Genomic DNA, 72,089 nt, shown 5'->3' with positions numbered 1-72,089 from the left:
CTCATTGATAGATCTCAGGTGTGTCTAGTTTTGATCCATATTGAAAATGATTTTGAAAAGTTTTAATAAAAGTTGATTTTGCTCAAATTAATCTTTTTACAACTTAGACCATTTTTGGACCAAATGGAAAATTTTCAGTACTCACAACCTTCAATTTCGTTGATTTCAATACAGAGTTCTCCTACTCTTGAATACAAATTGAAGTTGCTTTTTATTACATTCATAAAGAAATTTTGAAAGTACTGATTAAAGCAAATAAATTCGGGGCACAGTCAGGTGTTCCTGCGTCCCCTCCCTGAGCTCGTAGAAGCCTCTGGTGCCAAAGTGGGCCCTACCTGTGCCTCTTCATTGAGCCAATCTATGCACTCATCAGAGAGGGTGCAACTAAAAATGGGAACGGGGGCCAGAAGCTCTCTCGTTCTCCATGCTGCAGCATACCAAGCTAGCTGTGTGCCTCGAACCGAAAATATAGCAGGGTACTCTATCCTCTCCTCCGGACAAGTCTGATCATGTTCGAACTGGCGTCGGATCTGGAACAGAAAGTAAAAGACTCAGTGTGTCAGGCCAATCAATTGAATCCCGGGCTGGCGAGTCATGCAGTAGCTCATTGCTGGTAAATTGAGCCAAGGGCAGCGCCAGGCAATGTCGAGAGCAGACAGATTACACATCCAGTTGTACCACAATCACTCGTCAGGGGCATCGACTAGACGTCGCCGGAAGTAATAGCTGCGAGCTGAATATGTTGGGCATGAGTCCACCACTCTCAATTTATCCATCAACCACACCTGGAGAGGGATGAAAAAATGAGAGATTAAAGAATAGAGAGGTGTATGTTGAGAGAAAAAGTAAGAAAAAAGGTTTTGAGAGAAAAACCGAGCCTGAGGGCTGAGTGATGTGAGAAATATATGTGAAATGGGATGGGAAACATTACCTGCAATAGTAGTGGACTCCCTGCGAATCTAGTCATCTCCTGGCGATGAAAAGCGTCCAAACCCATCAACGTCTCAGCTAGCGTCATGGCGATGCAGCTCTTGCCCTCTCTCAAGCCCTCGGCGACTTCAATCAAACGAGTGCTAAACCCTCTAAAGCCTGGGGCAAGCAGGAAATGAGACAGCATGCATAAACAAAGTGCATGTCGCCGATAACCCTGCCAATGATGGTCGCCACGGTCACTGGCATCAGAAAACTGACGAACCAAGCTCGAAATGTCCAGCACTCCATCGTGAATTAATGACCGAGCGTCATGCAAAGTAAGGCCGCACATCCGTCCTAAGGCATGGACGTGGCCGAACCGGAGCTGAGGCAAGACTTCTTCATCGCGCTCGGATTCCATCAAAGCTTGGAAATCCTCAAAAGTGGGACACATCTCTTCTCCACTAATGCTAAAGACGTATGTCATCGGATTCCAAAACCTTGCCACGACATGAAGGAACGGAAAATGCAGCGGGGTGCGACTCAAAGTGAATAGTGCATTTATGCCGAAGCCCTGAAAATTTAGCTTTTTCGAGTCATCCAAGTTGGCAATCCAATTTGTGAGATTTTGGACAAGAAACTCTTCCATTTGGTGTAAATTAGAGCTGAAATGAGGAAAATTACGAAGCTGAGGCTTTTGTAGAAGATAAGGTGTTGAGTGGAAGACAAGTGTCAGTATTCTGGAGGTGCTTGCCATTTTTGTCCGATCGGCCAAAAAGAGTGCTGACCGACCATCTTGTTTGGCCGATCGGCTAGTAATGTTGGCCGATGGCCTTTTCTTGTGGCCGATGGCCTTCCCCTTTGGCCGATGGCCTCTCCCCTTGTTCTCTGAGCTGTCTATGAGCTGAATATGTTGAGAATTTGTGACTGGTTCCACTTCCAATGCCTTTCGGTAATGTTTTTGCAAAGTCGCGCCTGTGTTACGGCGATTTGTTTATCGAGTTGTTGTACATTTTCTTATCGAGTTGTATTTTGCATTCTTTAAGTCTTTGTTTTGCTTATCGAGTTGTATTTACATTTGGTTAACTTGTTGAGTTCTTTGTTTTGCTTATCAAGTTGTTTTTGTTGTTAGTTGGTTCACTACCTGATTAATGCAATTCGAGTGTTTAGTTTTCAAAATAAAGTTCAATCTCATTTACATTGTTATGTAATGCGATGTGATGCTCAGAATGTACAAATGCAACACTTTTTGAGCAAAACAGCTGTTTTATTTCATCATATACTCTTGCAAAAAGTACATAGTTTTGAAGAAAATAAAACCTACCTGAGGCAGTACAATGTGCTTAAACTACCAGTAAAAAGAAAAATAAAGCAAAAAGAAGAAAAGTAGCAAAATGTCTGGATCTGCACTGCTAGCCTCAAGCACGAGAGTCCGTCTTGGTCCTCTTCCTGGACGAAGGTCCAGGATCGCTGTTGTCATCTCCGTTGTCTGAGTTGTCTCCAGCCTCACCCTAGAATGACTCTGCCTCCACATCGGACTCATCATTATCATGGGAAGGCTCCCGTGAGCTACTCTCAGCATGAGCTCGCCTGTGTCTGCCTCAGCTGTGGATCGTAATCGCCCGCCTAGCTCCCCTAACTGCTCTGGTAGGCACTGAAGGGCCTGCTGGAGCACTCCTTGCGGCTGATATCTGAAATTGGGCCTGAAAAGAACAAATGGCAAATGCATCAGTTATGATATGCTGTGAGCAGAGTATGAGTATCGAATACAGTGTATGAGTACCGAATACAGTGTATGAATGTCGTGGACAATGCTGTGAGCAGTGTATGAATATCAAATAGAGTGTATGAGTACAGTATATGAATGCCGAGTGCAATGTATGAATGCTATGAGTACTGTATCAGTGCCGTAAGTGACATGTCAATGCAGTATATCAAGTGCCGTGTTGATAATGCGATGTATCAGATCTGTATGGAACAGGTTATGCAGAGTCTTGAGACCGAGGTTGAAAGAACTCACCGAGATGCCATAGATGGTCAACAGATCGATGCTCCTCTAAAACATCCCCATCACTGAGGCCGTCAGCTCCAGAGATTGTCCAGTATACTCAATCGAAGCCTGTAAAAGTGTTGAAATCATTAGTATTCTGCGGGATATTAAATGAAATGAAATGACTGTACAAAATGCAAAGTATGGTATATACCGGAGTCGAGCCGCGAACTTCGACAAGCTCATGATCAGCCAGAGGATGAGAAATGGGTATCTGGTAAGTCTCCCCACCCTGTCCTCGGCATGTCATCGTAGTGGGCAGGGCTGGCCACTCTACTCCCTGTCCCCTCCGGGACCCACTCCTGCTACGGGCCTGAGCCGCCCTCGATGGTCCCGCTCCTGCCGCTGGCACTGTAGGCCTCTCTCTCTCGACTCAGCGAGCACCGGTCAGAGGCCGCATCAGATAAGCTTGGATGAACTCGGTGTAGTTGCCCTCGCCTCTAAAGGGGTCAGAATCCCAGCCTATCGTGAAATCCATCATCTTCTCCAAGGTGTACCTCTCGGTATGCCTCATATGGGTAGGAGGTGGACTCGAAACTATCCACTCCGGTAAGTTGAGGGTCTGGCACAGGAAGCGCTCACCCAGGTACCAAACTCGGCAGACCGGACCCTCCAATAAAATCCAGAACCGGACAGTCTCCTGAGCACCCGCATACTGCTCCCTCACTACGTCAGTCAACGGAGCCCAAGACTGCCAAGTGATCTACAAATGACAGGATATACAGTTTGTTATCTATTGTTGAAAGTACAATGCAAAGTGAAGCTTAAATGAACTGTAAAGTTTGAAATACCTCTGCGGTGGTGATGGTGTCGAAGTATCTGCGGAAGAATAGAAAAGACTCCCGTGGCCTCCGCTCGCACCTCACGTCATAGCGATGAGAATATGGAACGCCGAGGGGGATCTCTACATCTGGCACTAGGGCAAGCCTCGGAAATTAGGCATACACCCACAACTACAGAGTGTAACAGGGCAAATATGAGTATGCTTATCAGATAAAGAAGAATGCAAATAAAGCAGAAATCAGAGAATGGTGTGCAGTATATTGTGCAGCATGTGAAGTGTATTGTGCAATGTGTGTGGTGTACAGCTAGTGTAAAGCAGATTGCATGTGCGCAGTGTGTGTGGTGTACAGATAATGTAAAACTGTAAAAAAAAAAAGAACAGAAAGGGAAAATGTACCTTCCAGGCTCGTTAATAGCCTCCGAGCAAGTGTCTGCTGCGGCGGGAACATGAGCTCATATATCCGTAGAGCATGGCCAAGCCGGCGCCACTCCAGTCATAGCGGCGGATTCGTGTCACGTCCACCAATGCGCTCAGCAGATAAAGGGCGACAGTGTTCGCTCGGTCGGTGAAAATGGTGGTCCCCAACAAGAACATGATGAATCCGCGAGCGTACTGCTCCTCCTCCTCTTGGGTCGTAGGCGCCTATACCCTGAAGTGGTCCTCGAACCAAGAGTACCTCATGAACCCTGGCCGGGAGAGAGGTGGCCGAGCGCCGAGCGCCGAGCAAAAACTTCTGGGTGGCGTCCCACTCATCCATATTAGTGTCAAAGGGAATCGGATCACTCCCTACTCCGATGCCGATGAGCATCAACAAGTCGAAGAAAGTCATCGTCATCTCCCCTGTAGCAGAAAGGTGGAAGGAATCGGTGGTGTCCCACTACATCTCCACTAGCGCGTCAAGAAGGGGCCTGCTCGCAGTGAGGCGCAAGAGTCCCATGCAGAAGACGCCGAAGCTGGCCTGATCAACGATGTGGCGGACCGCATCGGGAAACTCCATGTACCATCCTTGGGCAACGGTGTTCCCATACCCCTGGAAGGCATGGGAATCTCCCTGTGTTCAAAGACAAGCAGATGCAATGCAGTATTAGATATACAGTGTTTGAATGCGTTCAGAGTTGATGAAAAAGCAGTGTGTGTGCATGTGTTCGAGTTTACACAGATATCGGATGTGAGTGTGCTGATGGCAAACTAAGCCTGTCATATATCAGTGTATTTGGGTAAATCAATTACAGAACAGTATTCGACTATCGACGATATCTGATCTACATTGCAAAAAATGAAAGAGAGGAAGAATATACCTCAGTGGTGCTGAAGGATATGTGTGACTCTGGCTCGCGTAGCAAGAGCTCCAATGGTGTACCTCGTGCATAGCTCCTGAACTGGCGGATGCTATCGGGAGGCAACACGTGTATCGCGGGCCTGTAGGTCGCCGGATCGAATGGTCGAGCACTAAGTGGCAGGAGCTCAACCTCAGGATCCATGTCCATCTCTGGGCGAGTCCCATCCCGTGGAATGTCGTCTGCCATCTCGGGAAAGGTGCAAAAACGGTCGAGGGTGTGAAAAATGGGCAAGAATGCCAAAAGTCAACTCAAAAGTCAACCCCAAGGGGTGAAAAATGGTAGAAAAGGTCGGAATGTGGAGAAAGGCACGAAGATCGAGGTAAACTCGGGGGAAACAAACCACAAGTGAAGGAAATCAAGAATGTGGCACCAAAATTGAGTTTTGTTTGGTTCAAAGTGTGTAAAACGAAAAAGGTTTCATAAATCAAACGATGTAAAAGGCTAAAAAATGGGAGAAAAGCAAGGATCGAAGAGAGGAAAATGGCCTAGAGAGGTAGAGAAATGTTTTTCGAGCTTGAGGAAGTGAGGAAATGGGGTTTGAGGCCCTATATTTAAAGACCCGAGGTGAATGGACAAAACTGCCCCGAAATTGACATTTTTGGCCGATCGGCTAAATATTTTGCCGATGATCTCCTTTTGTGGCCGATGGCCACCCCTTGTGGTCGATGCACCTCCAATGTTCTTATTTGGGTCAGTTGTGTTGATTGGTACCCTTATCTCTCAAGGAAGTGCAAGAAAATACACTTTTGAAGCTTAACCGGCATTCGTGTTGACCTCGAACCGTGTCTTCCGTGTGCGGCACTTGTTACGTACGAGGTGTATCCTTTTCGTATCCTTTTGTATATTGTGAAATTCGAGAATTGCTTTGTATTACATTACAATGTTTTGTCATGTTTGTAATAAGCACGCTTGTTATGCGTCTTTTTGCTCTTGCATTGAGCATGCTTCGTCTTACTTTGAAGTTTCGTCTCAACATCATGAATAACATGCCTTTACCATGCTTCCGTTGAATATGTGCCTCTCTTTGTTGTCACATTGTTGCACACATTGTATGCGTTGTCGCGTATGCTATACTTGCATTGTTTTGCACCTCTTTAACTTGCGCTGTCACGCACGTTACTCGCATTGTTACGCGTACACTTAGCATGCATTGTTTTGCACCTCTTTAACTTGCACTGTCACGCACGTTACTTGCATTGTTATGCACTTCTTCACTTGCGTTGTCACGCACGTTACTCGCATTGTCATGCACACTCTATCTTGCACTGTCACGCACTATACTTGCATTGTTTTGCACCTTTTAAACTTGCGTTGTCACGCACGTTACTCGCATTGTCATGCACACTCTATCCTGCATTGTCACGCACGATACTTGCATTGTTTTGCACCTCTTTAACTTGTGTTGTCACGCACGTTACTTGCATTGTCATGCACACTCTATCTTGCGCTGTCACGCACGATACTTGCATTGTTTTTCACCTCTTTAACTTGCGCTATCATGCACGTTACTCGCATTGTCATGCACACTCTATCTTGTGCTGTCACGCACCGATACTTGTATTGTTTTGCACCTCTTTAACTTGCGCTGTCACGCACATTACTCACATTCTCATGCACACTCTATCTTGCGCTGTCAAGCACTATACTTGCATTGTTTTGTACCTCTTTAACTTGCACTGTCACGCACCTTCCACCTGCATTGTTATGCACACTCTATCTTGCGCTGTCACGCACTATACTTGCATTGTTTTGCGCCTTTTAACTTGCGCTGTCACGTATGTTACTCGCATTGTCATGCACACTCTATCTTGCATTGTCACGCACGATACTTGCATTGTTTTGCACCTCTTTAACTTGCGCTGTCACGCACGTTACTCGCATTGTCATGCACACTCTATCTTGCGCTGTCATGCACGTTACTTGCATTTGTTATGCACTTCTTCACTTGCGTTGTCACGCACGTTACTCGCATTGTCATGCACACTCTATCTTGCCCTGTCACGCACTATACTTACATTGTTTTGCACCTCTTTAACTTGCGCTGTCACGCACGTTACTCGCATTGTCATGCACACTCTATCTTGCGCTGCCACGCACGGTCTACGCGCATTATTATGCGCATTTCTTTCGCATTGTTATGCACACGCTACTTGCATTGTTATGCACCCTCGGTATTTGCGTTGTCACTCACATTACTTGCATTGTTATGCACTTCTTCACTTGCGTTGCCACGCACATTCCACCCGCATTGTTATGCACACTTTATCTTACGCTGTCACGCATATTACTTGCATTATTATACACCTTTTCACTCACATTGTTATGCGCCTATTTTCCTTGCATTGTCATGCAACGTTTTCACTTGCATTGTTATGCACGTTCTACCTATATATGTATCTACTATATTGTATTTGTCAAAGTTTCTTTTTGTGCAGGCACGATATTGTATGTACGGTTCATTTGAAGCTGGCGTGATCAGACGAACCAGAGGACCAGACGGTATTGTATGTACTCCGCGTGAGACGTAGCGAGAATTGCATAATTCTCCTACATCCCTTTTGCATGTAATGTAGTTTGATTCTTATTCACTTGCTTAAATTGTTACATGTTATGCTTCATTACAGCCCTCTCTGCATGATCATAAGTTATGTTCGGCATCGTGCACGTCATTTGCATCTTGCCTCTGCCTGCGAGCACATATCTTCGTTATCTTGTATGCTTTTCTAAGTCTTTGGGCTTGTCAAAAATGAGTCATCTTTGGGTTTTGACATTCACTCCCGTTATCTTATGACTTTCGAGTTCTGTCAAAGAAGGGCAACTGTAGACACCCTATTTTTGACCGTCCTCAAGACTTGGACGCCATCGTTTGAACACTCGATGATCATCCATGCTCGTGTTCGTTTTGAGTTCCCGAAGGTATCAGCTGCGCGCCTTGCCTTAGGATCTCTTAGCTTGTCTATTTTGTACTTGGTTGTGGACCAAGGACTTGTGTTTTTGCTTCTGAGGGAAGAGGGTGGCTTGTTGGCCATCCCCTCAACCCATCGGCTAAGGAATTGTACCATGTTTTCTTGCCATCGGCCAAAAGTATTGGCTGATCGGCACTCTTTTTGGTCGATCGGCCATATTTTTCAGCCGAGACCTTTCCATCTGCTTTTTGCAGATATTTTCTGCTAGCTGTGACAACTGGTGGGCATAATTCCCATTCTCCATACACATGTATGGAGGGATTTGCTTCAAGACTCAAGCTTGTTCAACAAGCTTGAGAATTGAAATTCTATAAGAGGGGAGCCTCCCCTCCCTTTCCAAAGGTTCTGGAAATTTGAGATACAAGTTCTATGTCTCTCTCTATATATATTTTACCTCTCTCTCTTGTTTTACCTTTGTTTGTGCTCAAAAGTGTAGAATCTTCATACTATTGCACACAAACACCTAGTAGAACACCATCCTTTGGTTGCTGAGGTCCTTAGGAGTTGGTTTTAGAGTTCTTGGAGTGGTTTTGGTCAGAGAAAGTTGCTGGAGTTGTGTTCTTGAAGGTGTTCTTCAAAGGTGAGTAAACTCCCTTTTAATACCTCATTCTTGCTTAAGCTTTTGGCCATACTTGCATGCTGTTTTAAGCTTAACTTTAAACTACAATAAGTTCTGATTTTGTATGCTTAAGATGATTGTTTAAGGTCACTTTTTGGTTGGGGGTAGTTTACCCCCTCTTAGGCCATGTTTTGTGCCTTTCTTTTTGAGCTTTGGAACCACCTTGTTTTGACCTTCTCACCACTGAAATCTAGAGAATTTTCAGTGGTGAAGAAGTGGTTTTGGAGTCTTGAATAGGAGAGGGACACCTCCCTCTCCTTGTGTCTCATATGCTTGTATTGTTGGCTTATAAGGGTAACATGTTTGCTTAGCTTTTTTTGGCTCCATTTTCACAAGTATTTGGTGTTATTTGGCCATGCTATACCTCTGTTTTAAGTTGGTTTGATAGCCCCTTACATGCATCATGTACTTGTCTTGCAATCCTCTCATTTGCCCTAACGTGCATCATGCATTTAGACTATCATTCTTGCATGTTTTGGCTCAACTCCATGAAACTTTTGTCCATATTTTAACATGCTTTAGCTCTGATTTAGATTGTTTTGACCATGCATGCATTGTTTTGTATAGCCTTGGTTCAATCTAGCTTGTTAGCCTTGAGTGTCCAAGTCATTAGGATGCATTACTTGGAATATTTTCATGATTTGGCATCATTTCATATGAGATTTCAGTCCACGTAGTGTGGCCATGCGTTCACATTTGTCACATTTTTCATGCTTAGGAGGTTTGTGTCTTATGCCTTAAGAGTGGGCCATTGTGCATGCCTCCATGTTTAAGTCTTTGGAATGCCATCTAAGTGGGTTTTTGGGCTTATTTTGACATGTCATAACTCCGTTTTTCATTGGTTAAGTCATTCCATGTTTGGTTGTAATAGGTGTAGTGTAACACCCCTTTGTAGCCTTCCATGCTTCATGCCTTACGTCTTTCATGTTGACTTGTTTTGGCTTTGGTCCATACATGTTTTAGACTCACTTTGGTATGCTTTAGGACTGTTTTGGTTTGCTTAGGCCATTGGCTTCATGTTTTGCATAGCCTAGTGTAAGTCCCTTTGCTATCTTCAAGTTTTGAGTCTCTTGTATGCCATACTTGTGTAGTTTGGATGGTTTGGCACCATTCCACGCATGATTTCAGAGCTCATAATGCTTGTCGCATGTTCATACTTTCCACTCTTTAAGTGCTCTTAAGAGTTGATGTCTTGTTGCCTTGTTTATGAACCTAAGTGTGTACATGTTTGTATGTGCTTTCATGCTTCCAATTCATCACTTTGGCCACTGTTTTGGTATGATTAAGGTCTATCCATTTTCAGTATAAGTCCATAGATCGTGCGGTTTGTGTGTTGTTGCATGCTTATCACATTGCATATTGTTGCACGCCTATTACATTGTATGTTTGCATGTTTAGGTTGCATTGCATTTTGCATGCTTGGCACATTACATGTTTGCATGTTTAGGTTACATTGCATTGTGCATGATTGTTACATTAGTTTGTTTGCATGCTTAGGTTGCATTTTGCATACTTGCTAGTTCGGATTTTGTCACATGTTTGTTTAGGTCGCATTGCATTTGGCATGCTTGTTACCTTAGCCTTGCGTGCATGCATGAATCATATTGCATTTGGCATGTTTATGTTGCATTGTATTGCATCTCCATGTTGCATGCATTGCATTGTGTTTGGCTTGAGGTGTCAAGTCAAACACGAGGAACGAGGGACGTTTCGTACTTGAAGTGATGAAACGTGCCTCAATCCTCGGTTGCCGACACTCTTGATCCAACATGATAGAGTGTGAGGCATTCATGTGTTTTTGTGCATTCATTCCATATTAATTTGTGCAATTCGGCCTCTTTGGCCATCATGTATCGGAATGCATGATTGATGGCTTGACGATCGAACACTACACTTCTTTGAGTCTCAAACATGATAAGGGGTGTAGGTGCACAACATTTTCTTGCAAATGTATTGCCATGCCCTTGTTTGTCCTCTACTGCAGCAAAAGGAGCAATCTGCAGGAAAAGATGGCCGATTGGTTATCTACAGTGCCGATCGGCAAACAATTTTTGGTCGATATCATCAAAATTGGCCGATGGCCATTGTTCTCTGGCCGATGGCCTCATATTTTGGCCGATGTCCTCTCATCATGACCGTGAAGTGGTTCAGGAGCATCACAGATATTTTCACAGTTCTCAGAGGTGCAGAACAGTGCAAACAGAGGCAACATAAGGCATGGCAACGAGTTTCCGAGCGAGGCGATCGAGCATGCATCATTCAATCATTCCGAGGCGGAGTTGTGGCAGCCTCTTTAGTTTCATACTTAGACTGTTTTGTAACTTAATTAATTTGCTTAATTAGTTAAGGTTTTGTAATAATTAATTAGTGTAGCGTAGCTAGCTAGTTGATTTATTCGGACCCTCCATCGAGAGGGCGAATTTTGTAATAAGTGTGCGTGAGTGTGTGAATGTCTCCCAACCCCACATCTTTCTCCCTTTTACTTACCTGGTTATGATGGTTAGTTCTGGGTCATGTTTCAATTAGCATTCCTATGCTCGCATGTTTGCATCCATTCATTTGTATTGCATGCACCGGGCTCGGCGCATCATACTAACTACATTGTATTTCAATTCCAATTTGAATACATGTTATCAAGTTGCATTCACATGACATTTTAAAATAGCCGAGCCTATTTCTAGTTGCATTAGCCATCTTAACATAGCTAGTATCATGCATTGATTACTAACTAGCTATTGTTTTGGCTCGGAGTACTAGGTAAGTGTTGATGCTTTAGCATCTTGCACGAGTGTGAGTGTTAACATGACAACATGCTTCCCATGAGGCTAACTACTTAAGTGTTTAAATGCATGAATGCTTGTGGGTGAAGGTTGGATTGCTTGAATTGGAACAATTCATCAAAATGTGCGTTTTAAGCCCACTTGAGAGTGGCAAAATTATGTTTTCTTAAGCCCACTTGAGGGTGGCAAATCCACGTCTTAGCCTACTTGTGAGTAGCACTTTCAAACCATTTTCAAACAAACAAACATGAGATGTTTTGTTCCAACTTAGGCGATGCAGTCTATACTTGTATGTTGTGCGCATCACATAGTAAAGTTAGCTAATAACCGGAATAAGAACACATGTGTTTTAAAAAACAAGCTATCATGCTTAGTACAGGCCGATCTTTGATCGGGCGAGCGGGAGTGCTCATTGCATGACCTTCCCCTCTCGTACCCAAGTTCTCGAGTCGAGGCAACTTTGGTGATGATGGACATGTGGCCTTAGGCACAAGTCAGGGTTTCCTAAATTTTCCCAAAATAAAATATTTAGGTGGCGACTCTGTATCTGGCAAAGCAGTCCATGTTTGGCACTTCTTTACAAAAATCAGTTTTCCAAAATGATTTGCCGGATTTGAACTCTTTGGTGATTTATCGGTCTTGCATTGCACTTTGTGAGATTAGATTCAGAACCGTGACATTTGAGTCCGAACTATAGTAAGCCTAATGAACAAAACAGATTTTCGTGCCATCTCGCGCCCAGAGCAGAGACGTTCGGGCACGTCTACATATCCACCACATTTGGAGTAAAATGAGTGCCATCAGCAGGTGGTTAATTCCTGATCACATAGTCACATTATCTCCCTAGTTAATCGATCCAGTGTCGATAGACTTTGTAGGACCCGGTGGAGCAATGGTGTTATTGTTAATCAGATCTTGAACTTCATGGCGAAGACGAAAACAACCGTTAGTGTCATGGCCGATTTGTTGATGGAAAGCACAGTACTTGGTAGCATTATACCTGTATGGAAAGGGATCAGGGAGAGGCTGAGGGTGAAGGGGTTTGAGATGGCCTTGCCCTACGAGGATTTGGAAAGCTTTGGACAAGGTCATGTAAAGGGGATTGAAGGTGCAATTACTAGTCCTGACAGGATTGACAGAGGGGTTGGCAGGTGTTGACTGGGTTTGATGACCTCTTATGGGTGTAGGATTGGAGCTAAAAGGGATGTTTTTGGTACAGTAGCCCTTTTCATGGTTTATCCTTGGATTCAAAATGCTCTCAACCTGAGCAACAAAAGTGTCATCCACAGTTTTTGCAATACCTGCAAGCACTTGCTGCTTGTTTAGCCCTTTGCCCTTCAAAGCCTCAATAGCCCACTGAATATGTTCATAGGGATCAATGCTTGCCCCGTCCTTGTTCTTGCATTTTGCCTCCACTTTGCCAAGGGATTGGATCGCTATATCGGAGCAGAGCCCAGTTGTTGTTGACATGCCATCACCCAGACTTGAGATAGCTTCAGGTTGGCCATTTTCAATTGCAGCCCGCCCCAAGATTGGGGAGCCTTTTGGCGTGAAATTTCTGGCATGTGATGTAGTCGATGATGGATCCAAAATCCCAAAGGCTAAATCTGCCACTGTTCTCTGAAGAACTTCAATCATGCCTATTAACTTAGAAGTAGAGGGTTCACGGGTTTGAGATGATGTTCAAGTGCTTGTATCATACACAAGTCCGTGCTTTCTGGAATGAACACCTCAAGCTTAGGTAAATGGATCGGGGTGATGCATATGCCGAGGTTGTAGGTAGATGGTAGTGTATGGATTAGGTTGATGTGTGAAGATGATGGGTTAGTGGTGGCCTAAGGTCCTTTTAGTGGAACAATAATCTCTTTATCAATAAGATCCTGAATCTTATGACGGAGACGGATGCAATGGTTTGTATCATGACCGTGCTGTTAATGATAGGCATAGTATTTAACGGGGTTACATCTTGGTGGAAGAGGATTTGGGAGGGGTCGGGGTTCTAGGAGCTCTAGGTACCTTTTTTCTAGTAGCATTTTCAAGGCTTGAGAGAGACTCATGTAAAGAGGATTGAAATTTCAAGCTTGGGGCCGAGTTGAAGTGGTAGGTTTTTGGCTATTGATAGGAGTGGTGACAGTGTTTACTTCTGAGCATTTCGCAGGTGTGCTACCATTGGAACTGCGAAAAATATTCCTCCTCATAGGTTCATTACCCTCCACAATGATCCCTTGCCTAATGGCATCCTCGATTTGAACCCCAATTTCATGGAGGTCCCTAAAGTTGAATAGCTGGAGGACTATCATTTTCTGTAATAGCCTTTCATGCCTATTTCTAACAATGATACGGACTTGCTCTTTTTCTGGAGGCCTGCTTGCCATCATAGCCGCCTTTGTCCTCTATAGAATAACAATCTCTTAAAAGCCCTCCTTCAGTTCCTGATGCGTTGCCTCGAGATCATGAGTTGTGACCTCGATTTGCGTGTTGTACGAATATTGGGCAACGAAGGATTCAGCCAGCTCTTGCCAACTCTGTTTCACAAAATCCTCCAATTTAGCATACCAAATGGCAGCTATTCTGGACATGGTTCGGCTGAATAATGACAACTTCTGTACTCGAGTCAAACCCATTGGTCGTAGGATATTAGAAAATAAATGCAAATGCACCATTGGATCTCCAGAGCCATCAAAGCGATCAATATGCAGCATCTTGAACCGCTCCGATAAGGTAACCGCCGATTCAGTGTGCCCATCCTCTATCTCTGGAATAGAGTTGACCCACTGTGCCTTTTTGAACAGTTTTTCCAGCTTGTTGACTTTGAGCGCGGTTGGATCAATCTCGAGTTCGAACGGTGCCTCGACTTGATACATCGGGGCTCTTGAAGTTTGTGCTAGGATGGGTTCTGCTTGGACTGGGAGAACCGAAACACCCTCGATTTGTGGATCTTGAGCAGTGGCAGCATTAGCCGTGGTACCGGGTGTAGGGATAGCCGTGGTGGGTACATGTGATGTAGAGGCCACTACTGGCTGTGGTTGCTGTTACTGTAGGCTAGTTATAACCTCAGCCTGATGGGTCGTAACCTCTGCCTGACGGGTCGCGTCATACTAGAGGGAGTTAACTATTTGCTACAGATGGAGTAATAATCCCTCTAAATTTTTCGGCGGGCCATGATAAGGGTAGATGCCCGGGATGAGCTGAACGAAGGTAATCTAACTGGTCAATGTCGGAACAGTGGAACTGGTGAACCCTGTCTGGCCCTTCTTCGTCTCACCACCAATGAAAGTGAAGCAAACACTGGCTGCCTTTGAACTAGGTCCCCAACCTTACAAAGTCTATCGACACGAGTCCAGAGTATTTGGGGGATATCAAAGCCTTCTGAAGCTATGGTTCCAGGACTACCTTGCAAAAGAGAAAGCAAACAGCACCTCAGCCCAATTTTACTAGAACAGATATGATCACAGCTGAGTGACTGTACTAAACACTGAATTTTTCCCTAAAATAGATACCAACTTGCAACTGATATACACATTCCTGTACAATTTCACTGTAAAGCACATACCAATTAAATGAGAGCCAAAACACCCCTATGAGGAGGTAAGGTTACCCTGTCCTAATTTTGTCAGGAACTAGGGTTCACTATTCAAACAAAGTGGTTTCATATAATCTTGTATTCGGATGAGCATCCTGTTCTAGTTTGGAATAGTCTCTATGACTTTCGATATGTAACTAGGTTGAATGGTCAAAAAAGTACCTCAACAAGACTACATAATATTCCTCTCACATCTAACACCGAGAAGGGAAAGGAGGATCAAACGGTACAACGGTAGTCCAGATCCAAGGGTTGTGTTCCTATCATGGCAGAGCCCATGACCGGTCAGCCTTTTGGCAAGCTTTTAGGCAAGTCTCCGACAAACCATTCAGGAAAAGCAGATGACAAACACAATGACTTAAACGCACCAATGCAAATGCAATGCAAAGAAACATATAAGTGTAAATAAAATTTCATATCATGAATTTCAAGTCAAGTTCTCTAATGTCCCCAACAGAGTCACCAAAAACTGTAGCTCGACTTTTTTGAGCCCCCTTTCGGAAGCTCGGAATAAGTCCTACAGTTCAGACTCCCGTGGTTCTGAATCTAATATCACAAGTGCAATGTGGAATTGATAAACACCAAAGAGTCCAAATCCAGCAAATCGTTTGGAAAATTGATTTTAAATCAAATTGTCAAAAAAATGGACTGCTTTGCCAGATACAGAGTTGCCACCTAAATATTTTGTTTTGGGAAAATTTAGGAAACCTATGACTCTTGCCAAAGGCCACGTGTCTGTCGTCACCAAGATTGTCTTGGCTCGGGACTCAGGTACGAGAGGGGAAGGTCATGAATACATTTGAGCACTCATGCTCGCCCGATCAAAGATCGGCCTTTACTAATCATGATATGATTTTTATTTACATTATATGCTCTTGTTTCGGTTTATTAGACTAGCATTGCTATGTGATGCACACACATAAGTATAGACTAACTTGCAAGAATTGAAACATCTCGAGTCATGTTTTTTTCAAAAATTGTTTCGAAATATGTGCCACTTAAAAAGTGATCATATATGAACATTTCTCAAATTATTCCAATTCAAGCAATAAGCTTTTATCTGCGGGTATTCAAGCAGTTTATCAATTAAGCACTTAGTCTCATGGAAAGTGTGCTAAACATGGCATCAATCACACACATGCAATTATGCTAAAGCAAATAAAAGCTTACCTAGTATTCCAAGCCAAAAAGAAACAAAGTTAGAAAAATGCTTGATTCTAACTATGCAATTATGACTAATGCAACACATGCGATATGTAATTACTAGGCTCGGCTAATAAGCATGGTATATGAATCAATGAAATAGCATGCGGTCTAATCATGTATTCAAAGAAGTATTTAAGCTAACAAAGCAATTAGAATGATGAACCAAGCATTAATTCATGCAATACAGATGGATGCAAACATGAGTTATGCTAATCAAAACATGATGTCCCAAAACTAACCATCATAACCTAATAAATAAAATGGAGAAAAAGGTAGGGTTGGAAGACATACACATTATTACAACTTTTTGATCCCTCATGTAGGAGGGTGCGAATCAATGTCCGAAAGTCCGAATTAAACAAACTATTACAAAACTGGGCGAATTAACTAGGCTTAGCTAATTAACTACTTTATTACAACAAATTAACTAGGTATACCAATTAACAATAAGCAATGGCTACAACAATACTAATTACAATAAGATTAAATTACAATTATGACAATTATAACACTAATGAAACAATTAATTGCATTCGATAAAGGCGTAATTGAAGGTGGATGAAGGTTGCACGCATAGCGCCTAAGAGCTACTCTGTCTGTCCAAGCCAACTCTGTTTCACCTTCAACCACTGCCTCTGTTTTCTGCAAAACTGCACTGCTGGCCACCCACTCAGGGTCGGTCGTGTATCAGTGCTGGCCAGCTAGGTCTACAGATGATTGGTCGTGCCTCAATTTGGTGTACAACTCTGTTTTTGTGTTCTAAGGTGAACCAGTGCAGAAAGAGTGTCCTCAAGTTCTGTTTGTCCCTTTCTTCCTTCTCTGTCATGGGAAAGCCTCGAGAAAAGGTTGAAATTGATTCCAAAGCCATCAATGAGCAAGTTGATTGCTTGATGGTCTCGGATACAATTTTGGACAAAAATCAATGAAATGCAATGAATATGAACACCCCTCCCTCTTGTCATGGAATGAGCTCAAAGAGGAAGGTTGCAACGCTTCAAGAATCATCAAAATGCCATGAATTAGCACGTGACAACTCTTGACACAAGGAACTTGGCATAACGTCCTGCCAAGTCTAAGCAATTTAAGCCATTTTCTTCATGTGTGTTGATCCAAGTTTTAAGCCAATTTTATGAAGCTTTGCCATTCTTAGTCCATTTGTCCATGGTGATGTTAAAGTCCTCTAAAAGAAGAGAAGCATCAAATGGGAAGTAATTCTCAACATGAAAGAGAGATTACGCCGTTAACAATGAATCTCCGTAGAGATTAAGCCATTAAGCGTGAAACTCTAGTTCATGTGTTGAATAACCATCAACCATTTGAAACAACTCTCAAATAAAATAAAGGAGTCGCAAGTTGATTATTAAAATGAGGCTTTTAAATAAGGAAATTGCTTAAAGAAAAGCTAGAACAAACATGCAATAAGCTATGTATACGAACATATGAGACAACAAGCAAACTAATCAAAGCATGAACTAATTAAACAAATTAATACAGCCCTTAAAGTGTAAAAAACAGTTGTTAAACCAAGTTAAAAGAGCACAAAAGATAGGCAAAAACAAAGAGATACAAAGCTAGTAAGCAAAGCTAAGGAAGGGTGGCTAATCCCTCCACTTTTGGGACTTCTAAACCATATTTTAGCCTCTGAAAATAGTCCAATAACAGTCCAAAAAAAGCCCCAAAACAGCCCAAAAACAGTAGCTAAAATCATATTGAAAGAGCACAAAACATGCCAAAAGCAAAGAGGTACAAAACTAGTAAGCATGACAAAGGAGAGGTGGCTAACCCCTTCACTTTTGAAACTTTTAAACCATGTCTTTCATCCTTTGAATCTCTGAAAATCAATTTGTAAGCTAAGAAAAATAGTTATAAAACAAAAGGGATGGGCTATGAAGTAAGGTGCAAGAAAAGGTGTTACCCTCTCTACCTTTGGTAGCTTATTTAAACTCGAGTTTCAACACTTGAAATGGGCCCAAAACAGCACAAGAACACAAGAAATAGATAGAGATAGATTGAAATAAAAGAAAAACAAAATGTGACAAGCTTATATCTCGTGAACCTCTTGAAGAGAGAGAGATATGGTTAAACAAACTTGATTCCAAAGCACCCTCAAGTTTACAAAATATGGTTTGAAATTCTAGCACAAAGCTTCAACAACAATCTCTAATGGTGCATGTATTGTGTATGTATAAGTAAAGAAGGTTTGAAGATTAAAGGAATCAAGGAGGATGGTTTTAGCTCTCAAAGCCTTTTGGAAATTTTTCTAACCTTGAATTCTGAAGGAAGGGGCTCTATTTATAGAATTTGAGCCAAAAAGATCATAAATATCTTCAAACAAAGATATTTGTTCAATTCCCGCCAGCTGTCTGTTTGACGCCATCGAGGCCCGGCCGGCCCTCAAAACCCACGTCTGGGCCTCAATAATGCACGGCCGGCCCAAAAAGGAGCTCTGGAAAAAATTTCACTAAAGCCTAGCCGGGTCTCAATGACTGCACTTCAGGCCTGACTTCAAACGGGCATATCTTCTTCATCCAGACTTGGTTTTAGGTCATTCTTAAGTCCAAAGTGAAGCCCTGAAAGTCTACTTTCCAATGGTGGTAGCCTCATAACTAAAGTATAAGTGTACAAAGAGATGGGCCTGGTTTGTGAAGGCTGCTCAGTTCTTTCTTAATGATTTGATGCTCACCTTTCCTAAACTGGTTTTCTTCCAACCCCTCCTTATTTTCTTCAACTCCAAACCTATAAATATGAAGTTTTAAAAGATTTTTCAAAGAGTTCACCTCTCTTCCATTTATTTCCACTTTGTCCTTGCTCGGTTTACCGAAAAGTGCAATGTTTTAAACGAAATGCGAGCCTCGAACATCGTAGAAGCATTTGGAAAAATATTTGAAAAGAGGGTTTTAAGGTCTAAAATAGTTTGGCCAAAATGGATGCAAGGTTTGGGATTAGAGCTTGAATCCAAATTTTTTCGCCAAGAATTCAAAAGATGGCACAGTGCAACTTTCATCATCGGGTGTTCGGAAAAAAATGCCCAAGTCTTAAGGGCGGTCAAAAATGGGGTGTCTACACTATTATTCATTTCTGTGATACTTCTAATAAATGTGAAATTGTTAACTACATTTTCTATGGAACATCTCATGTCTCTTGCTATCTAAAAGATGTGGGTTCATATTGTCTTAGCCCTAAAACGTTTGTTAATATTATTAGACTATAGAATAAAACTCATTTTACCATAAAATAAGAATTATATTTACAACAAATCAATAATGTTACCTACTTAAAAATTATATCAAAACTTATTTAAATTTCAATTATGAGGACAAGATTCATCATGATGTGACCTATATCATACCAACTTGAAAACCATATATTAAATTTTGTACACATTTTTTTTAAGCATTTTATAATCTTAGGTATACAACATTTTTGACCATTGAAGCATGCCTTTTATTGAATTTTCTTGCTTGGTATCCTCTGCATGCTATGGCTATCAAGATCAATGGGTGATGATAGTTATAGCAAGTGATGCCCTATGGAACAATGGAGCTGCATGTGGAAAAATGTACAGTGTTAGTTGCACAGGAGCAACAAACCAAGGTGTGCCACAACCTTGCAAAGGTGGTGGTGTGACTATGAAGATCGTAGACTGATGTCCCTCACCGGGATGCCAAGCCACCATTGATTTCTCTCAAGAAGCTTTTTCTGCCATCGCTGACATTGTAGCCGAGAAAATCAACATCGATTACAATCAATAATGCATAAAACATCCATTCCTACTTTGATTTTGTTACTAATGTGAAATTCATTGAAGTATGCTCCACTATCACTAATGCTACATTTTTTATTCTTCTCACTTTTCTTTATTCTTTTGCATTTCAAGGTTTGAAGATATGGAGGAATACTTTGAAGCTATCAAGAATGAATTATCTCTATAATAATCTTGAAATAAATGTCATCTCATGGAAATTGATCATTTTCCTTTTGTGATGCTAAGAGTATCAATGTAATATCACACACTACAAAATAATGTTGAAATAAGTGTCATCTCATGTAAATTGAGCATTTTCTTTTTGTGATGCTATGAGTATCAATGTAATATCACATACTAGAAAAGAGTAACAAAAAATAATGTAATATCCAATACTACAAAAATATGTTAATTACATATTTGCACATGTTATTATACTTTGCTTGGATTCAAAACAAATACTTTGCATTGAATTTTAAATAAATTGCATTTGTACAAAAAGAGGCTACCTTTAGCATGACCAAATAAACCTCTCCTCTTATGTGATTATTGTTGGGTATGCAGACAACCTTCAACAGGAAGTTCGAGCATGTTCTGTTATTTTCGGCCCACAGGCTTTGTCGTATATATTGTAACAGTTTTTGTATATTTTAGGCTATAACCTCGTATATTTGTGAGTTATGTCTATTATTTTATGTGATTCATAGTTTTCCAAGATCCATAGGGTTTAGGGATTGAACGTGTAGTTTAAATCCCAACAATTCTATGTGATTGTGCCTAAATCATACAAAATTAGAAAATGATAAAAAAAAAAATTCATACAAATTGATATGAGAGTGATATTTTTCAAAGGATTTGGATTCTTTCCAATTGGTCATTTCAACTAGAGTATTTAGGTTTGGTGGACCCATTATGAGGTTAGTCTTAGTGATGTAAACCATTTACTTTTTAGTGCTCGTTGAATAGAATATTTATATAAAATATTAAAATGATCGGATATCGATAGTTATATGTTTGAATCACATTTGTATTAAAAAAAAAAATAGACAGCTACATTTGAAATGATAATTGTCGTTGTTTTTTCTTTTTATAAACAAATATAGTTAATGATGTTCGATTATCTTAATTTTTTTGCATGAATATTCTACTCAACGAGTATTAAAAACTAAATGGTTTGGATCATTAAGTTTAGCCCCAAAATGAGTCTACCAATTCCATATGCTCTCTCAAGTTGAATGGCCAAATACTTGAAATATTGGAGTAAATAAAAATTGTGCCCAGATAGAAGGGGTTACCAACATACTGGCCATTGTTTCTTTCCACATTAAAATCTGATTGGATGGGTAGTGTTGCATTGTGATGGGCTTGATTTCGGGCCCATATTGATGATCCAAACTGTTTCAATATGTACAGCTCGTTGAATACATCATTCTTGTAAAAAATCAAGTTAATCAAATATCGATAGCCATTTGATCAGCTTACATTTGTTTCAAAGGCAATTATGATTTTAAAAATAAATCGCAGACACAAATGCAAGTTGGTTAAGTGGCCAGTGATGTCTGATTAGCGTAAATTTTTGTAGCAATAAAGCTATATGCACTAATTGGTAGACCAATTAATGTAATGGATGATGTGGCATAGTTTTATTTGCTTTGAGTCTTTATAGTTTGCATACTAGGTGGGGTTTATAATTTAAAAATTGCATCGATGTGGTATGTGTTGCTACACTAATTGGTATAGTAATTGGATTGTGTAGCATCATTGTTTTTGTAGAGATGATTTACTTGACAAGTTCTATACATTAAATGGTTTGGATCGTCAAGATAGACTCAGAATTGGGTCTATTGTGGCTCAACAGTACTGTCCAATTCGTTCCTAGATTAGAGAGGAGTTGGCCCCAACATAATAGTACAATTTATTTTACATGTTCCATCATCAAACTAATAATTTATTCAGCCAATCTTACTATATTAATAACAACTACAACAATGTTACATTTTCTTAATTTATTATTCTTAATTGACTTCTAATGATATGGTATTGATGTTAGACCTCATATGATGAACTGTTTAGTAAATTAAAATTTGACACTTGTCAAATATATCATTATAGGTAATTTTTAAGGAGAAATGCTACGAACTCCAAGTGAATGACCGAAGAAACGACTGAATGATGCACCGAAGCAACTAGGTCTCACTTATAAGGGGTTGTTCTCTCTCAGTTGACTAGGGATAGTTACGAGTTGGGTTTGGGGCCAGAAAAATCGAGGGTAATGGAAGCGGTGCGAGTGCGGGGTGGAAGGCAAGTAAATTTTGTAAGTTGAAAAATGAAAATATTAATAAAAATGGTAGATAATATAATATATTATGAATATTGATTTATTCTTAATGAGAATTATATTATATAAGATAGAAAATAAATGAATAAAAATTAATATTAAGTATAATATTTTAGTGTTTTAACTTTATTATAACGAAAAATAAATAAATTATATATATATATTATATACATATAAATATATTTAATAAATATAATCAGGGCGAAGTTGTTGTGGAACGGCGCGGGGGAAGCAAAATCCGTCTCCACCCTACTTCTTAATCAGGGCAGGAAAAATGTGTGTAGAATGGAACAGGAAATGTGGGTGCGGAACAGAGAGGGGAAAATGACCATCCCTGCACCTAGCAAACCGATAAAAGCAAAGGAAATAAATGCTAGTGTCTACTCTTTTAATAAATAATCATTGCCTAAAACATTAAAGTAGTGTTTGGTTTGATTTTCAAATTCTGGTTTGGTTTAAAAAAATTCAGAACTTTTTTCAAAACTCGTAACCAAACAAAATTTTTAAACTCAATTCAAAAACTCTTTTTAAAACTCATAATCAAACTCTTTTCAAAACTATATTTTAAAAAAAATTAAAAATTCAAAAAAAAATTAATTTTGTTCTTTAAAATTATTTTTTTATTTTTTTGAGAAAATATTTTTTATTTTTATTTTTGAAGAAAAATATATTTTTTTATTTTTTTAAAAAAATATTTTGTTATTTTTTTAAATATTGGCCAATAATTTTTATGATTTAGATACATATGGGTGATCCTCAATTTTTTAAAATTAAAAAAAAAATAGTTAAAATAAAAATTAAAAAATATTTAAATTTTTTTTAGTGTCTAAATATTTTTTTAAAAAATACAGCGCACAAATGTAGTAAATAAAGTGCACATTAAAATAAATAAATAAATATTTATAATACAAAATATTTACCCTAAAAAATAAAAAAAATTGAAAATATTTTTAAAAAAACCCAAAATAATTTCAAAATACAACTCAAAACTTAAAATTGTTTTCAAAACTCATTTCAAAATTCATAACAAAAGAAGTTTTCACTTTTCAAATCTCATTTCAAAAACTTATTGTGAGGTTTTTGTTACTGGTAATCCCGTTTGACAAAACTTTTTTCAATTGTAATTTTATTCGTTCATTTATTTTAGTGAGGCTATGAGTATTCAGATGCGAATCTAACCCGAATTGTGCTTATGCAGAGGAGTTTGTGATCTGAATCCTATCATATTTGCCACTTCGCTGACTATGTCGAGGGGCAATGCCCCCGAAACAAAAAAACAAAATTACAGTCGAAGTTGTTTGACCGCTTGAGCGGCCATTCCTACACTCGAGTAGAGATTATGACCTTTCAAAAGTTTCACTTGCTTGCAAAAGTACTGGGAGTTGTTTTTTTCCGCTCGAGCGGCCTTTCCTGCGCTCGAGCGTAGACCCTTGTTCTGAAACACGCGTTTTAGTCGATTTGCTTGAGCGGCCATTATTGCGCTTGAGCGGAGATTGTAGTTCTGTTTGCTATAAAAGCTGTAGTTCAGTCAAGTTTTAAGGGATGGCTTCCAGATCTTTTTCTTGGGTATTAGGGTTTTCATCTGGAGTTTTTTTGCTTGCTTCCTTTGATATCTGTGAGTTTAATCATGAATTGAGTGGATTATATCAAAGGGTTTGTTTAGTTTGTTTTATTTAAAAAGAGAGAGTTATTCTTCAGTGGATTCCGTGGAATTTGAGCCTAAAGTTTTGGTGGATTCTAGAGTGGCTCATCGTTGTCGATTTGATATCAGTGTTGTGGATTCAACGTTGGGCAAGATAATTCCGAGGTGAAGACAGGGTTGAAAGATGCACATAGGGGTCAGTTCAATTTGAGCGTGGATTCGCTAGATAATTAAGAGTACACTTGTGTAATTCCTTTGTATCTTCTTAGTGGATTGTTTTGTGACTTTTGCCCGTGGTTTTTTTATCACAATTGGAGGCGCTCCAATTGTGTTTTTTCTACGTAAAATCGTTGTGTCAATTTGTCTTTGATTGCCTGATTAAAATTGCTATTTACTACTTAAAATTGATATATAGTCACAAATAAATATTTCGGGGATTTTAGATTTTTCACTTATCTTTCAAAACACAATTCAAAACTCAAAACTCATTTCAAAAACTAAACCAAACGAATATATTTTTTTTTCATTAAAAATGAAACACTGTTTTTTTTTTTTTTTTTTGAGTATTAAACAGTGTACATTTATAAATGGCAAGTTAAAAAATCACTACAAAAAAATAACTTTTTTTTTCATTTTTTTATATATCTTTTTGTAAAAACTAAAAAAATCAATAAAAGTCGATTATTAAAACAACAAATTGAGAGTGAGACTCAAACGTTAGACATACTAGAAAAGATTTTTATCACTCAAGTGGCATACAATATAAAATAAATATTTTATTTTACTTTTACTTATTTGAATTGTATATGGATGGCGTATGCCAACTACCATTAATCAATTAATTACTTCACCTTTTGATGTCCATCTAATTTTAAAATAGATATCATTAATTGAATTAAATCATCAATTAGAATTACAAAGATTATATTGATCTAAGAAACAAATTACACCGACTATGACTATAATTTCCCAAATTTTCTTATACAAGTTAAATTTCATGAATTAATATTTATTGTATGAAATTATTCATAAAAGTATTTAATTCCAACTTAATCTTATTTTTCATTTTTTTTATAAGTAAAATTTTATTATTTATTTATTAGAGTGAATGTTTACCTTATCAATAAGGGAGGGATGATAGAGGTACAAATACACAGTGGTCATATTTTTTAGTTAGGCGAGTTTGGAAAGTTATAATAATAGCTAAAAAGTTAAGAAGAAGTCACTAAAAATCTAACTATATTAAAAAAATCAAATATTCTCTTCCCTCTTTATTTTTTGCACATTTTTTCCTTAATAAGCCAAAAAATTAACCCAAACATACTATTTTTTTACCTCATATATATTTTAATTAAAAAATAGCCTATTCTCATATCAAGGGTTGTTTTAAGAATTAAATTTTTAGTATTTTTTAGTTTTTTACAATAAAAAAAAAGTGCAAAAAATAAAGAGAATAATTATTTTTTTAATAACTTTTTAGCTAAAATTTTATGTTGCCAAAATAAACCTAAATGAGAATAGATTAGAAATTTATACATATACACTGTTTAATACTAAAGAAAAAGGAAAAATTTACCTATAAATCTCATCATGAGGAAAGACGATCCGATTAGTTGCAAGAGTTTTCTTATAGACCAATTAGTCCCGTTGATTTTGGAAAGGAAGATTTAATATATTATTTAAAAATTAGATTTACGGTTATACCTTTATGTCACGACCCGAACCCGCCCCTATGGGTTAAGGACGTAACCGGCCAGTAATCCTGAGATTACCTATGGCCTCAAACCAAAATAGACATAACTCGACAGAGTAGAGGGGCCAAACGGAAGCAATAATCAAAAACTTTGTCCATAGAGCCGTGCTTATATGCACTACAAAACAAACCATACTCATATACGTTAATAACCCACAACAAGTACAGTATCACAAAATCCTTTACAGACAGGATCATCCAAACTGAGTCAACCCATATCAAAACTATATACAAATGTACACAAAATCCTTGCCAACAAGACAAACTATAAATACATAACAAAATGGCAAGGATGGGTCTCGTACGTGAGACGCAAGGCGGATTCTCCAAAACTCATGTTGTTCCTAGCAGACTTCACTGGGGCTGGGTTTGGACTTCCCTTGGCTCACCTACAAACACATGAATGAGCGTGAGCGATAGCCTAGTGAATAATATCGAATACATAAATTACATAAGCAATATGAAGAACAACATGCTCCGAACGGCCTTGGGCCCAATGCATATTTATGCTTAACATATATACACTTACACAAAATTCAGATCAAATGACTGTAGTTCCAAACATACTGGCCTTTGGCCCAATCAGATTTCCATTCATGTCAAAACGGCCTTCGGCCCATTCATCTATGTTAGAACGACCTTCGGCCCATTCATTTTTGTCAAAACGGACTTTGGCCCATTCATTTACGTCAAAACGGCCTTCGGCCCATACATTCGTGTCAAAACGACCTTAGGTCCATTCATTTATGTCAAAACGGCCTTCGGCCCACTCATTCACGTCAAAACGACCTTCGGTCCATTCATTTCTATCCAAACGACTTTCGGTCCATTCATTTCTATCAAAACGACCTTCGGTCCATTCATTTCTATAATATCAAACTTTTGTCCACAATCCCAATTAGCAACTCATAAAGTTTATAAGGGAAATAACAATTGGACATTGACAAGCTTTCAAATATCGATATTACTCACAGTTATCGGCTTGTGGATTTGCCCTGGAGCTTGACCCTACACATTCCATGAACACAAAAGGGTCATTATCAATTCAGCCCGTTCTTTAATTCACATATTCCTCTTTAGGGTTTATTCTTATCTCATTAACTCATTTACAATGCTTAACACATGCCTAAGAGTGCTTACAAGTGAAAGAGAACGGAAAACAAAACACAGAACGAGCATATAAAATTTCAGAGAACAAGGTCCCCGCTCGAGCGTCAACTACTCCGCTCGAGCGGACCCTTAAGGCCTGCAAAAGTACTGGTTGCATGAAAAATACGCTCGGGCGTGGAATAAAGCACTCGAGCGAAAGGCCTGTCTGCAAAACTCCCCGCTCGAGCGTGAGATATCCTGCTCAAGCGGACATCCAACTCTGCAAAAAGTGCTAGGAGCACGATTTCTCCGCTCGAGCGGCCTTTCCCCCGCACAAGCGGAAGTTAAAATTCTGGAAATTCCAGGTTGTGTTCTTGAGCTCCAAATCGATTTTCCAGCTAAATTACTTGCATGCAATGGCTCAAATCTCAAATATAATCATACTAACATGGCACCAATGCAAGATTATAACATTATGAAGCTTAATCTCTTGATTTATCTACATGCATGTCCCAAAATATGTCAAACCCAACACTAACATAGCAAACTCATGCATTCAAGCTCATATCTTCTCAAATTGTACATGCATGTGATGAATTAGCCACATTCTCAACTTAGATAACACAAATGGTGATCAAAACATGAGTTTCCTTTAACATTTCACACGGATTATACACATTTGTGTTCAAACATGCAATTTCAAAGTAAGTCTTTACATGCATGCACATATTAAGCTTCAATTCAACAAATCCAACACAATTTCATTTCAATCTCACTCTTGATCACCAAATTAGCTTGAACACACACAAAATTACAAACTATAATCTAAGAATTACTCACCTAAAAGTTTTAATCTTCTAAGCTCTAGTCAATTCTTGAGCTAAATCTTCAAATTCCAAAGATTGGGCCAACAATTACACAATTCTCTCCTCCCCCGTCTCTACAGCCGGCTCTCTCTATGTTTTTGAGTCCCAAGTTCAGTCAAATGAGGTGAATAAGGGAGAGTAGGGAGTATAGAGACTTACAACAAAACCCACTAAGGTCAAATAATATTAATAAAGTAATTGGGCTCTAATTTATCAATTAAATCGACTTAATCTAACCCGAATCAATTTTTCAATTAAATTTCACCGTAGGCTCTAAAAATTACACTAATCACAATGGCGTAATTAATTTCGGGTTCTGTGGCTGATAAGGCCTTCAATTTAATTTCCAAAGTAGATTATTCAAATAGATATTCCTACGGTGAACAGATAAAACTTCAAAATCACATATTTTCATATAATGGCACATAAAATCATGCTAAACACATAATCATACTCAAATTAAGGACCAATTAGCATACTACGGAACAGGGGTATCACACTTTATTTCTAGGGAAAATTATTTATAAGTCCTATTAGGGAGACTTATGCTATATATGGTCCTACTAAAAAACTTATGTTCCCATAAGCCCTGTGGAAAGTTTGTTGACACATTTACCCTCAATATTAGTTGTTAATATCATAAATAATAGTAAAACCATATATAGGAAATTGAATGTTATCATAGATCATATCTATATAAACGTAACGTAACGTGACACCTATATATAAATGTGACGTGATACCTACATAAACGTAATGTGACACCTATGATCTATAGGAAATTGCATGTTACCATAAATCATATCTACATAAATGTAACGTAACGTGACACCTAATGTTGCCATAGATCATATTTATATGAAACGTGACGTGACACCAACATAAACCAGCAACATTTTCACATTCAATTTAAAAAAATAAAAACTCATTAAGTTTGCGAAACGTAACGTGACACGTTACGTTACGTTACGTTTATGTAGGTGTCACATTACGTTTATTTAGGTGTCACGTTACGTTACGTTTATGTAGGTGTCACATTACATTACGTTTATGTAAGTGTCACGTCACGTTACGTTTATGTAGGATCTTGTGGAATACATTCCTATCTAAATAGGACTTGAGAGTCTATAAGAAATTACACAGGACTTAGCCTACCATAAGTGTCTGAAAAAAGACTTATAAATAAGTCTCCCTTATTTCTATTATTTTTTCTTCTTTTGTATTTTTTTTTTTTCCTTTTATGTTAGAAAGGTAATATACACAACTTATGGTAATCAAATTTGGGATGAATTTTTATATGAAAATCTTTTTTATTTGGAATGAATTGTGATAGAGAATTCTTCAAACATTCTAAAAGGATGTAGGATTGTTCAAATATTTTAGCAGTAGCAAATATATAATTTTAATTTGTAACACTCTTATATAATACTCAAAAAAAAAAAAACTCCTTATTATACTTTTTCTAAACGTAACACTGCAATGTAACACTATAAAAAAACTCTTTAGTATAACACTTCAATGTAACATACAAAATAATTCCTTAGTATACTTTTTCTAAACGTAATATTCCAATGTAACACTTAAAAAAAAGATGTGAGATTCTTCAAACCAATCTAAAATGGTGTGGGATTCTTCAAAGCATTCCAAAAGGAATACAAAAATTCGTTAGTAAGTTTTGGATAAATGTATAATTTCAAACTGTGAGTGTTACGTTTGAAAAGAGTATACTAAGTAGTGTTTTTATGTGTATTACATTGGAGTGTTACATTTGAGACTACATTGATTGGATCGGTGTTACATTTGGAAAAAGTACACTAAGAAAATTTTTGGTGTGTTACATTGGAATGTGTTACATCAGAGTCTTACATTTGGAAAAAAGTTCAAAGCGTCATGTTGTTATATTTAAAAAAAGTACACTAAAGACTTTTTTAGTATGTTACATTGAAATGTTACGTTATTCGAGTGTTATATAAGAGTGTTATGTTCTTATTTGTAATGTGAGATTTGTTTAAGGAGGGAAAATCCAAAATTTTTATAGTGCGAATTTTCCAAATGTGTAATTTCATATTTGGAGAAATCCATTTTTATCCCTAAAAAATTAAATCTAAACGTGTAAGTGATTATCTTTTTGTGTAATTTTCATTTTAATGAAACCTTGGGATTCATAAGAAAAAAAAAAAAAAGATTAAATAATTCACAATACCACATTTTGAGATTTATTAGTGTTTTACCAACGAAAAAAAAAAGGTGTTTTACTCTTAATGCAAAAAAAAAAATTAAATGTTGTAGGCAAAGAATTATTTTTTAAAAGAGTAAAACACTTTTTAAAAAAAAAAGATTAAACACTTTTAAAAATTAAATGCTGCATTTTCCTTACTTTTATTGGTTTGTGAAATGAGAAAAAATTATTAATTGATTCTGAAACAATACGTGATCATATATCATATTAATTATAAATTTTTATATTCTCTTATATTTTCTAATCACACGATATAAAATTGCGAGCCCCACTATCCCATCCATCACAATGCATACACATGTGGAACGTTACATAGAGCTGGCCTACGCCAATCAATTATTTCTTGTGACGTGACAGACAACACAACCCTACTTACAAGTGGATCCAGTTGCTTAGGTGGCATCATTAGGTCATCTACGTGGGTCTGTAACATTTTTATTTTTAAAAATGATGAATTAAATATTTCAAATATTTTTCTATTGAAAATTTCATCTATCTTGATTCGCCAAATAAATAAGATATTAAAATGGTGATAGCCAACTCACCCCAAATATATCAAATTAATTTGATTTTTGATTTTGCCATTTTATAAAAAAAAATAAAAAATAATTTGACAAAAATAAATACTAAAATATATTAATGCAACAAAAATATATATATATATATATATATTATTTTGTCATTAAATTAATTTTTAATTATTTAAAAAAAATAAAAACAATTCTGAAAATGCATCTAATTTCGTTTTTATGATTTGCTTTGTGCTCTCTCTCTCTCTCTCTCTCTCTCCAACTTTGAAAAAAAAAACAAAAAACAAAACAAAGGTGAACTCTCTCGCATACGGAGAGCCACTCTCAGAGTCCACTCCTTAATTAGAGGCTTGTATACACAATACACACACACACACACACACACATACACATTCATGGCTTCAACACTTATTCTCCATAATTTTTGCTGTATTTCACACAACTCTGCAACATGTTACAAGAAACAAACCCTAGCTCTGAACCCTTCTCAGTTTCTTTCCTCCAATTCCCTTTCATTGTTGAAGAACCAATCTTTACTCTCAACCATTCATTTCAAGAAGCTCAAAACCCACAAATTTCACTCCATTCCGGTCGTCTTCGCTGCACAGTCCAATTTCTTGAAAGGTAATTAGCTTTTTTCCTCTGAAATTTTCCTTAATTGTTACTTTACAGTGCTTCTGAAATTTGCCCTAATTTTATAGCTTCAGTTAGTTCTTTTGTGGGTTTCTTGAAATTTGATCACCTGTGGATGATACTCATTTGATTTTTATGAAAGAAAGAGAAATGGGGAAATCACAATTTAGTGGTAGTTTCACAAAATAATTACAGATTCATGGAAGTGTTTAAGACTTTAATTATTAATTTGTAATTTTCCACTAATCTGATTTTTTTTTTTTTTTTTTTAAACGTACTTTGTATTCATATTTCCCCTAGAAAAATTGCGGTTTGTATATGGTATGAAGATTATTAAATTTATTTTAAAGCAACATGGTGCATAGGGATAAGTTGGACGCAACCTTACCTCAATGATTTTTGAGCCTGTTGAAGTATTTACATGTAGTGGTAGCGATTTGAAATGATTGTGCAATAATTCTACTTGTTATGTTGTCTTCCCATTATAGTAATTTGTTTGATTATACTGAACATTGGCTCCTGCAGTGTTAGATTGGTGAGCCCAGAAGTGATGTGACTCAAAACTTTCATTTAAATGCTATCATAAAGGACTTAATTGTAGTTTAATAGTGTGCCATGGCTTCAAATTCATAAATATTAATGCATACTGGTAACTTTTTAAAAGGAGATAACAGTCTATGATCAGTGAAAGTAGTTCATAAAGATCACATATTATCCAGGAATGAAAATTGATGTTGTGGTATCTCTGAAATAACAATCTATAACCAGTCAAAGTTTGGGGAATAACTAGACTTGAGAATGTCATTGTGTAGTGTTTGCCACAGAAATTTAGTATAGAGGGTAAGTTGAATTATTGTTGACGTTGGAAGAAAACATTTCCGTGTGAAACCCTTCGCAAGTAACTAGCTTCAACGCTTTTGCTATTATGATAAACACACTGGATGTAGTTCCCAAGTCAGCATATGGTTCCTAATAGGCGTTCTTTATTCGGAATTTAAAGTCTATGAAGCACATATATTTTAGGAGCCGTATCCATATCGGATATTTTGGTAATGTGTATTTGAATCTTTAGTACTTCCTAAATGTTTTCATAATTTGAAATTAATTTGTTTAAATTTAAATAAGTACTCGATACTTTTCGGATACCTATCTTCAAATTAAGATGAAGCATTTGTTGAGTAGCATGATTGCTAAGGTAAATATAAGAATAGCTTTCAATAGTCCGAATATTCCTTGGAATTGGGAAATATTGAGATTAAAGCATGTCAAATATGATCAAAGTTTGAGTCCACATAATAGAAGTTTAGGTAGTGTTTGGTAGAGTTTTATAATTATGATTTGAGAATAGAGTTGTATTTTGAGTTTGTGAGTGTTGGAATTATGATTTGAGTGTGGAAAATTTGTTTGGTTATAAGTTTTGAAAAGAGTTTTAAATTGAGTTTGAATTGAGTGATGTAACATATGATATTTGATACAAAAACTTACAACTCATAATCAAACACACAACCCAAAATTCTATTCAAAACTCATAAAAAAATTTCGCAAATATTTTTTTTTATATAATATAAAAATAACAGGTACAAAAAAAAAAAATCGAACACTATTCCGGACGACCGGTTAAGCCAAATTTAAAAAAATATATATATATATATATTTTAAAATCGCACCTGAGATAGATTTTTTTGTTTGTTGTGGAAATATAATTTGAAAATCCTATCCAAACATGGTGTTAGAATGTGTGGGTAGAATTATAATTTGAAAATCCTTCCAAACACAACTTTAATTTTTTTTGTGAATCTATTAAAAGTTTCAGATTGAGAATATTAGTTGATAAATAACAATAAATAGTTTGTTACAAATATGTTATGACAACATTACTTTCTAAATTATTTATATACATGCATATATAATTGTATTCTTGGCTATGAAGTACGGACACTTACACGTGACACGACATAGACACGGACACGCCACACGATACGGACATGCGAATATGCAAATGTTTAAAAAATAGGGACACGACACATTGATGACACGTTTAATATACATAATTAAAATTATTTATTATATGTCATAAAATTATAAAATTAATAAACACATATCATTAAAATTAATAAAAAAAAAAAAATTGTTGTTGTAAACTAATCAACAAAATATATATATACACATTAAATAAATAAGACAAACAAATTGAGAGAAAAGCCACCAAAAAATTTTTTTGAAGAAGAAAAATAAAAAATAAAATAGAAGAGAGAGAGAGAGAGAGGGATTCGAATGAGCATAAAAGAGAAAAAAGGGAGAGAGAGAGAGAGAGAGAGAGAGAGAGAGAGAGAGAGAGAGCGAGAGAGAGGAAAGAAGAAGAAGAGAATCGAGCAACATACCTTACGTGCAACGACCATCGAGCAACAAGCAGAGACCAACGAGCTCCGACCAGCTCCGACCCACCAGCAACAACCGATCAGAGACAAGCCACCAGCGACCACTGATGAGCCTTTCTCTTAGTCTCTTCTCTTCTCTCTGTTAAAAACTAGGTTAGCAATTGATTTTTAATTTTTGTTTTTTACAAATTGACCCCTACTTGAAGTTTCAGAAATTATATTTATGACCCGTGGTATCCCAAACGTGTCCAAACGTGTCCCTTACGTGTTTGTCTGCAAAAAAAAAAAAAATAATAAAAAAAAAAAAAAGGGACACTCACTTCAGTGCATGTCTGTGTCCGGCACGTGTCTGACTGATATGCGGCCCTCAAAGAGGTGTCCGTGCTTTATAGATTCTTGATGTATCAATGTATCCATACCATGTTATACCCAACATCCCTTATCCATTGCTGTAACCCTGCTTCATAGTTGTAATTAATCTTGATAATTGCAATTCCATGTACCTATTGTCTACTGTGTTGGCTTTCCCCTCTCTTGTTTTATACTTTTAGCAAAAAAAAAAAAAAAAAACTGTCACACATTGAAACTGGTATAGGCAGACCAATGAGCATATAAGGTGTCATCATGCTTAAAAAGTTAGGCCCTTCAATTGCCTTATGGTATCAACTTTCCTCCCTCCCATTGTATTATAATGTAGTGGAAGCAAATACTGTGGATACTTTACGAGATTGTGCAATTTATAAAACATGCAGCAACTACAGTTTAGGGGTTGTTTGAGGTGTCCTAAATAAGTGCACTTTTTGTCTTTTTGGACTAAAAAGTAGAGGAAAAAAATATGGATGTTTGGGTTAACTTTTTGATTTTTTATGAAAAAATGTGTATTAAAATATTGTATAAAATTGTAAAATTACCATATTATCGTCGCTGACACAAGCAGCTGGACTGTGCAGTGTCCTTGCTGTCCCTTTTCTTTTTTTTTTTTCTTTTTTTTTTATGGCATGTGTGGCTTAGAAGTGTGCCACGTCATCAAACCAATTGGATGTGTGGCTGCACAGTGTTGTGCAGCGCCTTGTTGCACTTCTTTTTTTTTTTTCTTTTTTTTTTTAATTGACAGATTTCCCGCCAAAAAAGTGATAAATAGTATGGACTTTTTTGCTTTTTTAGTGACTTTTTGGCTTTTTAAATTTTTTGGATGATGCCAAACTTGGCCTTCAAGTTTTCATTTCCTGCTAATTGGCCTTCAATATTCTGTGGAGTAGTTCTTCAAACGGTATGGAAGGTGGGTAATGATGGAATTGAAGCTGGAGCCAATATGGTGCCTGTAAGTTCATCTTCTCTCTCTTCTGTTCAACTCGTGTAAAGATCTGATTGCAGTCATAGTTAGTTCAAATCCAGTTTATATAATTCTTATTCACATTACAAAAAATTTATTTGTGTACTTTTCATTTGGGTGATAGGATTCTGTTCCAAGACCAATAGCAAGGATTTCTCTTACTGTAGTTGCTGTGGCCCTTGCACTTTTTGTTCTCAAATCGGTTTTGTCTACAGCTTTCTTTGTGCTGGTATGTTGTCAATATATTTCTTTATGTCTCTGTGATTCTCATGTAATTTCTTTTGTTTGTCAATTTTGATAGGAAAAAGAAAATTGGTTAAATTTCTCTTGATTAAGGGAGGGGCATATTGTCTTGTGTGTGATTGTGCTTTACTGGTTTCCAAGGAATTTCTCTAATGTGAAGAAGCAACTAGTGGAGAACAAGGAATGAGTATATTCGTGAATAGGTAGGAGTAGCACCGATAGAAGATAAGCTAAGAGAGAATAGATTGAGATGGTTTGGTCATATACAATGGAGACCAACAGAGGCAGTAGTAAAAAAATGTGATACAATGACAGTAGAGTGAAGTGTTGGGGGAAAGAGCAAACCTAAATTGACGTGGGTTAGTGTAGTAACTAGAAATATGAGTATCTTTAATTTGACTAACCAAATGGCCTTTAACATAGTCGAGTGGAGGATGAGGATTCATTTAGCCGATCCCATTTGATGGGACTTTATGCTTGATTTGATTTGAAGAAGTAACTAGTAGGAATTACTCTTACTGATGAATCAGAAATTTCTTTTGTTTGTGGTTTGTGGTTTGTGGACATGTGAATATCATGGAAGAAGATAGATGGGCACAAAAACTCCCTATAATGTCACATAGGTTACGTTTGGATCAAGAATTTGTGAAGTAAAAGGAAAAGGGAAGGGAACAGTGAATTTTTCCTTTCCTTCCACAAATCCCCACTCAGATCCTTAATCCAAACATAGCTGTAAGGTATGCAGTGTTATGGGCGTGGGGATGCCATTATGTGTCTCTATTGCATGTCTACATAAAAAGGGTGCTAACTACGTCATTTGAGAGTCTTAATGTACTTATCTTACACGTGGAAAAAAAAAAAGGATCTGTCTATTGAGGACTTGAATTTTGTCATTTCCTTGCTAATGCCTTTTTAACTGGTGATGTTCCAAGATGGTCCGCTGAAGAATTTAGAAAATACCAATATTAGGTAAGAAAACACCATGTTTGTTAAACGTTTTCAATCGATCTTCAAATAGGCACCAGAAATCTGTGTCTTATGGTGTTAAAATGTACCTAACTATATAGTCAACTTTAAAGGCAACCCACTGCATTAGTTGATTCCCTTCATTGTGCACGCATGTTAGATGTCTTTTATTTTATTTTTTTGCCAATAAGCATGATGTCAGTGTCTGTACATCATCGTTTTGAATGTCATAACTTCATGGGTTTTTTTTTTTTTTTTTGAATTTTCTTTTTGTAACAGGCGGTGATGGGACTCATATATTTCACATTTATAGCCTTGAACAAGGACGATGGCCCAAAAGGGGGTGGAGGCACTACTACTACTACTACTGAGGAGGACAGTTTAGAAGAAGCGAGAAGAATAATGGAAAAGTACAAGTGAACAAGGCAGGAGTGACGGTTTGTTGAGAATATGAAAAACGTTAATGTCAACGTGACGGTTATGCTCTCCATAGTTACCTCTCCCTCTCTCTTGTACTTATAATTTTCCTGTGGTGTATAGGTTGTGGGTATGCATTGGTGGGACGATGATTTCTGTCATTACTTCAATTTCATATTAAAATTCCAAGCATATTCATTTTGACAACGTAATATCGATCAATATGCTTCAGGTGCCAAGAAATTTAGGGGGATTATAGTGATTGTGAATGTGTCTGCATATTGAAAGCAAAGCTGCATGACGAACACAAGTTTTCCCACTAATTCACATCAGAATACTGTGTTGTTTTTTCCCACTAATTACACATTTTCCATAAAAATAAATAAATAAATAAAAAGAAAAAAATGAGTTGCTCTAGTGGAGATTTTTGTTTTTTGTTTTTTTTATTTCGTTTGACAATTTTGTTATTTGTGTTTTTTTTTCTTCCTTTCATATTTTAGTTTTTCTTAGGTGTGCTTAAAAAGTAAATATTTATGAAAATTTTGACCAAAAAATTTGCTAAAGATATTAAAAAAAAAAATACGAAAATGTGTTGATTTTATATTCTAGTTTTCATTGATTTTTTTTTTAAAAAAAAAAAGATTTCTTCACCTTAAAAGTATTTGTTTTTTCATGCAAATGCAAAATGTTCACTAAAGATAAAAAATTATAAAAAATCGGAAAATAAAAAAATTCAAAAATAGTTTATAAGGTTGCAAACTTGAGTATGTTTCTCAAAAATGTCAAAATGAAATTTAAGAATAGTAAGACTTTCCTGGAAAAATATTCACCAATGAAAACTAAAGCCCAAAAGCACAGATTGTTTCTCTCTTTCTTTTACTACCAACTCTGTCCAGGGACATTAAATTTTTTTAAATTCTAGATGAAGAAGGGTAAGATGGGGCTATGAACGTGTGACATTTTTTTTTTTTGGGCATCATGATATAAATTAGACCTTATGAGAATTGGACATGAGAGGCTTTGGGGGAATTTACACGTGCTCTTTTAAGATAATTAAACTATAATTTGATTAAATTTATTTATAAGACTTGAATTCATGACTTCATATTTACTAAACCACTTGAAAATATGTCTCTGACCATGATGCCACCACTCTTGGATGGTGTGTGATTATGGTCACTGTACATGTTCATGGTGAGAGTGACACCATGTACTTAAATTTGAATCTTTTGAATCAATTTTGTATTTGGTGCTGTATGGTATTGTATGGATGTTTAAACTCTTGTAATCTTTATCTCTATCAATGAATTACTCTGTTTTTTGCCAAAAAAAAAACAAAGAAAAAAAGAAGAGAGATCTTACCCCACTCTCCACTTGCAAATTTCAAAAAAAATATGTCAAATTGGAATAGATTTTAAGATTTATTAAGATTTCCAAATTAAGTTTTAACAATCTATTACTTAGCTCAATAAACCTATTTATATACTATAAAAACTTGAGCTGGACTCGTGTCTAAACTGTTCACGATTGACTTGTTATGTAAACAGTCTAAAGATTAAACACGTTATAAGACTCATTAAATTTTTAAATCAAATTTGAACAACTTATTACTCAATTCAACTTATTTGCAATCCTAATTATTGTTAGTATTTTACCCTAGTATTCAAATTCTTCATCTTTGTTAGAGACTTTCTTTATAAATGTTTCTGCAGAATTCTGGTCCATCACATTACTAAAATGTCATTATACCAAAACAAAAATATTAGAAACGCTAACTAATATATCAACAAACATACCAACTAAACACTTTATTAAGTGGTCTTAATGACAAATGTCTTATATGATTGGGTCTAATTATGGTACAAAACTATAAATTTTAGGTTTTATATCCAAAAATATTGTTGAGTATGGTCATATTGAGTGACAAGTACAGTTATTTATAGTTGTAAGTAGATGATCACATTGTGTGGTAAAAGTGATCAAATCGAGAGGTAAGTATGGTCATATTGTGTAGTAAGTAATTAGTTTCAGTAGTAAGTAAAGCTAGAAAATCATCTTGTTTTGTGTATCCAATTTTGCTTATTACCCATCAATGTCTAAATTTTTTCTTATTGAAATCTAACGATTAATAATGATTTTTAAGTTTGGTACCCAACAATCACTTTTTTATACTAAGATTCTTTAATTGTAGATGAGTTTTGATTTGCAATTTGTAACATGACATGGTTCCTTTGTTTTTTTACAAGTCTACAAGTCATTGAGGTACCTTTTTCATTAGAATCATTACGATTTATTTTATATTTTATATTTTATAATTGGGTATCCAGATCAGCTTACATGCACATCGACTAATCTTAGGAGGCAAATCCTACTGCTCACTTGTGATGTCCCGGAGTCCTTTTAAAGCAAATTGAGTATTTTAATTCAAAATTTCTATTTCTTTTGAACGTCATTGCTACTATTGAGCTTTATGAGTCTCGTATTGTTACCTATTCCTTTCCTGGTAGTCATTCATGTACATCCTAGTGTATTCTGAGGTGTTGTTTTCTTTTTTGGATGTTGGAGTGAGTTCAAGAATGATGGGAATGCATTTAGGTTGCTATTGTCTCACTTCTATGTCGGGACCGCTCGAGCGATACTTTTGTCGCTCGAGCGGTAACGTCATCCTCCCAGTACTTTGTACTACAGTTTGAAATCTTAGGAGTGTGCAATCTTTGCTCTAGCGAAGATTTCATTGCTCGTGTGGTTTGTTTGAATTGTTCGCTTGAGCAGTATATCCATAGATAGTTTCGAAAAATATGTCCAAACACTTAACAGTTGAACCTATACACATTTCTCTTTCACTTTTCACATCACACTCTCTCTGTACATTTCACTTTCTCTCTTTTCTCTCATCTCTCTCTAGAAAACCCTCCACCCACCTCATCAAATCCTTGATCTTCATCAATTCGTTGGGTTTTTGACCCTTGTGCTTTCATTAATATTGAAGAGCTCATCAAGGGTTACGTTGTGTACGGTGGAGATTGGATTACAATGCCGTAGATTTTGAAGCTTTTCTCATCTTTTCTTCCAAAAACTTAAGGTAGGGAGTTTCTTTGAGTTATATAGATGCTTTTAACATGTTTTGCCTATTTTGCTATGATTTTGGATAGAAGGTTTGAGGTTTGAAGTATTGGGTTTTGGAAAAATGTTGAAAAATGGTTCTTCTTATAATTTGGCTTAAAGTATATTGTTTTGGTGAACTGATGAACCTTTTGGCAGTACATGGAGGAGGAATGTGCTGAAAATGAAGAAAAACACTCTTTTTGGTTAAATCCCAGGTTTTGGAAAATTGGGAATAAAAGGATTTTGTGAGATATTCAAGAAATTGTTGGAAATTTTTTTAAGAAAATAATGAAATTATTACATGTAATTGTGCTGATTGGGATAGATGAATGTTGTTATTGAGAAATCAAAGATAGCATGAATTTGTATATGCTTGGATTATGATATGAAAATGAAAAATGATTGTGAATATGAAATGGTGTCATATGTCACATGGATTCAGACTTTGGTTATGATTTTGAGAAATATTGGGATATTGTACTTCACTTTGAATAAGTGTCGAGAATTGTAGAAATTACACGATGAGGATGTGTATATATATACATTTGAATCTCATTTCATAAACATGCATGGTTTTGAATATTGTTTCATGACAGCTATATTTTGAAAATTGAATTTATTGTTTTAAGAAAGTAATGTTTGAGTTTGGAATGTTTTGAAGTAAGGAGTTGTTTGGGATGACCTAAATAAGTGTACTTTTTGTCTTTTTACGAAAAGATGTGCAGAAAAGTAGAGAGGTGATGTGATAGAAAAAAGATAAAAAGATAGATTATTTTTGGATTGCCAAACTTGGCCTAAATATGATGGGAATTTTGTTGGGGTGTAGTTGAGAACTAAGTTGGCTTGAGTGTCCTTTGTGTAAGACCAAAAACACGTGCATGTGAATGCCTAAGCCCTCTGGTTAGAAGCCGGTATGATAGGATTTGGTAATGCCTGATAAGCCTACTTGCAGATATTAGCCTTGGGGATTAGTCTAAGTCGTATTTACTACCCTGTTATATCATTGAATTTCATTGAGATATTAAACTTTTCGAAAAGAACATTGCATGAGTTTTCAAAAGATTGGAAAGCTTATGACATTGGAGTAGGACATGACATCTGCATTCATGTAATTAAGGCTACTTAAAAATATATATACTTTATTAAGATATCTCTATTGGGTTTTTTACTCATCCCTCGTAGATTTTGTCTAGGAAAGGATGTAGTGATCCTTCCTAGTTAATGGCGTTGGAATATTTTTGAGAGCAAAGCCTCTTTATCTTTTGTGATTACTTTTGACAAGGCAAGGGCTTAAATTGTATAGATTTGTTAACCATTTTTGTGTAATTAGGCTTAAGCCTCATTAAACTTATAGCCCCTGAGGCATTACTTTTGTTGATTATTTCTTGTTTAAAATAGTTGCACATGCTATGGATTTAACTTAGAAAAGATTGAATAAGTACTGCATGTGGACTCCTTTTGTAAATCTCTTTCATGAATGAAATACAACTATAGAGATTTGATTAATGGAAATCTGAGTTCATTGATTGCATGGAGTAATTGGGGTAATCATGTCTTATATTTTGGGGGCATTACACCACTTGCGGGAGTTCCATTTAAAGCCAGAGCAAATATTTTATATGGACTAGTCCCAAAGAACATTTTGGAGCTAGTAAATACTAAACCTGAGACCAGAGCAAATGTTTTATATGGACTAGTCCCAAAGAACATTTTGGGGCTAGTAAATACTAAACCTAAGACCTAGAGGGTTCACACCCTCAGATCTCAAGTTGTATCCACTAGGCCAACCACTTGCACAAATCATTACAAATTAAAGTTCAATATAGATCTTCCATCTCTTGACTGTAGTACACAAATCATTGGTGGGTTCATTCCTGTTCTTGAACATTGAACTCATGGCTCACATTATCTAAATCTTCATTTTGAAGTCCAAAAGTTTTGCAATACAGATAGTGAGAGTTTTGAAACAAACAACAAAATGAAAACAAACTTATGATCTCTCAGATTACATTAGAGTAATTTTATTACTTGTGACATGCGCGGGTGATTGGAATTGGTGGATCTGACAATGAACCATTGATTATGCGATTAGCAATCCAATAATTTGCAGCTTCGGTGTGGTGTATGCCATCCCAACTAATATAGGTTGAAGGATTCTCACAAGAACCGGCATACACTTCCTTGCCATTTATGTTTTCCTTTTTCCCACATTGGACATAAACACCATTCTCGTAAATCCCACAACATATCTTCATTGGATCAGTGAACCCTGTCAAGAAAGATAAATTATAATTGGTCTTTGATGAGAATTCATAACTAATTTAATAGTTTGTTCATTCATTTCTTTAAGATGATTATATATACCTTGGCTCTTAGCATTGCTGATCAAATCATACTCAGCGGTATAAACATCCACATAAGTTAGCACGGCATCTGCGAGTTGTGTCCTTAGTTTGATCACTTTGTCCTTAATCTGCTTGTTTAACTCCATAGCAATGTCATTCTGACTCTTGATACAACCATTCTGATCTAGAAAACCCAACTTTGAATTCTTAATAGACAACGTGCTATTTGGGAAGCAACCAATAGGGCGTGCATTTTGTATCCAAAATGTCCTCGCTCCCATTCTATACAAAGCCTGCCATATGCATGTTCACATGTTATGTCAATTCAAACAATGAGACGAGAGAAGAAAATTTCATGTATATATATAATTTGCAGTTTTGTCGATCTCTGTTATAATTTGAACTAATTACTTGGACATAATCAGTGACGTTTTGAGCCATAGTTGATAATGTTGTATTTTGAAATTGCTCGGTGCTTAGCTTCCGGAAACCAACAGAAAGATCAGTATGCCCGATATTAATCACGTAAAGAGCATTTGAGTAGTCCTTAGGATTTGGGAGTGTGCTTATATCGACCTTGCCTGAATTTTTTTTAAAAAAAATACTTTATCTTATGTTCATTAATCAAAATTCAACTCAGACAATGGAACATAGATAGTAATTGAATTGATCACCTTGGTTGTAGAGGTCAATAGTTCGGTTTTTGAACTGATCAAAATGATTGTTGATCTGAGTATTGACACTAAATGGGCTCACACCATGTTGCCAAAAGGTCTCCATCCAATTGACAAAGGTTGCCCCTATTGATGCAAAGTTGGCACCATGTTTGAAATCAGCTTCAACTGAATCCATGTATGCACTTAAATGAGGCAGTTTCAAGTGCTCAGCTGGATAAATAATTTACAAGATTAGCATTTTCTATCCAATAAATGACTAATCCTCATAGATATTCATCAATATTGGAAAGCAAAAGAAAGTTCATGGGTATACATATTTATGTTTGTACCTATGAAGTCAATGATGAGACGCCCATCAGAAACTCTTCCAACGGGCATTTTGAAGAAAGTCTGACCGTTGGGTGGTGGAATGGGATAAAAAGCAGCTGACAGAGTGCCTGTATCAGAATTTGAGTCGCCAAAATTGTAAATCGTCGAAAAATTGCATGGTTGAAAACTGGTGACATCCATAGCTGCAACATTAACACTCAAAACTATTGTTATTGATATCCCAAACACCAATCTATTGACAAACTCCATTTTTCCTTATACAAGAAAATTGTTAATGGTATGTTGAATAGGTAGATTGAGGCTTAAATAAAGACATTCTAACCTGTATGAATGGAAAATAAACAATTCTTGGGAATTTTGTATTGTCAGACAACCAATTCTTGTTTTTCACCATCTATTTTAAGCGAGTATTTGACGCTATTAATAACTTTTCAAAATCAAAGATGCCAAATTAAAAAAAAATTAAGTGAACTTTTTATTTTCTAAAAACTCCATTGCCGGCTAATCTATGAAATTTTATCCTTCAATACTTCTCTTGAAAAAAAAAAAAAAAAATGATTCTGATTTATTATCTTACATGATTTTTTATTTTAATTTTTTGACTAGGAGTGGGAGTACATGATTTTGCTTGAGGAAATGTTACCCTATACTACACTTCTTTATGATTACAAAGGTAAATTTCCATTGCATGCATTTGTATTCAATTGGTTTTCATGATTTATTCTTAACCAATAAAATCCCTATTAAATTTAATTTAAATAAGAAAAATAATTTAACCATAGAGGATCTCAATTTCTCAATTCATTACTGTATGAAGTAAAAAATTCATCATACAGTTGGATTTAAATTTTTTTAGTTGGATAAACTCATTATTCTGCATTTTCTAATAACATCCTTTTAATCAAATTATGCCCAAAATCTCAAAAGAAAAAATAAATAAATTATATAAACACATTAAGTGTTTATTATAACTTTTTACATGTAACGCTACTACACTAAGAAAATCATTTGAACTTTAGAAGGGATTCAATTTTTAATTAATTATTTTTTTGATCAACATCAACGTTTAATTAGTTAATTTACACGTTTCACTTTTATAGTTTGACTCAAATTTTATTTTGGTTCTTATTGTTTTAATATGAACAATTTGATCTTTACATTTCAAGTTTGAGAAAAAATCATTTTGCCTCCCAAAATATTACACGAAAATCAATTTGGCATCCAGACTTCATCTTAGGCTTCGTTTGGGAACATGTTAATTTAGCAACTTTTTGGTTATTTGGCTAAAATATGAGCTAAAAAAACTAATATGTTTGGGATGACTTTTTGATTTTTTACGAAAAGATGTGCAAAAAGTAGAGAGAAAAGAGAATCTTTAACTTTTTGGTATGAGTTGTTGGCTTTTTGGCTAATTTAGTAACTTTTTTACTTTTTGACTAAAAAGGAGGGTTCCCAAACGAGGTCTTAGTTTAATTTGACACCTAAACTTTTTAAAATTTGATTAATTTACATCCGCCATCTAATTCCGTCTACAATCAAACGTAATATGCTGACGTGATACCAAATTTTATTAAGAACTTCATTTTACCCTTCAAACTATAACTTAAAAATTAATTAGCCCCCCCCAAATATTAAAAAAATAAATTTAAATATTTAATTAATAAATTTTTATCTAAAAAATGCAAAAATTAAATTTTAAATAAAAAAATTGAGTATTAGTCTTGTTAAGTATTCTTTAGACAGTAATTGCTAACTTTTCGTTAAATTCTCATTCAATTGATGATACGACCGAGTAGGTAATCTCGATTTTATAAGCAAATCTCAACATATTTATTTTAATCGATCAATATAAATTTTCAAATTTCAAAGAAGATGTTACTCTCAGAATAAGTATCATAAATTTTTACCCACTCAATTTTGAAATTACTATTAGTCGATCAATTCTATTGAAATTAATTTTGAGAATAAACTAATTATAATTGCACACGCATGCACATATATAGAGTAGTCAAGAAATTTTTGGCTCAATTAATTTCTCCAAGATCGACTCGAGATAATTTGAGACTTAAAGAGACAATTCTAAATGAGGATTTTTATATTTTTATATATATTTTTTGCAAAGTATATTATTTAAAATTTAATTTTTTCATTATTGCGAAAAACATTATTTATTAAATATTTAAATTTAATTTAATTTTATATTTGAGGGGCTAATTGATTTTTAAGGTATAGTTTGAGAGGTAAAATAAAATTCCAAATGAAATTTGGTACCATGTCAGCTCATTCTGTTTGATTGTAGATGGAATCAGACGACGACATGTAAATTGATAAAATTTCAAAAGTTTAGGATCAAATTAAAATAAGACGAAATTTGAGTGCCAAATTGATTTTCGCGTAATAATTTAGGGAGCAAAATGATACTTCCTCTTTTGAGTTTAGTTTCAATTTGATTATTATTCCACTTAAATTTTCATTAATTTTTATTATTATTTTTTTTTTTTTTACATGTACACCTCTAAAGATTGATAATTATATCAAAATTGTTAATTTTAACTTTTAACTTCAATCGAATGACCAAATTGAAATTATCTAAAAATGTAGAGACTAAATTATTTAATTTACTAAGATTTATATTTAAAACATTCATTTGAGCTCATGAACGTCATCACATGTCTCATTTTAATAATGTAAATAATTTATTTTGTTGGCTCTTTGTGTAGATCATCCACAATGACTGTAGACATAATTTCATCAAATTTGTCATAAAAAATAATGGGTGACATGTATGATTTTGAAACCAATTTTTATTTTTATTTGTTTCGTTTTTAAATTCCTATGAATCTAACATATGGGTTACATTCAAAAGGAATTTGGTCAAAACCCCCCTCGTAATAAAATTTTAATGCATTTACAAAATATTTTCTTTGAAAAGTTTAACACATATTATTATTACTAAAATATTAATCTTTAAAATAATATAATAACTTTTGATTTAGATGTCAGTTTTTAATAAAAGTAGTATCTTTCATCAAGATATATCAAAGAAGATCCAAGTTGATTATAAAATTCTTTAAAAAAATAAATAAAAATTTATTACCGTCAAAATTAGAGTAATGTCACTCTAGTTTAAAGTTACATGTTATTTTGGTAATATTATCTAAGGAAAAAAAAAATATATATATATATATATATATATTTTACTTTATTCTTACTCAATTATATGCCTCGTCGTTATGGAGTTTATGAAACAAAATAAATTGCACTATCATTTTCACCAATTAAGGATGGAATGAAAAAGTTTTGGCTCAATTTTCCTACATTGAACTTATGTATGATAGGATTTATATTAAGAACGAATCTGGATCACAAAATAGTTTTTCCTAATATATTTCTGCATACAAATTCTATATAGGATTCCTCTCCTACCCTAACTAACTAATTCTTTTTTTTTTTTTTTTTTTTTGGATACTCAGGATACTCCCAAGACAGGACCCTTAGGATCCACCCTTACAAGCCAAACTGGAGGAAGCTAGCCGATCCACCTAAACCGTCGGACTTCCACATGAATAACAGGAGATTCGAATCCTGATCAGTAAAGAGAGGAGCATACTCCCTTACCAATTAGGATGCCCCTCGGTGTACCCTAACCAATTCTGTAATGGTACAAAACCATGAGTACCATATGAGAGGGTAATTTTTGGTAAAAATTGGGCCGAGCTATGTGATGGGCTTTGTGGCCCAAAGTGCGAAGGACTGGGTGGGAAGGCCGCAACGTTACTCCGGCCCAGGAGAAGTGTAGTTACTCCGGCTCAGGAAGGTATAATTACTCCGGCCAGGAGAGGTAAAAGTTACTTCAGCTCAATAAAAGATAGAGTTACTTCGGTTGAAAGGTTGTAAATGTACTTCGGTCCTGGAACAGCTTGGAGTTAGACCGGTCTTGAAGTCTACATCGGCTTTAGAGGTGTACCGGTCTTGGAGTTATACCGGTCGAGAGTCGTTGTTTCGGTCCAAACACACCATGGGTTGAGCAGAGGAGAATCGAGATATGGTGTAGCGAGCAAAACCGAACTAAGGATAGGTCGGCCTAAATCTATGGCTCAGCATAGCCAGTGTTATTTCGGTCACATGGTAATTCGGCCATGGAGAAAACCATCCCACTTGGTTTAAGCAGTGGGGGGGGGGTGTAAAAGGATAAGCATTATCCTTAGGAGAATAAATCCTAGGAGGACTCTGCATGGAGAAGTACAAGTCCTACTAGGATTGTGCCACAGAAAACTTATAAAAGCCCACAAGCATCACCTTGGAGGAGGTAATTGAACACAATTCTTTTTGAGAACATAAAACTTTGTCTATTTGTCAAGCTTACTGACTTAGGCATCGGAGAGGTTTCCGGCACACACCCGCCGGCTAGCTCACGTTTGTGTTTTCAGGTGATAAAGCGACGTCGTACGGAGGAGCGTGGACTTGGTCAACAGGATTATACGAGGAGAATTATTTCCTCCCCGTACAATTGGCGCCGTCTGTGGGAAGAACAGACACGAACAAAAACCTCTTGACTAAGCTTCTCCTTTTCTCATTCAATGGCACACATTGAAGACTTGCCGCAGTCCGCCGTCGACGGACTAACTCCAGAAGGAGGCGCAAGGCGTGAAGGATTACCCTCTGTCCCTCCTATGGCAGATCTGGAGCCCCAACAACACAACTCCAGGAGGAGTGGCAGGGGAAGGCGGAATAGCAGCCCTCGACATTCTCAGAGTCCTGACAGGCAAAGGAGGAGGATTGATCCTCAAGCCCTGGAAGATCGCGTGAAGGAACAAGATGAACTAATTCGAAAGATGGCGGTGGACATGGAGGCTTTGAAACGCCAGATGAAGACTAAAGATGTGGCGACAGGAGAGGGGCGCAAGCACAAGACGCCCCCTCGCCACTCAGAGAATCGTAGTAGGAATACTACACCCTCCCAAGGAGAGAGCAGAAGCCTCAGGACAGGCGACACTCACTCCTTATCTTCTAGGACTCGTCACTCCAGGTCTGAGAGGACGAGATCCGAAAGATCTTACACTGAAGGAAGCACGTATTGGCCTTCACATTCACACCAAACCAGATCCAGACAGACAGAGCTACCCAGGTCATCCGACTTACGAACCGTGCTAGAAGAAAAAGCACGATGCAAGGAGGATGCCAGGGCAAGGGATCCACACCGAGTTTCGGCCTTACAACGGTTGGCTCCTCGGACGCATGGAAGCGTCGAGGTTGGAATGCCAATACCGCGACCGGCCTACGAACCAACGGACAAGGCATTGGCGAGACTACAGACTTCGCCGTTTGTCCCAGCAATCGAAAACGCTCCCCTACCATCAGGCTTCCTTCAGCCGAAATTCAATACATATGAAGGGAAGACGGACCCGTATTCACACCTGAGCCACTTTCGCCAAGTCATGGCTGTGTACAGGCGAAACGAGGCCCTAATGTGCATACTCTTCCCGTCAAGTCTGGGCGACCTAGGCTTGACTTGGTTCGAAAAACTCCCAGAGGGCAGCATAACCTCCTGGGCACAATTGGCAGAAGCGTTCGTAACAAGGTTTCGAACAAACACTAAAACACCGGTGGAGATAGACCAATTACTCTCCATCGACATGGGTGAAAAAGAGACCCTCAGATCTTACAGCAGTCGCTACTGGGAGACATTTAACCAGATTGGAGACTGCCCCACCAATCTAGCCATTGTGCAATATAAAAGAGGCCTACCAGTAGGGAACCGACTAAGGGATTCAATTACCACGACGCCACCCCTCACCATGGAGGCCGTGATGGAGAGAGTGCATCAGCACATCAGGGTAGAAGAGGATGGCACACGTGCAAAAGCAAAATCTAGTGCGACCGTAGTACCAGAAAAGAAGACCTCAGCAAAGGTCAATACAGTAGATCGGCAGAACAAAAACGGGTGTGGCAAACGAGATAACGGAGAAGACCCAGACAAAAGATGGTTGAGAATCCGCACTGCCATAACAACAGTGTTCAAAAAACCAATATATCAGATTCTGAGCGAAATAAAGGACGAGCCATTTGTGAAGTGGCCAGCCAAGCTAGGGGAAGCCCAGAAAGACTACGACGACAGATCACGGTGCACCTTCCACCAAGAAAAGGGGCACCGAACTGAGAATTGCACGCCACTGAGACAGCACTTGGAGGAATTGGTGGCAGCAGGACACTTGGATAAGTACATTGAAGGAGGGACGCAGCCAGCCCCCCAGGACCATAATAACCACCCCAATGGAATGCCAATAGACGCCCCGCCTCAAGGCGTCATCAATGTCATACATGGAGTCTTCGAACCTGAGCGTGTATGCGAGCTCAAGGGATCGATCAAAAAGGCAGAACACTTTAGAGAAGTACTAAGTGCCCAACCAGCCATCAAGAAGGGGAAGACGGAGGCAACAAACGTCATGACTTTTTCTGACAAAGACTTGGAACGAATTTACTGCCCCCACAATGATGCCCTGGTCGTCACTCTCCGAGTCAAGGATTTTGACGTCAAGCGGATTCTGATTGACCAGGGTAGTTCATGTGAAATCATGTACTACGAGACATTCAAGCAATTGAAGCTGCAAGACAAAGACTTGGCACCTGCCGTATCTCCCCTAATTGGGTTCAACTCCATGCCAGAATGGCCCGTCGGCAAAATCATTCTTCCAGTCAGAGCAGGAACCGTGACAAAACAAGTGGAGTTCTGGGTATTGAAGGTCCCCTCCACTTACAACATCATCTTGGGCAGAACATGGCTGCATGCCATGCAATCAGTGGCGTCATCCTACCACCAAGTAATGCGGTTCCCCAACAACACCGGCATAATTGAAGAAGTCTATGGAGATCAGATCATGTCAAAGCAATGCTTCGTCATGGCGAATGGCAGCCGCGCTGCCAAAGGATATGTTCATTCGGTGGAAGAACCGGAGAGTAATGAGCTATTCACAGATGTCGGCAAAGCGGCGGATCGGAAAGCAGTGGAGGACCAGGAGATAGCAAGTTAAGGCCAAACTGGGAAGGTCCTTACAAAGTGGTTTGGTTAACAGACAAAGGGGCATACCACCAAGACAAGGACGGCAAAGCAATCCCTAGGCCATGGGACACGGCCAACCTCAAGTTATTTTACTTTTAGTTTTTCTCTTTCTAGCATGTGTAATTTTTTCTTTTCTCAATAAAACAAGCGATTCTTTTCAGCATGAGTTGTTCTCTGTACAAGTTAGCTTTAGTAAAGTCTAGGTACATTGTAAGCACATTATTCCAAGTTAGCTGGAAAAACTAACTTAGAGGTTGGCTGGAATAAACCAACACCCTTCCTAAGCCCAGGATAAGGATCCAGGCTGCAGGACGTTTGGTCGGAATAACCAAACATTATTCTAAGTTAGCTGGAAAAACTAACTTAGAGGTTGGCTGGAATAAACCAACACCCTTCCTAAGCCCAGGATAAGGATCCAGGCTGCAGGACGTTTGGTCGGAATAACCAAACATTATTCTAAGTTAGCTGGAAAAACTAACTTAGAGGTTGGCTGGAATAAACCAACACCCTTCCTAAGCCCAGGATAAGGATCCAGGCTGCAGGACGTTTGGTCGGAATAACCAAACATTATTCTAAGTTAGCTGGAAAAACTAACTTAGAGGTTGGCTGGAATAAACCAACACCCCTCCTAAGCCCAGGATAAGGATCCAGGCTGCAGGACGTTTGGTCGGAATAACCAAACATTATTCTAAGTTAGCTGGAAAAAACTAACTTAGAGGTTGGCTGGAATAAACCAACACTTATTACTCTTCGGCCGAAGTAAGTGCATGGCTGAAGAGTGGTTGGCTGGAATAAACCAACTGTTGTTACTCTTCAGCCGAAGTAAGTGCATGGCTGAAGAGTGGTTGGCTGGAATAAACCAACACTTGTTACTCTTCAGCCGAAGTAAGTGCATGGCTGACGAGTGGTTGGCTGGAATAAACCAACACTTGTTACTCTTCAGCCGAAGTAAGTGCATGGTTGAAGAGTGGTTGGCTGGAATAAACCAACACTTGTTACTCTTCAGCCGAAGTAAGTGCAAGGCTGAAGAGTGGTTGGCTGGAATAAACCAACTCTTGTTACTCTTCGGCCGAAGTAAGTGCAAGGCTGAAGAGTGGTTGGCTGGAATAAACCAACTCGTGTTACTCTTCAGCCGAAGTAAGTGCAAGGCTGAAGAGTGGTTGGCCGGAATAAACCAACTCTTGTTACTCTTCAGCCGAAGTAAGTGTAGGGCTGAAGAGTGGTTGGCCGGAATAAACCAACTTTTGTTACTCTTCAGTCGAAGTAAGTGCAAGGCTGAAGAGTGGTTTGCTGGAATAAACCAACACTTGTTACTCTTCAGCCGAAGTAAGTGCATGGCTGAAGAGTGGTTGGCTGGAATAAACCAACACTTGTTACTCTTCAGCCGAAGTAAGTGCAAGGCTGAAGAGTGGTTGGCTGGAATAAACTAACTCTTGTTACTCTTCGACCGAAGTAAGTGCAAGGCTGAAGAGTGGTTGGCTAGAATAAACCAACTCGTGTTACTCTTCAGCCGAAGTAAGTGCAAGGCTGAAGAGTGGTTGGCCGGAATAAACCAACTTTTGTTACTCTTCAGCCGAAGTAAGTGCAAGGCTGAAGAGTGGTTTGCTGGAATAAACCAACTCTTGTTACTCCTCAGCCGAAGTAAGTATATCGGCTAAGGAGTGGTTGGCTGGTAAGCATAGTGTAAAAAGCTAAAACCGAAATAACAGTTGGAGTAATAGAAGACATTACAAAGTGCAGACATACAAATCAAAATCGGAGTAAGAGTTGCGTAAAATTTTCATTCAAAACAAAAGTCAATACAAAGGGCCATAGTTCGGTTACAAAGAAAGAAAAAAGTACAAAGTCAAGAAAAAAGATCTTCGATCTCGGCGTCGAAGGCAGCATCGGCGTCAACCCGAAGACCGGTTTCGGGCGCGAGGACGTTGTCAGAAGGAAGAATGGTTTCGGCCGGAGCCACGGTTTCACTTGGTTGATCAATAGTTAGATCTTCCACCATGGGCTCTGACTGAACTACCTGATCTGCATTCACAACCGAAGTATCCTCAGGGGCAGAGTCTTCATCAGAGTCCTCATCGTCTGAGCCCTCAAGGAACTGCTGTTGCATGGCTTTGGCATATTCCATCAGGGAGTTCGGTATAAAGTAGGCTGGAGGGTTGAAAACCTCGGTCTGAGGATCATGACCGAGCTTCTCAACGGCTCCCCTCCAGCCGCACTTAAAGAACAACTCCTTGGCAGCATCGCATTGTTGGGCATAAGCATCCTCTGCCCTCTTGAAGCCTTGTTTGTCAGCCTCCTTCACCTTCTCCTTTATTTCGGCATCTTTCTTTCTTTCGAGCTTCACCAGCTCACGCAAGTACTTGTCCTTCAGAGCAATAGCAGTCTTTTGTTTTTCAGCTTCGGCCGAACTAACCATTCCGGTCAGTCGGCCGACCTCGCCTCGGAGTTTGGCCAGTTCCTTTCTGGCCTTTTCCAGTTCGGTCGACTTCGCCTCTGCTTCTGCCGCTGCTTGCCTAGTCACTTTCCTCAGCTCTAGTACTTTCCTGTGGGTGATTTGGTTTTTCTGAATGGCCTGACAAAGCAACAACTTCCCTTTAAGCCGAAGAAAAAGTTGAAAAGAACAAGAAAAATAAACAGAAAAGCGACCGAAGTTACTAACCAGAATCATGGATTTAGTAGCAGACCGGATGGACTTCAGCTCGGTGGTTAACTGTTTTTGGTGATGCTCCATATCTTTGGGCAGACACACGCTCTTGGCCAGGTTAATGGCCAACAGGTGGTCTTTCTCAGCAACAACCGAGTCTGTATCTAGAATGTCTCGGTCGTTGAAAGTGAGTTTTGGTGCCCAGCTGCCGATGGTTCGGTCGGGAGACTCCGGTTGGGGGCTTGGTGGTAAGCTCGGCTGAATAGCAGGTTCTTCATCAACCAAAACTTGATCGGTTTCGGTACTTCGGGCACGTTTGGTTCGGCGGGAAGAGGATGGCTGTTGAGAAGGAAGGGCCACAACAGCAGGCTGCGATTGACTGGGAGGCGTTACTTCGGGCCTAGTTGTTTCGGTGAGAAGGGCCCTAACTCTGCTCCTCTTCGCCATCTCTTCTTCTGCGGTTAGTGGAACAAGTCTTATCTCGGGCAAAGTTGGGTCCGGTTCAGGTGCTTCTTCAAGAAGGAAGTCAGTCACTCTTGCTTTTCGGCGACCGCTGTACCGGTAGGTCGGCTCAAAATTCAGAAGCTTTGCCCAACTTCTTTCTTTAATCCGTAGAGCGGCTCGCAAAATTGCAAGGTTTGGATAACTATATAAGGAATGAAGATGGGCGAAATCTGCAAAAAAGAGAAGTGTTAGTTCGGTTAATAGACTAACAAAAACCGAAATAAAATACAAGGAAGAGGACCGAAGTTAAATTACCAGGCTCTCCCTTTTTCCAATTTATAGGTCGGCCAGGAATTTGGGCTTGAAAATCCTCAAAATTCCCAGAGACCCAAAAGAAGTCATCATCATTAAGGTCTTTGTCCGGTGTATGCTTAATTATCTTCTCTCGGCGGCAGCGGATCCTAAGGTAATAGACCCACCCAGCGTCTTTCGAGCCGATGGAATATTGATGGAATATTTCGGCAAGGCCAAGGTTTAAACCGGTTTGGTGGTTTAGGGCGGCTATTCCCATAATAATACGGTATGTATTGGTGGACAGTTGGGTGGGGCATAACCTAGTCTGCCTAAGGAACTCACAGATCAATGGTTGGACAGGAAACCGTAGTCCGGTTTCTATTATGGATTGAAGAGTAAAGGGGACGAAGCCTTCATTATCCCAGGGTGTGATGTCTTTTTCGGCCAAAACCAGCTGGACATCGTCAGGTATTTGGTAATCTTTCCTGAATTCGGCTAGGCCGCCCGGGGTCTCAACTAGATACCTATACTTACCCATCTGATGTATAATTTACTTATAAGTTATTTCGGTGCCAAAATCGTGCTCAGTAGCTCGGTTGAGCGCACGCAGGAGTGCCTGGGTAACCTAAGTCTGCAAAGTAAAAAACAGAGGGGGTTAAAGCACTGATCAATGGACCGCGCTACAATTTAAAAGCAAGATATAAGAGCCCTACTTCGGCCTCAAATTAACTGGTTCTATCTCGGTTCATCAAAAGGTTTGGCAGCTCGGTTTGAGCAGTTTGCTCGGTAGACCGGTTTAACGTCTAGGGGCAGCTTTCTGAGTTCGGTCTAAAAGACTAAGAGAGCTGGTTTAGCCCCAAGGCCTAAATCGGCTGCAATGTGAATAGAGTTACTTCGGTTAAGCCTCTGGGGGTGGCTTTCTGAGTTCGGTTTAGGAACCAAGAGAGCCGACTTGGCCCCAAAAGCTTAGTTCGGTTGACCACCGAGGTTCCCAGTTTGCTATATTCAAAACTTGGTGATCTTATTTCGGCTAAAAGCGAGTTCGGTTATTGACTACAAAGATCTATCTATTTGGGGCAAACAGGATCCTAGTTCGGTTGCTATGTGATTTTGGATCTAAAAGTGGTTTTCTACATAACAGTTCATACACACATGGAGTTCTACTGGTTTTTTCATAAAAGTACGAAAGTAAAGCAACAAATGGAGAAAAGTGTTTTCAAAAAAGCATACAAAACAGAAACAGATGATAACACAGGCAACATTTTCCTACATTGAACTTATGTATGATAGGATTTATATTAAGAACGAATCTGGATCACAAAATAGTTTTTCCTAATATATTTCTGCATACAAATTCTATATAGGATTCCTCTCCTACCCTAACTAACTAATTCTTTTTTTTTTTTTTTTTTGGATACTCAGGATACTCCCAAGACAGGACCCTTAGGATCCACCCTTACAAGCCAAACTGGAGGAAGCTAGCCGATCCACCTAAACCGTCGGACTTCCACATGAATAACAGGAGATTCGAATCCTGATCAGTAAAGAGAGGAGCATACTCCCTTACCAATTAGGATGCCCCTCGGTGTACCCTAACCAATTCTGTAATGGTACAAAACCATGAGTACCATACATAATATCAAATCAGCTTTGCATTTTTGAACAATTTAAGTTTATTCTTTCAAAAGTTTTGAATTAGATTGGTACAAGGCAAGCCCATTCCGTCAGTCTAAATTTGAAGCAAACCCATTTCGAAAGATTTTTTTAAAATGGTTGAGTTAGCTCAATTTTGATTTTTGGCATTTAAAAGGTTAGTTTGTGACTCTTCATTTATTTGTTTGTGATAATTTAAAATAAAAAATTAGTGATAAATCTAATCTAAGAAGGGTATAAGACATTATAGTCAATAAATATTTTTTTATTAGTGAGAAGTCTACATTTTATGAAACAGTTTGGTAAAAAATCATTTCATTGATTTTGAAAGATATTTTATTCCAATTTTATCCCTTAATTTTTGTGTTGACATTTTTATTTGACTTTTTTTTGACTATCTATTTAAATTTGTATCTATTTGTTCAAATATTTTGACTATTTGTTCAATTTTTGAACCTTATTTGTTAAAATATTCGTGCAAATTTTATTATCTGTTCAATTTTTTCTATCTGTTAAAATAACAATTCATTTTTTCTATCTGTTGAACCTTATTTATTCATTTTTTTTAATCTATTCAAATTTTTATTTTTCTACTATCTGTTCACTTTTTTTATCTGTTAAAAAGAAATTCATTTTTTTTATCTGTTACAAACAGGTGTGATCTATTAAAAATAAATAAAAATCCACTCTTTTTGTTTTATTTATTGAAATGAAACAACTATCTCTTCATTTTCCTCTTCATCTTCTTCCCACCACCACCACCGAAGAACACACCCATACCTACCTCACCACCGCTAGATGCATCTATCAAACCACAAAAAAATTCATTTCTTGATTTTCATAACAATAATCACAACAACAACAAGAAGAAAAACAAGATCTGTAACCAAAAAACATAAAATAAAAACCTGAATATATGGTACTCATCATCCTCATCAAATCACAGATCAAACGTAAACACAACGACACACACACACACACATACACAGAAAAGAGAGAGGAACCATGGCGGTAGTAGTAACTAATGCGTGGTCAAAGCCTAGTGCTAGGGCACTTGATTCTGAAGAACATGAAGTCGAAATGAGCCTCCCTTCACTTGCGGTGGAAACACGACAGACTTCACTTCACTTGCGGTGATGACTGCCACCAAGACCAAGAAGAAAAAGCCCCAAGTCATATCGCTCTCTAAGTTCACCAAACCTGCTCAAATCACCTAAAAGGGAAGTTTGCGTCGGGCAAACGGGCCGAGCTAGTTGTGACTTGGGCCATGTCGTTGCGTTATGCGACTGAGCTGGCGTAGCTCAGTGAAATTTGGGCCGAGGTCTTGGATCACACAATGGGGGTGGCCTAAGAGCTGGAAGTTAAACTGAGCTAGTTGTTAGGCTTAGACAGTGACCCAAGCTAGTCGTAATCGTGTCTTTGACTGGGCTAGACGCTCTTGCTGTGCGCCGACGTCACGCTCGGTTTATCTCGATGGACAGACGTGGCTTGAGTAAACCATGAGGCGAACCAAGCTGGTCAATAAGCTCAGCCTTAAAGGTTAATCAAGATTTGGTTGGAACACACCGGGCTATCCGTACCTCGGTGGGAATTGCCAAGTGACCCAATCAAATCGCAGAAAAGAGATTCTGTCATCCGTATGCGTCAATACTGTTAGGCTGTTTTGATGCTGTTTGGCAGTATTTACATTTACACGTGTAGAGAATCAAGAGGGCAGTACATCCACGCGTCCAAGGAAGGACGAGCAGAGTAGTGCGCGCAAAGAGTAAATAAACCATGCAGCGCCGCTATGCAACTGGTCTAGAATTCTTGTTATCAGAGCTACTTGTCTTTTGTCTCATCTCTCTCTCTCTCTCTTTTATCTGCTCTAAGTGTTCTAACCTGATTATCAGAGGGGTTTTTTGGCCGCACATCTGCAAGGTAGTTCACCGTTGTTTGTTTAGGTTAAACGACTCTGTTCAGAGCAACATAGAGCTTAAACCCAAGGAGTACAGAAAGCGACGAATATTTTCTCCTCGTACAATTAGCGCCGTCTGTAGGAAGTCCGATAGACAAAACCTTATTCTCCAAGCTTTTCTGATCACTTTTTATGGAGAAAAACGATGATGTTCCAAAGTCCATCGTCGACGGTATTACTCCAGAGCCAACTCAGTGTTATAATGATTTGCTCGTCGTTCCGACGATGGATGGACTGGAGACCTCCATGCGAGGGCCTCTTAGAGATGCTTAAAACAAACGCGCAAGGAGTTCTGGGCACTCATTGAGCCCAAAAGGAGGCCGCCGATGGCGAGACACACATACTCAGCACTTAAAAAGCAAGCTGAGAGACCAAGATGCTATCATTGGAAAGATGACGGCGGTGATGGAGGCCATGATATACCCTGCTGAAGGAAAAGGGCGTTACTGGAGTGAGAAACCATAGTGAGCGCACCCATTCACACCACTCCGGCAATCAGGACAGACGATGAACTCCTTCACTCTCCATTATAAGAAACTTCAAAGTTGATGACTCCATCGCACCGGTAGGGGTATCTTGCACCCAAGACAGCAGCTATCACCCTTCATGACTGTCAATGATGTCAAGATACTCATACTCTGATCGATTAGAAGACCTGAGAGATATGCTAGAGGAACGAGTGTGCCAGCGGGAGGCACAAAGAATGCCGACGCTGCAGCAGTTAGCCCCTAGAGGACGAGTTTGTGAAGAAATTGTAATGCCTTCACCCCGCCTGGCAACGCACATGCCACTAGACAAGGAGTTGGCAAGACTGAGTGCCACCATTTTTTCCATAGAGATAGAGAACACACTGCTCCCTATTGGCTTCCACCAACAGTTCATGTTTTATGACGGAAAGACCAATCCATATATGCACGTAAGCTACTTCCGGCAGGTTATGGCTGGAGACAAGTGAAATGATGCATCATGTGCCTAATTTTCCCTTCGAGTTTGAGCGAGTTGGGCCTGAAATGGTTCAGGAGGCTGCCAGAAGAAAGTATCGAGAGGTGACAGCAATTGGTGGAGGCATTTGTGACACAATTCAAAACAAATACCAAAATCCCCAAAGAAGTCAACCACCTTTTGGGAATCAAGATGGAAACGACCGACTCTTTGAAGGCGTACAACGCCAAGTATTGGGAGACATTTAACAAGATTATCAATTGCCTAACAAACCTAGTAATCACCCAATATAAGTGCAGTCTCCCAATGGAACATAGGCTCAGAGACTCGCTTACCATGAACTAACCGATGACCATAAAGCTACTAATGCAGCGAATCAATAAGCACACTCGAGTTGAGGATGATACGATCGTGGCTATCGTGAAGGTGAATCCGGTAGTAGCGGAGAACAAGGGTAGCCAGGAAGGTTCATGCGGTCGGACAGGAGGCAAACTGTCCGAATAACTGCGAAAGAGAACAAAATCATGGTGCTAACTACAACAATTGGAATAAGGGTCATAACAATGACCGGACTAACTACCCCCGTGATGCTGCGAACGATGCCAAGAGAAAACTGAATGCCTGAACAAGCATCACCACGATCTTCAAAATCCCGATCTACCACATCCTTAGCAAGATCCATGGCGAGACATACGTTCAGTGGCCAGCCAAGTTGGGAGATGCTCAAAGGAGATTGAATCTAAGATATTGCTGCACCTACCATGATAAGCGTGGACACTACACAGAAAACTGTGTACCTTTGAAGCAGTACTTAGAAGAGTTAGTGGCAGATGCCCACCTGGATCGTTACAGTGATGGGGGCATCAAGGCCGCACCCCACCCAATGACTTGGCCGCTTTAGATGCAACCCCCAAGGCATAATCAATGTGATCTATGGGATCATCGAGCCAGTGCGGGTATACGAGCTCAAGGGGATGATCAAGGAAGCATAGCATATAAAGGAAGTTCTATATGTCCAACTCGCTGTGAATAATGACAAGACTGAAGCGATAGATATCCTCAGCTTTTTTAGTAGAGATCTAGAACGAATTCAGACCCCACACAATGATGCACTGGTAGTCACGCTTCGAATGAAAGACTTCGACATTAAACACATTTTAATTGACCAGGGCATCTCGGTTGAAATAATGTATTATGACGCGTTCAGGTAGTCCAAGCTAGACAAGGTGGTAGAAGAAATGTAGAACTTGCTTGAAGCGGGGGCAATCTAAGAGGTGCACTACCCTTGTTGGATTTCTAACACGGTCATTGTGTTAAAGAAGAGCAGAAAGTGGAAATTTTGTGTCGATTGCAAGATGGTAAACAGAGCCTGCCCCAAAGACAGCTTCTCATTGCCCCGAATCGACCAACTAGTGGACCTTACGGCCAGACATATTAGATTAAGTCTCCTGGACGCATACCGCAACTATCATCAGATCGCCATGCATGAGCCCGATTAGGAGATCACTTCGTTCATGACACCAAGGGGGTTGTTTTACTATAAAGTCATGCCCTTCAGGTTCAAGAATGCTAGGGCAACTTTTCAGAGGATAGTCACCAAGATGTTCGCCTCTCTACTTGGCCGGACAATAAAAGCATACATTGATGACATAATAGTCAAAAGCAGGAACGAGGATGACCATCTGATTGATCTAGCAGATATGTTCACAATCCTTAAGCGACATAAGCTACGCCTTAACGCATAGAAATGTGCCTTCGGCGTGCGATAAGGGAAATTCTTGGGTTTCTTGGTAACCAACCGAGGAATTGAGGCAGATCCTATAGACACCCCATTTTTGACTGTCCTTAAGACTTGGGCGCCTTATAGTGAACACTCGATGATGAATAATATATTGTACAATCATTCAAATCTTTAGTAAAAGCTTATAATCCCAACCTTACATCCCATTTCTTACCAACATGTTTTAGACCCTAAAAATCATCTTTTTGACTCAGCTGTGGGTAATTTTAGGCCATCCGTGTGTATTTGAGGCTGGCAACCAGACCAAAATTGAACTAAGTAGGCCACTTTTTGGGCCAGTCGTACAATTCCTCAGCCGACTGGCCATGTTTCCCGATAGACAGGTATTTGTTGTTAGTTGTCCCCCTATGAGCATACATTGCACCAGCTAGCTCCATACAGATATTTCCGATTGAGGAACCTTTTTTTCTATAAATAGATGACCACCCCTCTTGATTTTAGGTTAGAAAAATTTGTTAAGACTAAAAAACTTACCAAACACTCTCCCTCTCTATCTTGCAATATTCATACACTATACATACACTTCCTAAACCAAAAATTTGAGACTCATTGCTAAGATTATTGAGCCAAATTTTTAGCTCTTGAGGGTGATCGCTAGGTGGTTTGTGAACCAAGGAGTAACTCCTCTTCGAGAGGTATAACTTTTGCCATCTTTACACTACTTATTCCTTCTCTTTTCTTGTTGTTTCTACACTGTCTTTGGACTATTTTTATAGGCTGAAACTTGTGATTTAAAAGCTACCAAAGGTGGAGGGGTTAACCACCCGTCTGTGAACCTTATTCCAAGCTTATATCCTTGTGTTTCCCACTTGTTTCTTAACTTGTAGCTACTGATTTTCAGAGGCTAAAACATGTGATTTTAAGGTCCAAAAAGTGGAGGGGTTAGCCATCCCTCATTTGGGTTGCTTACTAGCTTTAATTCTCTCCTATTTTTGCTGACTTTTTTACCTTTCCAAGATAATTTCAACACTATTTTTACTAATTTTGGGGCCGTTTTAGTGTGTTTACTTAGTTCATGCTTTGCATATTATGCTTATGTTGTTATAAGTTCTCATAGGTTTGGTGGTTTAGGCCTTAGATACCAATCTATTTGAGTTGATAGCTTTTATTTCATAGTTTTCATGCATATACTCACTTGTAATAATCATCTCTGTACCCTCTCTCATTTCTTGGTTTTCTTTGTTTAAGAGTTATTTCAAACAATTTATTGTTGTTTAAGGCATGAGAAAGAGACTTTCCACACTTAATGGTTTAATCTCTTCAAAGGTTCATTACCAGGGCATTACATCTCTCTCATGCTAAGCACAACTTTTTGTTTGACACTTCCCTTCATTAGCAGACATAATTATTAGTTTTGGACAAAATGAATAAAGAATGACAAGGTAATGTAAAAGATACTAATAAAATTGGAGTAAAAGTGGTAAACAAGAGTAATAAAATTGGTTTAGGTTCAATCAAACGTTATGTTAAACCTATTGTGTCTCAAGACATTACATACTTTTTAGTGATGTTAATGATTCGAGAAACAATGTCTACCACTTCCCTTGAGATAATTCCATGATAGAGAGAAGGTTTTGTTGGTCTTTAATTTCCATTCATTGAGTCTTTGTCCTATCGATTCATGGATCATTACGCAAAAAGTTTGTGATTATTGATGGTTTGAGAATTGAGTCTACACCTCCCTTGATCAGTGTCATGATAGAGAGAGGCAGAAAGAACAAATATCTCCTGGAAACACTATGTTTTTGCTATGTTTTATTTTTTTAACAGCAGGGTAGTATCAAAAAACAGTGGCCGACACCCTTTCATCTGGCCGGCCACTTTCCAAGGCTGGCAGGCCACCCTATTTTGTGCAAGCAGTGCCATTTTCATGACAGAACAGAATAGAAGCAGGGGCAAAAGCAGATTAATTTTCTGACTGCAAACAGAACAGCTTTTAGGAGCAAAACAGAGAGGTTTCCAGGAGGACGTTCTCATTTGTGCGTGTGTGATGCTTCATTTCCCGTGGTCCCTTTTAAGTTAATGCTTTTATAGTAGTATGTTTAAATTACTTAGATTAATTTGAAATTGTAATAACTAGTTAAATTTAATTATTTGTAATAGCTAGTTAAATTAGTTAATTTAGTGTTGTAATAATTAGTTTAGTTTCGAACATTCGGACCCTCTTGCACAAGAGCACACTTGTAATATTGTGTATTTCTTCCAACCTCCATTTTTTTCTCCCTTTTATTTATATGCTTATAATGGTAGCATCATGTTTTACATTTTCATATCATTTCCATGCCTTGTATTCATTTTTGCATACATTTGGTTCGGTTCATCATTCTAAACTTGTTATTATTTCTTACTTAATTGAATACGTGCGTTATCGCATGCTTTAAGTTGATCAATATGTCATGTTAATAAACCGAGCCTATTAGTTGCATTTTGTATATGTTGCATTAGTCATTTGCATATTACAGCATGCATTTTTCTAACTATTTTCTTTTATTTTGGCTTGCCTAGGTTGAGTACTAGGTGAGCGTTTTTGCTTTAGCATATTGCATGTATGTTTGTGTTTCCACATCAGGCCGATTACCATAAGACTATGTACTTATTTGATATATCTCTTGAATGCCTATGGATGAAGGTTTTTTCGCTTAAGTTGGGACGATTTGATTAATGTACATATGAGCTTAGTTTTTTAAGTGGGACATACTCAAAACATTTTTCAAAACAAACATGAAATCAAAACACTCCAACGTGAGTGACTTGGTTTATGCTTATGTGCCTCACATGGTAAGTTAGCATAAATAATCAGAATAAGAACATATAATGTTCATAAAAACCACACATGATTAGTAGAGACCAATCCTTGATCGGGTGAGTGGGATGCTCAATTTATGATCTTCCCCTCTCACACCTAAGTTTCCGAGCCGAGACACTTTGGTGATGACGAACAAGTGGCCTTTGGGTCGAGTCACAGGTTTCATAAATTTTCTAAAAATATGTAGGTGGCGACTCTGGAATCTGGCAATGTAGTCCATTTTTTCCATTTCTGATCGTACATTGATTTTTCAAAGATTTGTCAGATTTTGACTCTTTTGTGTTTTTTTGTTTCATATTGCACTTGTGAAACTAGATTCAGAACCACAAAAGTCCGAGCTGTATGGCTATTATATCCAAGGAGACTAACCCCTTCCGAGGAGCACGAAAAGCAAGCTACAAATCCCTCTCAAATCAAGGCTATACAAGAGTTGAAATAGCCAAACTCAGCAAAGGACGTGCAATATCTCACCGGGATGGCGACCGCGATTAACAGATTTATAAGTCGGTCTTCAGATCATTGCCGCCCTTTCTTCTAAGCCCTGAAATCAAAGTTTTCATAGGATGAAGAATGTGATAAAGCATTGGCCAAGCTAAAAGCATATCAGTCATCTGCTCCATTCTTCATAACACTAATGTAAGGTGAAGAACTCTACCTCTATCTGGCTATTTCTCAGCATGCATTAGCGCGGTACTTGTCCGGACAGAAGGCATGTAGCATTTTCCGATCTTCTATGTGAGCAAGACCTTGCTTCCGGCAAAATCGAGATATTTGTTACTCGAAAATCTTGCCTTGGCACTAATGATAGCCTACAGAAAGTTAGCCTATTATTTCCATGCACACATGATCATCGTGTTAACATAATTTCCATTGAAGGCTTTGTTTGAACGGGTAGACTTCTCAGGTCAAACCCAGAAGTGGGTAGTCGAACTGGGGTAGTTTGACATCAAATTCCAACCTAGAACAGCCATCAAAGCCCAAGCATTGGCCGACTTTATTGTAGAGTTTTCACCAGGAACTTACCTAGTTTGCCCGGTGGACCTTACCGATGGCGTCGGATAAAGAGAGATGGGCACTGCGAAAATAGCACAGTCTATCCCCACCTTAGCTCCTCCCAAACCACCAACTAAACAAAACATGGTAGGCTTTGGAGAAGTTGTGCGCTAGGCCACAAACTCCTCAATTGAAGAACCTGAACCTGGCAATGCGCTGATAAACTTGGGCATAGCAAAACAATCAGTTGGAAACAACAACGCATCGCTAAACAACAAAAACAAAGAATGCCCAACTCCCTAAAAATCTCAAGATCCCTTAGAATGTTAGAAACTTTTCATCGGAGAAATGTGGAAACTCCTCATCAATGACGTTTCAAACAAACATGATGCCCGACTTGGCAGCGTCATGATCTTGGTAGATGGTCTAACTATAGAACATTCAATCGCACTTGGGTTCCCAGCATCTAACAATGAGGCTGAGCATGAGGCATTGCAAACACTAAAGCGTGCACTTCAGCTGAAGACATCCGAACTAATGGTTTACGACGATTCTCAACTTGTTGTCAACCAAGTATCCGAAGCGTATGAAGACAAGGATGACAGAATGGCCAAATACCAGACCAAGGTAAGGGAAGAGCTCAAGAAGTTTCAAGCAATTAAAGTTGAGCAAATCGGACGCAAATGGAACAACTGAGCAGATGAGTTAGCCAGTCTGGCCTCCATGGTTGACAAGTCGACACCCTGCTATCTCCTGATCGAATTTCTCCCAAGGCCTAGCATTGAAGAACCTGAGAAGGTGGAAGTCTTCTGCGTCGAGTTAAGCCCTTCTTGAATGGATCCTATCATAAGCTTCAGAATTTTGCCGACCGACAAGAAAGAAGCAAACAAAATCAGAGCTAAATCTAAGTGGTTTTGGCTTTCCCCGTCTCGTGAATGCATCTATTCAAGCAGAGTTGACGCCTTTCTTTTTAAGGTCCACGAAAGCAGATGCAGAAGTCACATCGGTGGAAGATCGCTAGCCTATCGCGCTATCATGCAGGGATATTGGTGGCCATGCATGTAGGTCAACACATAGAAGTATGTGAGGAAGTGTAAAAAGTGCCAAAAGTTTGTGCACCAGATTCATCAATCAGTTAGAGAACTACTTCCTTTTAAAGTCCTTGGGCGTTCGCAATGTAGGGGTTTGACATAGTGGGGCCACTCCTGACCACCCCAGGTAACCACAAGTTCTTTATAGCCACGACAGATTACTTCACTAAATGGGATGAAGCCGAACCCCTAGTGACCATCAAGGAAAGGATGTGAAGAAATTTGTCTGGTAGAATGTGATAACACAATTTAGGGTCCCCAAGTTTTTAATCTTCCATAACGGCACCTAGTTTGATGGAAAGTTATTCAGAGGATTTTGTGAGGAATTGAAGATAAAGTTATATAATTCCACGCCAGCTTATCTTCAATCGAATGGCTAAGCCGAAGCATTAAACAAGACCATTCTAGACGGGCTAAAGAAAAGGCTAGAGAAAGCAAAGGGAAAATGGATCAAAGAACTCCCGAATGTTCTCTGGGCTTACCGAACAACGCCAAGGCCTTCGATAGGGGAGACGTCTTTTTCCTTGGCATATAACATGGAAGCGGTCATTCCATTGGAGATTGGCATGCCCACCATCCAAAATGAGAACTTTGAGCCGGACTTAAACACAAAACCAATCGCCCTGGAGTTGAATCTTGCAGAAGAACGAAGAGAAAAGGCACTGATCCACGTTGCAGCATACCAACAAGAACTATCCAGGAATTACAACAAAACGGCCTACCTTAGACAATTTAAAATTAGGGATTGGGTCCTGCGTAAAGTGATGGGCAACACTCTAGTGACGGGCGAAGGGAAACAAGGGGCGAATTAGAAGGGACCCTATAAGATAACCGCTTTGGCGAGAAAATGAGCATACTACCTGGAAGACTTGGACGGCCAAGTCATACCCCGCCTATGGAACACAACAAATTTGAAGCTATAGTACTTTTAGTTCAAACTTTCGATGTACACACCTCCATTTTGTGATGTAATTTTTTCAATCTTGTTAAAAATCTAGGTAATGGAAACAAAGGCTTAGTTCACTAGAAAAATTGTCAGATTTCTTTTCGTTTTCTAATGGGTTACCATAGACAAAGGGCAACTAGCTCCCAAGCTTCTTGCCGAGATGACTTCGCTCGGAAAGCTCAGTTAATGAATTGTTCAACTCATTGATTCTTGTCGAGATAACTTCGCTCGGCAAGCTCAGTTGATGAATTGTTCAACTCCTTGATTCTTGCCAAAACGACTTTGCTCGATAAGCACAATTGATGAATTGTTCAACTCTTTGATTCTTGCTGAGATGACTTTGCTCGGCAAGCATAGTTGATGAATTGTTCAACTCTATGATTCTTGCCAAGATGACTTAGCTCGGAAAGCTCAATTGAGGAATTGTTCAACTCTATGGTCCTTGTTGAGATGACTTATCTAGACAATTTAAGTTCATGTTTTGTTCAACTCCGACCCTTCTACAGTGATGATTTTGCTCGGAAAATAAAGTCAATGATTTTCCCAACACCAACCTGAATGATTTTGCTCGGCAAATAAAGTTCTGTTCGACTATCACCTTTTCCCGAGATAATTTTGCTCGGCGAAACAAGTAGTCACTTCATTCAAGGCTCTACACCGGGCTCATTTTGCTTGGCCTAATGATGGTCTTAAAACACTTTGCCAAGTTGAATTTTGCTCATCCGCACTTAATGTTTTTGTTCAATGCCGCAATAATATATCGCATAACCTAAAGATAGAAATGCATAATTCAAATTCGCAAGTAACAAAAAGTTGTGAAATTTCCATTGATTGAACGTTCATGTACAAGAGTTTGGGCAGATAGTCTGGTTACATGGTTCAAAAATAAAAAAATATAGTCTAAATAACAAAGATTAAACTAAGGGAGACAGATTGGCAAATTCATCTTCAACTGACGCCCCGATCATCCCCTGCTCGGCCACAGAAGCCTCCTTCTCCCCACCGTGCTCCTCTTGGGTGGCCTTCTCCTTCTTGATCTCTTCTTCTTGCAAAGAGTTGAAGACTCATTTGGCATAAATGATCATGTAATCAGGCGGGAAGTGGGGGGGAAGAGTATTGAATACTTCGGTCGAAGACCCATGACCAAGCTTTTCACAGGCAACCTTCCAACCGGATTGAAAGAAGATGTCTTTAATGGCTTCCACTTGCTTGGTGTTGCTTTCTTCGGCATCCTTAAAACCGCGGTCCTCGGCCTCCTTCTCTGCCTCATCCTTTTTTTTCCTCAGCTTCATTTCTTTCTTAGAGCTACCGAACTGGCCAAGGAGTTTGGCGTTATCGGCATTGGCTATTTCGAGTGAAGCTGTAGCTCGCCCTAACTTGGCCTCTACGTGCTTCCCTGCCCCCGTAAGGTCAACCACCTTCTGCCGTAATTTGATAACTCGATCCACAATGAGGTGGGTCTTTCAGATTGCTTATAAGAGAACAAGAAATGGTGAGAGCAAGCAAATAAGTCAAGCTAAGTAAACAGTTGAAATTTTGAAAGATCATACCCTTGTCATGGACTTCACCGAGGATTTGACCATTTGGGTGTCTGGGACATGGTCACTCCTAGTCATATCACCCAGCAAGAGCAAAACCTTGGTCAAATCAACAGGCAGAAGATGTTCTTTGTCCCCAAAAATAAAAACGTTGACCAGGATCCCATTACTATGGTACTTGAGCTTCGACTCCCAAGCAGGTGTGGTCTCAACTTGAACTTCTTGCTCGGTGCTCAGCTTGACGACAAGCTTGACGAAAGGATCAGTCGCGCGGGCCCTCTTGCCAGCCCAACGTGACTTTACGCTAGTTGATTGAGTGTTTGAGCCTAAAGCTAACACGATTTCAGCATTTTGACCAGCGGAGGATGGGGGCTGTGTGTTTGTCAGCAGATCGGACGAAGTGGCAGTGATGAGATTCTTAATGCGGTTGCTTTTCACCTTATCTTCTTCCTCGCTCAATCGAATTAGGGGGACACCGGGGAGAGTTGGATCTGGTGAAGGTGAAGGTTCTCGTAAAAAATCCATAATCTTGCTCTTCCTTTGTTGTGTAACAGTAGCTCGGCATGTAAGCAAGGAGTTCATGGCAGCTGCGGTGCTTGTATCTCAACACAGTCCTAACGGTGTCCTCGTTGGGATTGGAATATAAAGCTTGCAGCTTGGTGACTTCTACTAAAACGAAGGTTGTTAGCTTGGCGCATCACAACATAGTAATTTGACCAGACAGTAAACTCGACTTACTTGCTGATCCCTCTTTTTTATGGATGTACCAACCGGGTACATCGGCAGTTTTGTAGTTCCCAGTCACCTAGAAAAAGTTATCATCATGAAGATCTTTGTTCGGAGTGCTGGTCACCAGGCGTTCGCGGCCAGGTCTCACTTTTAGATCAAAAGGTGAATTTTTTCTTGGTTAGTCCCAAAACCATCCGTGTTCAACCCAGAGGATGAACAGTTCGATAGGAAATTAACGACTTAGAACCATTTAATACTGGGAGCAGTTCTAAACCTTTACCTAATCAAGTTTTTAACGGCGCTTAGATGTTTTTATCATGTTGTGTGTGTGAATATGAAGAGTTGGGACACAAGAACATGAAGAACAATGAAGAATGCTAACGGATAGAGAAAACTTATAGATGAAGGCTTAAATCGACGTTCCAATCTGCAAAATCTGTTCTAACGGCGATGAGGAAGCTATATCCATTGGGGGGGGGGGCACTTCGATTTGAGTAAGAAACCCAACAGAGCAAAGAAGGGGGTTCTAGTTCTTTAGGCTATCGTCGGAGAAAACGGTGAACAGTAAGGAAAGAATTGAACATGAGGGTTACATATGTAAGATTTGAAGAGGTGCCAAGATTTGAATTTGTAAAGACAGTGCGTGGCAGCTAGGATATTCGTACAGGCCCAGTAGGGAAGTGATACGTGTCTATGATAAGACCTATGTCAGACTTGGGAAGGATAACTGTGCAGACGAAGAGCCAACGAACCGAGCAAAGTGGGCGACCGAGTGTAGACTCTAGCTCGGCCAGGGAATATAATTCCAATCACACAAGTGTGGATGGAACTAAGGGGCAATGGAGAGGGGAGTTTGTGCCGGGAAAACAGACCGAGCTAGTTGTGACATGGGCCATGAGTTGGGTTATGCAATCGAGCTGGCGTAGCTCAGCGAAATTTGGGCCGAGGTCTTGGATCACACAATAAGGGTGGCTTGAGAGTTGGAAGTTAAACTAGGCTAGTTATTAGGCTCGGGTCGTGACCCAAGCTAGTTGTAATCGTGCCTTTGATCAGGCTAGATGCTCCTGCTATGCACCGAGATCACACGTGGTTTACCTCGACGAACGGACGTGGCTTGAGTAAACCGTCAGGCGAACCGAGCTGGTCAATAAGCTTGGCCTTAAGGGTTAATCAAGATTTGGTTGGGACACATCGGGCTATCCATACCTCGGTGGGAATTTCCAAGTAGCCTAATCAAATCGTAGAAAAGAGATTTCGCCATCCGTATGCTTCAATACCGTTAGGCTATTTTGATGTTGTTTGGCAGTATTCACACTTACACGTGTAGAGAATCAAGAGAGAAGTACATCCTCGTGTCCAAGGAAGGTCGAGCAAAGTAGTGTGTGCAAAGAGTATATAAACCATGCGACACTACCATGCAACTGGTTTGGAATTCTTGTTATCGGAGCTACCTGTCTTTTGTCTCCTCTCTCTCTCTCTCTCTTTCTCTCTCTTATCTTCTCCAAGTGTGCTAATTTGATCGTCGGAGCGGTTTTTCGGTCGCACACTTGCTGGGTAACTTACCGTCATTTTGTTCTCAAGTTGAACGACTCTGTTCGGAGCGACATAGAGCTTGGACCCAAGGAGTACGGAGAGCGACAAATATTTCCTCCGCGTACACCACCCAAACTAGAGGTCTCACCACTGAATTTCCATAAGTTGAAGAAATCCAAAAACAACACAGAGAAGAAAGAGAGAAGTAGGTAGGGGCTACAGTGGTACTTCTTCACTCTGCTCGGAGATGCAGATCTAGTGGAGATCCAGTAAAGACAACTCAACCACCATTGCTACAACCATCCATCGTACCCTATGTTTTGCCGGTGAGACTAGCTCGACACTACTGACGGTAGATCTTGGATGTGGTGATGGCTACGTCGTCGATTGCGACGACGAAGAGAGTATGCGGTGGTCTGGCAGAGGAGCTTGAAGTTGCGCAGTGAGGAAGGGGCGGCAGCTTCGTTGAAGAGGTTATGTTCGGCATGGTGAAGAGGAGAGAGGAGATAGGAAAGAGAGGAGGTGGAAGAAAGAGGGGTTTGATTAGGGTTTTGTTTGGAAAACAATATACACATGGTAGTTTGGTTATTTTGTAACAACTTATCTCTATGAATAATATATTTTAAATTCTGAATTTTTTACCCAAAAAAAATTTAAAATTAAATTTATGAACCCAGTTCTTTATAATTTATTATAACTTTTTAAAATCTTAAAATCAAATTTGTATAAGTAGAGATTGTTTGTAGATAATCGAACACATAACAACTTGCTTTGTAGAGCTTCCAGAAGGGATTTTAGCATGGGCCCAGGAGAGAAATTTATGTTTTAGTATAGGTTTGTAAAATAATAGTTCAATTTGCCCCTCCTACATTAGAACATGTACTCCCATTTTTTGGGGTAAATTACAAATACATTCCTTTTTTTTTTTTTTTAGGTAAATTACAAATATATTTCTTGAAATTTGTTTAAAATATAAATTATCTCATATAATTTTGAAAATTACATCTCACTCCTTAAAGTTTTTAATTTCATAATAAATAACTCATTTTATTAATAAATTATTAAGTCAATTAACAGTTTTTAATAATTTCAAAAGTTTATATCAATTTATAATTTATGTAATTTTATTATTGTGTAAGACAACAGTGAAAATTTTTATTTTTTAAGTTAATTCTTTTAAATAAAAAAATTATGAAAATGAAATATTCCTAATTTTTCAAACCATAAGAGATAATCCGTTTTTTAAACTAATCTCAAGAAGTATGTTTGTAATTTGCTATTTTTTTAAAATTATTTTAAAAAAATGCTTATAATTTACACTATTTAATTGTTTATTTTATTACGAAATCACCATAGGTCTACCTTTCCGATAATGCCTGTTAATTTATTATTGGCTTTTGTGTGTGTGTGAATGTAGGGTAAATTACGCCTCATTAATTCCTCTAGTTTATTTTGCTTCAATATGGTCCTTATGTCATTTGTTGTTAATATTTTGAACCAAAAAAACATAATGTGAAAAATTATAAGGATCAAAGTGAAATTCAAAACAAATTATATGAACCACTAAATTAATAAATAAATTACACTAGTCCCTATAATTGTTTTGAATTTCACTTTGATCCCTCTTAGCTCAGCCACTAGCTTTAAAAGCAGTGATACAAAATTTATTTGATTATTTGGTTACTAATGTAATTATGTAAGCCATGGCGAGATATGCGATTTCAATCTCTAAATTTTGAGTCCCATTTTATTCACTGATGGAATCTATTCTGTTTGGTTGAATTTTTACAATTTGTAATCATTTTCTTTTTCTTTTTCTTTTTCTTTTTTGTGTGAAAATTTTGAAATTAATTTCCTAAAAATAAAGTTACAAAAATAAATTTAATTTTTCAAAATTTATTTCCATCCTAAAAGAAAAAAAAAATCATGTAAACATATGAGTAATATTTACTTTTTCCATTTTTTTGGACTAAATCACATCCTGTAAGTTCACATTTTGAAATTTTTGTATTCCAATTTATAATGGGATATAGGATTCCTAGCCAAGGCAACACAATACATAGGAAGCCTTTAAATGCACACCATAAAAATTGTTGGACACTATACTTTCTATATTTTTAATATTATTTTATAACTTAGTTAAATTACCAAGAAGAACAAAATTATAAAATCCATTTCACCATCTTCTGGTTTTTTGGCTGCCGAGACTACCTTTGCCAGCCACCTCAACCACTTCCCTGACTCCCTTCGCCAATACCCAACTTTCACTATCGCTATCTGTTAGACAATTTTCACTGTATTCTAAGAAAGAATTAAGAAATGAGAGTCTGTTTGATTACGAAAAATCAAAATAGAAAAAAAAAGAAAAAAAAAAGAAAACAGATTCTTATTTTGTTACATAAACAAAATAGAATTTGGAAAGGAAAAAATAATATAACAAGATAGTAAACTACACACTTACAGTATTATCTTCTCAGAAATTTTGAAGAAGTCCAGTGTTCAACATTGTATTCTTAAAACAGATTCATACTCTCTAGGGTGCTCACAGATATTGGACGTCAATCTCCCAAGATGAAATGGTCAACGATAACTAGTAGCAGCACTACCAACTAATCGCTCAGCGAACACACTCTGTGTTTATGCTCTTTCTTACTGAAAATTAATGTAGCAAAATGCAGGAAACAAAACTAGGAAAAAAAAAAAGAACAAAAATTGGATGAAAAAACCAAATTGATGACTTGTCTATTTATAGGAGAACTGGTAGTTTTTCAAAACAGACTTCAACAAGT

General features: G+C 38.2%; 2 protein-coding genes across 2 annotated transcripts; one reads left to right on the top strand and one right to left on the bottom strand.

Annotated features, from left to right (window-relative positions):
* The first annotated feature begins 30,440 nt into the window (after positions 1 to 30,440).
* Positions 30,441 to 36,619, top strand: LOC114292713 (uncharacterized). The gene is made up of 4 exons (XM_028236736.2): positions 30,441 to 31,066; positions 34,713 to 34,774; positions 34,911 to 35,015; positions 36,275 to 36,619. Exons 1-4 carry the CDS (start codon positions 30,838 to 30,840, stop codon positions 36,413 to 36,415), a joined length of 537 nt encoding a protein of 178 aa, XP_028092537.2. The 5' UTR covers positions 30,441 to 30,837; the 3' UTR covers positions 36,416 to 36,619.
* A 4,922-nt stretch (positions 36,620 to 41,541) lies between these two features.
* On the bottom strand, positions 41,542 to 43,118 carry LOC114292726 (GDSL esterase/lipase At5g14450-like). The gene is made up of 5 exons (XM_028236747.2): positions 42,869 to 43,118; positions 42,537 to 42,749; positions 42,274 to 42,443; positions 41,882 to 42,155; positions 41,542 to 41,786 (listed from the first exon to the last, which is right to left on the bottom strand). Exons 1-5 carry the CDS (start codon positions 43,116 to 43,118, stop codon positions 41,542 to 41,544), a joined length of 1,152 nt encoding a protein of 383 aa, XP_028092548.2.
* Between the last annotated feature and the right edge of the window lie 28,971 nt (positions 43,119 to 72,089).

This window comes from Camellia sinensis, chromosome 4 (genome assembly GCF_055761805.1).
Source record: "Camellia sinensis isolate YWXY chromosome 4, ASM5576180v1, whole genome shotgun sequence".
In the NCBI taxonomy this organism is placed as follows: domain Eukaryota; kingdom Viridiplantae; phylum Streptophyta; class Magnoliopsida; order Ericales; family Theaceae; genus Camellia; species Camellia sinensis.
This window is presented reverse-complemented; position numbering and strand designations above follow the sequence as displayed.

Coding starts and splice junctions, on each gene's coding strand:
- LOC114292713 (XM_028236736.2), top strand. CDS start 30,838: ATGGCTTCAACACTTATTCTCCATAATTTTTGCTGTATTTCACACAAC. Junction 34,775..34,910: donor CTGGAGCCAATATGGTGCCT/GTAAGTTCATCT, acceptor TTTGGGTGATAG/GATTCTGTTCCAAGACCAAT. Junction 35,016..36,274: donor CTACAGCTTTCTTTGTGCTG/GTATGTTGTCAA, acceptor TTTTTGTAACAG/GCGGTGATGGGACTCATATA.
- LOC114292726 (XM_028236747.2), bottom strand. CDS start 43,118: ATGGAGTTTGTCAATAGATTGGTGTTTGGGATATCAATAACAATAGTT. Junction 42,750..42,868: donor TCTCATCATTGACTTCATAG/GTACAAACATAA, acceptor TTATTTATCCAG/CTGAGCACTTGAAACTGCCT. Junction 42,444..42,536: donor TATTGACCTCTACAACCAAG/GTGATCAATTCA, acceptor AAAAAAATTCAG/GCAAGGTCGATATAAGCACA.